Source organism: Helianthus annuus, chromosome 16 (genome assembly GCF_002127325.2).
Source record: "Helianthus annuus cultivar XRQ/B chromosome 16, HanXRQr2.0-SUNRISE, whole genome shotgun sequence".
Taxonomy (NCBI): domain Eukaryota; kingdom Viridiplantae; phylum Streptophyta; class Magnoliopsida; order Asterales; family Asteraceae; genus Helianthus; species Helianthus annuus.
The window spans coordinates 85,921,591-85,993,679 of record NC_035448.2 but is presented as its reverse complement, the minus strand read 5'-3'; the positions used below and the strand labels follow the sequence as shown (position 1 = coordinate 85,993,679).

Below are 72,089 nucleotides of genomic sequence, written 5' to 3'. Positions count from 1 at the left end.
TTCATCTGGGGATTGGCTCCTCAGATAATCAGTATGGTGACTTCTTCCAAACCCGCAACCATCACAGAAGCCATTGATCTGAGTGTGGCTTTAACTGAAGAAGCGATTCGGTTAAACAAGTTCGATGAGATTGAACCCAGGAAAAAGGAGACTCATGTGGAGTCCTCTGGTGGTAGCAAGCGGAAGTTTTCGAGTTTCAAGCAAAGCACCGGGACGGTGGTTAAGAAGGGAGAATCGAATGCACCAGCTCAAGATTCAGTTGGTGGTGGAAAGAAGAGCAGGGGATACATGGGTGCACAGCCCAAGTGCAACTCATGTCAAAAACATCACTCCGGTCGTTGTGGGTTGAAAGTTTGTGAAGCATGTGGAAAGGTTGGCCACCTGAAGGAGACTTGTTGGGCAAATGCTGGCCGGGGAGGTCAGGGAGGAAATGGGAATAGAAATACCCGTGGTGGTAATGGGAACCGCCCACAAGGAAATCAGGGAGGAAATGGGAACCGTGTTAACCAAGCAGGCACCGTGAACCGAAACCAGGGAAACCACCAAGCTGGGAACAATGGTGGAAACGGGCAGAGGCCCGGATGTTTTAATTGTGGAGATCAAGGGCACTTCAAGAGGAACTGCCCGGAATTAAACCAAGCTCGTGGAAGAGTTTTCAACATGGAGGCCAGGGAAGCGCGCCAGGATCCCAATGTTGTTACTGGTACGTTCCCTGTAAACCAACGCTATGCGTCTGTTTTGTTTGATACTGGTGCCGATTATAGCTTCGTATCGCTAGAATTTAAGAACATGCTTGGTTTAGCCGCTAGTAAGTTAGACATTCCTTATTCGATCGAGCTAGCAAATGGGAAGTTAGTAGAAGCCAATGAAGTGATTAGAGGTTGCGTAATCGAGTTAGGAGAGCGTGAGTTTGCTCTCGATCTACTACCAGTCCAGTTGGGAAGCTTCGACGTGGTAGTAGGGATGGATTGGTTAGCAAGTAACAAAGCAGAGATTGTTTGTCGCGAGAAGATTATCCGTATTCCGACCGACGATGGTGAGACCATTGTTGTTCATGGAGAGAAGCGTGAGACGCCGTTGCGGATTATTAGCTGTCTGAGAGCAAGGAAGTGTTTAAAGAAAGGGTGTGTTGCTTTTCTAGCGCACATTGTGGATAAAAAGGCTGCTGAGCCGAAGATCGAAGACATCCCTGTCGTAAGGGAGTATCCGGAAGTCTTTCCAGAAGACTTGCCTGGCTTGCCGCCTCAGAGGCAAGTGGAGTTCCGCATCGACTTAGTTCCAGGCGCCGCGCCTGTGGCTAAGGCACCTTATAGACTTGCCCCGTCGGAAATGCAAGAGCTATCAACGCAACTTCAAGAGTTGTTGGATAAGGGTTTTATTCGACCAAGCTTCTCGCCTTGGGGAGCTCCAGTTTTGTTTGTCAAGAAGAAGGATGGTAGTTTCCGTATGTGCATTGACTACAGAGAATTGAACAAGCTGACGATCAAGAATAGGTATCCTTTGCCAAGGATTGATGATCTGTTCGACCAACTTCAAGGTTCAAGTTTCTACTCCAAGATCGATCTTCGATCTGGATATCATCAGCTTCGGATACAGGAGGAAAGTATCCCGAAGACAGCCTTCAGAACTCGTTATGGGCACTACGAGTTCCTTGTCATGCCGTTTGGTTTAACAAACGCACCTGCAGTGTTCATGGATTTGATGAACCGAGTTTGTAAGCCGTACCTGGATAAGTTCGTGATTGTGTTCATCGACGACATCTTGATCTACTCAAGGTCGAAGGCAGAGCACGAGCAACACCTCAGAGCTATTTTAGAGCTACTGAAAAAGGAGCAGTTGTACGCCAAGTTCTCTAAGTGTGAGTTTTGGCTGAGAGACGTGCAATTCCTTGGGCACGTGGTAAATGAAAGTGGAATTCATGTGGATCCAACCAAGATCGAGGCGATCAAGAATTGGGAAGCGCCAAAGACGTCAACCGAGATCCGGCAATTCTTGGGTTTGGCTGGCTATTATCGAAGATTTATTGAGGATTTTTCAAAGATCGCTCAGCCATTGACGCTCCTCACGCAAAAGGATAAAAAGTTTGATTGGGGAATCAAACAGGATGAAGCATTTCAGATGTTGAAGGATAAGCTTTGCAACGCGCCAATCTTAGCTCTACCGGAAGGTACCGACGATTTTGTGGTATACTGCGACGCTTCGCGTCAAGGATTGGGTTGTGTGTTGATGCAACGTCAAAAGGTTATCGCCTACGCATCACGCCAACTGAAAGTGCACGAAAAGAACTATACCACGCATGATTTGGAGCTAGGCGCAGTGGTTTTTGCTTTGAAGATTTGGAGACACTACCTTTACGGGACAAAGTGTACGATCTTTACAGATCACAAAAGCCTCCAGCATATATTCAACCAGAAGGAGTTGAATATGAGGCAAAGGCGATGGGTTGAGCTGTTGAACGATTACGACTGCGAGATCAAGTATCATCCGGGGAAGGCGAATGTGGTCGCCGATGCCCTAAGTCGCAAGGAGAGAATCAAGCCCATAAGGGTTAGGGCTATGGAAATGATTATCCAAACCGATCTTTCCTCACGCATTCGAGCAGCGCAAAAAGAAGCTCTCAAGGAGGGAAACCTTGAGAAAGAATATCTCCGTGGGATGGAGAAGATATTGGTTCCAAACAAGGAAGGAACGTTATGTTTTGAGAAAAGGATTTGGGTTCCTTTGTTTGGTGATTTAAGAGAGGTTATTTTTGATGAAGCTCACAAGTCACGGTACTCTATCCACCCGGGAGCGGATAAGATGTACCAAGATCTTAAGGATTATTATTGGTGGCCTAGGATGAAAGGCGATGTTGCTATTTATGTGAGCCAATGTTTGACTTGCGCTAAGGTTAAGGCAGAATACCAGAAGCCTTCGGGACTTCTGCAGCAACCAAAAATTCCCCAATGGAAGTGGGAAGAAATATCCATGGATTTCATTACGAAGTTGCCAAGAACGCCTAAGGGCCATGACACTATCTGGGTGATAGTGGATCGCTTGACGAAGTCAGCACACTTCTTGCCTATCCGCGAAAAGGATCATACAAGCAAATTGGCGGAAATTTACATGAGAGAGATTGTCACTCGCCATGGAGTACCTCTCTCGATTATTTCTGATAGAGATGGAAGGTTCGTATCGAGGATATGGCAATCCTTCCAGGAAGCTTTTGGCTCAAAGCTGAATATGAGCACCGCGTTTCACCCGCAGACCGACGGCCAAAGTGAGCGGACGATTCAGACATTGGAAGACATGCTGAGAGCATGTGTGATGGATTTAGGCGGTAGCTGGGATAAGCATTTACCCCTGGTTGAGTTTTCATACAACAACAGCTACCACACCAGTATTGGTGCCGCGCCATTCGAAGCTTTATATGGGCGCAAGTGCAGGTCGCCGCTCTGTTGGTCTGACGCAGGTGATAGACAATTGGTAGGTCCCGATGTAGTTCAGGAAACTACAGATAAGATCGCGCAAATCCGAGATCGCATTAGCGCGGCTCGTGATCGCCAGAAGACCTATGCAGATCTGAAAAGGAAACCTCAAGAGTTTGAGGTTGGGGATATGGTTTTGTTAAAGGTATCACCCTGGAAGGGTGTAGCACGCTTTGGGAAGCGTGGGAAGTTGAATCCACGCTACATTGGTCCTTTCAAGGTTTTGGAAAGAATTGGAACAGTAGCATACAAGTTGGATCTACCTGCCGAGCTAAATAACGTTCACGATACATTTCATGTATCCAATCTAAAGAGGAGTCCAACTCAAGTTAACGTTGCCATTCCTACCGACGAGATTCATATTGATGACACGCTCCACTTCGTTGAAGAACCTGTTGAGGTCACAGATTGGAAAGTTAACAAGACCCGCCGGAGCAGTGTCAAGCTCGTCAAAGTTCGCTGGAATGCTAGACATGGTCCTGAATTCACCTGGGAGCGTGAAGACCGAATGAAAGAGAAATACCCCCACCTGTTTCCTAAGAACCCTGCTTCTTCAAGTAGAACCTAAATTTCGGGACGAAATTTATTTAACGGGGGGAGAATGTGACAACCCTCTCAAAACCAGGTATCCGTACGACTTAATTAATTATTAATTATTGCCTAATTACTGTGCTTTACTGAGTTTGCTGATAAACTGCTACTTGATTGTTGGTACTTGTACATATCTGCATCATACTTTGATATTCCTGTCACTACACTACTTATTTACTAAACCTTAGTGACAAACATGATGCACAAAAGCACAGTAGCACTAAACGGATACACAGTGAACATGCTGGTATAGCCAGCATCAGGCAAACACTGCCTCTAAAGGCCTGAATGAGCCAGAATTATTTTACTACACCCATAGTGTGTGTAGGGATACAAGGGTTGTATGATTACGTCTCTAGGAATAAGATATAGAGATTTGGATGTGCCTAAAACATACTTTAAGCACGGAACACAGCACTTTTATCAACACACTAGCTTCTAGCTAATTAATAAAGTGCCAAAATATGAGGAATTATTCCCGACACTTTGCAGAATAAATTGTGTCGCTAAAAAAAATATTATTTATGACGCTTAACGGATATCTTAAGCACTTTAACGGATTACTATCCGACCGAACAACCGGACAATACCCGGAACATACAAATATTGCCAAAATTAATATTAGTACTTTTCTGAGCCAGTTAGGGTCCCTGATTACCCTAACACCCGCTTTTAATGCACTAAAGCAACTAACGGGGTTAGACCTCGCACTTAACGCACTTAACCAAACTGAACCGTAACTGAACGTTTGGAAACGAACCGAGCACCATTACATCCCAATGGGATCGGCCAACTAGTGGGACCGGGAGAGTACGTCCTTTATTATTTTATATTAGATTACGCGAAGATCGAGACGACTTTTTCTATAAATAACCCTCACCTCTCACACCTAAACACACACACACCTCACCTTCACTCTCTCTCCCTCCCTTGCTCTCCCTCTCGGCCGAACACTAGCACCACCACCCATCCGTTTTTCGGTTCAAGTCTTGCAATTCCAAGTCCATACAAGTGTCGGTGGTTACGTACAACGGAGCTCGGAACAAACGGAACGCGAAGGACCTCTACAGTTTGCTATTATCCACGCAGTTTTCGACTAGTTTCTTCCCTAGCCCCGAGCTAGAGGTATAACGTTTAAAACTCATTTTTGGTCATGTCTAAAGTGGTTAAAAGGATATTTGTCGGTTGAATGTCGGTAACCCGCTTAATGAAACTTTAAAGTTTACTAAAACGTGAATATCGTTGGTTAAAAGCTCAAAACACGTGTAAATGTCGTAGTATTTGAACATGTTGATTAAAATGGCCCGATCTATGATGTGGTGGCTCTTATCATCGTTTAACCCGACTTTGTTAAAATCTCGAATTTTGGCATACACTAGATGCCAGCGGTTCAAGGGTTAAAAGGTGAAACTCCACCACACGAGAAACATGAACTTGTATAAAAGTGTTTTAACATGAAAAATAGTTTTTAAAACAAGCTGATCTACGTAGGTACAAGTGGTATATTCGTAGGACCGGGTGTCGAGAAAATCATGTTTTTATAAAAGTGGATAAAGTGTTAACAAATACGATTTCTATAAACTACAAGTGTAGAAACACTTGTAGAATAAAAGATCCGACAAAATAACAATGTTTACAAAAATTGTCGGGAAGTTGTAAGAAGTGATTTGTTCCAAAAACGAGGTTTTTGCAAGACTAAGTTATGTTATATATAGATCCACTAAATGTAACGAGATCTACACCGTAGTTTTTGTAAAAACTACAAGTTCATGAAAACGATGCAATTTTACTAACTAATCTTCTATTTGAAGTATTAAAGATTGAGTCGGTTGATTTGATAAATTGTTGAGATGATTTGTAAAAGAAAATGATACGCTTGAAAGCGTGGCCACCTCCAGTTACAGGGGAAACTCTGGCGAAATTTTCTAAAAATCTAACACTTAGAATTATTTACAAGTGTTAGACTACTTTGACATGTTTTCAAATATATTTCGCCACAACTTTATTTACAAATAATCGGAGGTGGGATTTTCACAAAAATAAACGAGATAAGTATATATTCGGTAAATATATTTTGCCACCTCACTGTTTATGATTATTTTGTGAAAATGTATAAATATTATTTTTTAGAGTAAAAATAATATTTACTAACCTTGTCAAGCCCGAAATAATACAAACGCTTATACGTCGAGAATATAAGTTACAACGGTAATTATCATTACCACTTAATCACCAAAACGTAACTTACGCTTTATTCAGAAGTATTCATAAGCGCGTATGTTGTCTATATATTATTTTGGGAAAATATTATGAGAAAAAGGAAATATATTATTTTTGAGAAAAATGAATATATTTTGAAATAAGAAATAAAATATATTAAGTGGGACTTAATAAAATAATATAAGTATACATGTATTTAATTCCCCCATCCTTGGGAAGGAGAATGCGTATCAAATATATATACGAAACGGTTGACTAACTGTTTCCCAAAAATGTAAACTATGAAGCTAAAGCACGGCCATCCGTCTAATAGAATTAGCACATGTAGGTCGTTGCACAGCACCTGGATATTGGATTGCTTGATTTTGTGACGCGTTCACTGTGAGTTCATGTCCCCCTTTTCTCTTAACTGTTTTCAGTTTTATAAACTGCGGGGGTGAAATACATGTTACAATGATTATGGATATGTTATACATGGTATGGTTAGCGTAAGGAGGGTTACTTAGATCATGTGAATGGGTAGGCGGAAACTTGAGGTCATTAATCCTCAGGGTAGGACCGAGGGGCAGGAGCGGTAGATCTATTTGGGTGTAGCGAGCCCAGTCCCAGGTCCAGCAGAACGGACCTTGGGATGACTTTGTTCCCGACGCATAAATTTGCTAGGTTTGAGCCTTCCTACTTGCATTTACACATATCAATGGCCTTGCAAACCATTGGTGATCTCTTTTTCCTTATTTGCTACATACCAGGATTTTTGATAAAGATAAAGGTTTATTTACTCATTTTCGCATGAACTCGCTCAACATTATTGTTGATTTTTCAACTTACATGTATTTCAGGGAATTAAGGATCTGGCACGGTTTAGCAGGATTTCCCGCTGCATTTAGACTCAGAGTCATCCGGGTTCAAGGCTTATGGCTCTTTCCTGGACAAGCCATAGCCCCTGAACCATGTTTATTTATGTTTGCTTTATGGTAGTGGTTGTACTGTTTAAGACAAGTAATGGTTGTTGGGTGTTTACCCATTTAGACAATGTTTGACAATTTTATTTTCAATGGACGACTTTGCATGATTTTAAATTCATATAGCTTGTTATGGTTAAGCTATGGTATTAAGAAGTCACACCAAATTAACCACGCTTCCGCAAAGCCAGGGTGTGACATGTAGGTCGTTAGATGTCTTGGATTGGAACTTGCTGTCTGTAGTAGCTGGAGTGGTCATGGGTCGACTGAAGGGATTCATGTGATTGAACTATTGATATCATACATTGGTTTTTAAAACAGTTTAACATTGGTTTACTATTTGCTTCCGCTGGACATGTTGGTTTTCATTTAAACTCGTTGATCGTATTTTACATTAATAGTTAAGGATTTTATTTTGAACTTGTACGCGTTCAATGTAATTAGTGTCTCGTGATTGGTACGTCACACGCCTAACAGGGACATTCCCTAGGTGGTATTTTTGGGGGTGTGACAAGAATGATGAAGAAAACATGAGTTTTAGCATGAGAAGTCTAGATTTGCCAAGATTCGCTGTAAAAGCACCCGAAATTCCTTAGATCTGAGCTAGATCTTGAACGGAATGACATCACTCGACAGTTTGTACAAACCGCCATGATGACGTCACCCTCAAGAGCTCAAATCTTAGAGATTTCACGGTGAAAAGTGTTGGTGCAGTCATCTGTCATCTTCGTCTTATGTCGAGTCTCGATCACGGTGCGGATCCGATCAAGCATGACATCACAAGTGACATCACCCTGGTGACATCACAAGTGATGTCATGATATTAGAAATTGAATATAAGCCGTCCATTTGAAGTAATGCCATTTAAAGGTCCAATGAGAACCATCCATATGATGGTCCAATGAGAAGAGTCCATTTGAAGGCCCAATAATGAGTAACCATTTGAAGAGATCCGTTTGAATAGTAGGCCGTTTGAAATCCCTGTTGTTTGAATATATGTAACCGTTTGAACATAATGGTCGTTTGAAACTAGGTGACCGTTTGAAGGATTTCAAACGGTAGGGACTGTTACTATAAATAGGTTGTCGTCAATGTCATTTGTAACGGTCTGGAATAGTGATACCGAGGTGCTGCCGGTATTTCCGCTTACTGTAAACTTTGTCAATTGAATATAAAAGAGGATTAAAGTGTATTTCAAGTTGTTTTCAAGTTCGTTTCTTAGTTTCCGCCTCTGAAACGGACTAGAGCTCTTCCGAACGACTCATTCAGGTCGAAACCGATCCTACAAGTGGTATCAGAGCTCAGGAAGAAGAGTTCTATACAATTCAGCTGCAACTTCTACTTCTACACCTTTCTTTTTCGAATTTTTCAAGTTTTCACGGTTGAAATTGGCTGAAACTCTCACAATGTGTGTGTAATGGTAGTTTAACAAAGCCTTGAGAATCTCAGCCTAAAAATCGAAGTAAAAGTGATGAAAATCGACTGAAAATAGGTATCTGTTTGAACGAAGCATAGCCATTCCGTTTGAACATCATCTTCATCGTTTGAAATAGCTTTCTGTCGTTTGAAAAGTGAATCTATCGTTTGAAGCATGTTCACCGTTTGAGTTGACCGTTTGAATGTGTCATCGTTTGAAACATCATTCAGTTTGAAAATAATGGGTAAACCGTTTGAAGTTGACATGACCGCTTGAAATTGTCTGAAAGTTTGAAACCGACACATCGTTTGAAATATGATCACCGTTTGAAAGGTTATCACATAAAAGTTGTTCACCGTTTGAAATATGTTGAACATTTGAAACAAGAATCAGATCACATGTTGGAATTAATGTTGTCGGCCATACTCATTTTGAAGGTTCAATAAGATTGGATCACTGGACTTGTAATTGATGTTTTATGTTGTCAACATGTGATGCATATTATCACCGACCCACTAAGGAATATAAGGTCCAATAAAAATAAAAAGGTGTTAATGTTGTCGGCCTCCTAAGGGCAGTTCATGTGTTTTAAAAAAAAGGGAAGGTGGAATTTTTATTTGTTGTTGTGGCAAGATCATTAATGAGTGCTAAGCCCAAGATGTTAGCGGCCTAATCAAAATCATTTGCTAAAAGGTGTTGTCGGTTGCATGCAATAAACAATTGAGGCCCAATCATATTCTTTAGATATTTGAGATTGTTGGACGTTATCTAAAAGGTTAAAACATTAAATCATTTACCGGCCCATGTTGTTTCATATTGTTTGCGGCCCAATGCATGTTTGATTATGTTGGTCCAATTAAATCAGTAGATATAAATTGTTGTTGTCGGATCTTGCAAAGGTGCTTCGATTTTCATGAGATTGTTTGAGTTAGTTTGAGTTCACAAGAATTGAATTTTCATTCAGGTTTGATAATTGATCAGTTCACACAAAGTGAATTTTGTTTCACATAGTTTGAATTTGATTCCAGTTCACAAGAGGTGGTTCAGTTTGTTTGAATTCGATTTCGTTCCAGGTTGTGTGGTTTTGCCAGGTCATTGAAAAGGTCGTCCGAATTTGATCCGGGTCAAAGCAGTCCGCACAGTGTGTCAATCTTCAGTCTGCACAGTGTGTTAATTTTCAGTCCGCACAGAAAATTCATCAGTTCGAGTACCAGTCTTATTTAGTTAATTGATAACCGTTTAAACTGATTGTGTTTTGTCTGTTTGTTATCAGGTATTATTGTACGAGGTAATTCAAGGTGATTTGTTTACCAGCTCATTTGAAAATTCAAAGTTTGTGATATTTCAAATACTGAAACATGGATAGTGATGATGATACTGAGTATTGGGCAAGAAAATTTAAAGCTGATATGAAGTTGCTTGCTGAAAGCGATAGTGAAGATGAAAAAGCCAAAAAGAAAAAGAAAAAGATCAAGACACCAGTGAGCAGTAATGATGAAGATGTTCCGGTGGTAAGAAGGCAAAAGGTGAAAGAAGTGCCTAAATTCAAGGTTGAAGAAGAAGTTGATGCGAAAAAGATTCCAGTGAAGTGTGAGAATTGTGAAATTGTGAAGAAGCAAAATAGCACGTTGATTTACAACTTGAACAGTCTGAAGGAGTCTTACGATGTGCTGAATAAAACAATGAATCAGTACAGTCAAACGAGTGAGGAACAAGCAATAGCCATGAAGACTCTTCAGGGAGCCTTCATGACAAAGCAGAAAGTTGTAAACAATTACATTAAGAAATGTGCTGCTTTGGAACAAAAGCTTGAGCTGCAAAGAATTGAAACAGAAAGAGTTAATCGTTTGTTAAAAAGTTACTCATGTACTTCCTATGTTATTGACAGGATTTATCCGACGGTTGAAAGTATGAAGGTATGGGAAGATGATGAGGTAACTGAAAAGAAAGAAGCTGGAAAAGGTGCTGATGAAAAGAATGCTGATAAGAAGACGAATGACAAGAAAAAAGACACTGAAAAGACGCCATCTGGTAAGAAGCAAGGTGTCAGTTATAACAAATATCCACCCCCACTGGAAAATGGATATTTGCCAAGATACCCAAACGATGAAAGTGTCAAAAAGGCAACAAGTTTACAGTGGGAGTCGGAGTCGTCTGTCAATCTTCCAGATAGTATTGACGTTGTGTCTACATCGTCTGACACTGATCAACAGTCTCAATTAATGAAGAAAGTCGTGGATCATGTGTTAGAAAACGATGAGATAGGAGTCAAAGTCGGAGTCCGCGTCAGAGTCAAAGTCTGAGTCAAGCACTCCGGGTCAAACAGAAAAACAGGGAAAATAGTCTATGACAAAGAATTCCTTTTATCAAAATCTAATTTGGATGATGGGTTGTTTAAAGTTGCCTACACTTTGAATGATTCTGACAAATTATATTCTGATGAGGAATTTCCAATAAGAGGTGTCAAAACTGAATTGATAAACAAGGTTTTCAAACTCACAGAAATTAATATTTCTGAAATAAAAGACTTATGTCTTAATGAAAAACCTAAAAAATACACCTCAAGAGTACAACAAAGATTAAACAAGAAAAAGAATTACAGTTCTGGTTCAGGTTTCCAAAAGAAATCAAACCATAACGGTAATTTCAAAAAGAAAGGTTTAGGCTTTATTCCTACAGAAAAACAGAAAAATGAAAAATATGTTCGTGATTTTAAATCCAAAATGTCATTTGTTTCAGGCACATCAACTGATGAAGAAGAAAAGACAAGTTTCTGGAGGGAATCAAATAGTGAGTTCCTTGCGAAGAAGCAAGACGAACAGAAGAGAGATACAAGAACCTGTTTTAGATGCAACACTATTGGACATATTGCAAAATATTGTTATAATGCAATACAATCAAAACAGGGAGTATTTCGTAAAGTCAAAGAGAAAGTGCTTGCGTTCGAATCACCAATTGATAGAACAAAATTGTTTCAAGATTCTATATTTGAAATTGGTGAGAGTTCAAACAAGTTTTACAAGAAGAGAGCCAAATCTGACAACCAGAAATGGGTTGTTAAGAAGGTTGGTGAAAGCTCTAGCGATGATTCTGATAGGTCGAAATCAGAGGAGCTATCTTCGGGCGATGAAACTGATTCCACAAAGTCAGTTGAGCCACAAGTTGTTTCAAAATGTGAAGCTGAAGTAAAAAATGAAAAATCAGTTCCGATTGTGAATGATGAGGAATTTCCATCACTCCGGGCTGAAAATTATAAAAAGAAAATTGGTAAAACTGAAATTTCTAATCAATTTTACAATGACAAGCAGGAATTTGATGCTGAGAAGGCCTTTAACCCCAAGGTAAAACATATCTTTGGCAAGATGATTGATCGAAAAGTCAAAGGGGTTAAAGAATTTTATGAGAAGAAAACAAAGAAAGAAAAGGTTGAACAATCCCTGGTTTGTGACTGGGATGGTACATATTATGAACAGTAAGTCTCAGGACTTGCCGGAGCTCCCAGGTTGGTAAGCGTGGAGCATGAATCGGCATCTTTCTCTTCGTTATATTCGGTAACGTCAATCATTCAAAACGGTAAAGAGGTTTGTTTATGTTTGTTGGTTATAATTACAAGTGGTTAGATGATTTGATTGCATATGGTAAATCAAGGACATTAATTTGTACTTGTATTTTCCTACATCTGGTTGGAAGACAAGATGATGAACCACATCCCCGAACATTTGTTTGATAAATCTACAAGTGGTAAAATCAATCAAACTTATTTTCCGGAAAAACCATTTTGATTAAAACAAACTTAAGTGTTTTGAAATCTAAATGGGAAAAGAGTTTGTTGATAGGGGGAGTTCTGATTGTTTATGCCAAGTGAATGGCGAATTGAGGTGATTCGATATCAGTTGTCATGTTCTGCATAGTTTGTTTTCAATTTTCATTAGATGTATTTGAATTTTAGGGGGAGTAAGAATTTTTAGAAAATCCAAAAACATCAGAAAATTTGAAAAAGACAAAAACATGATAAAAACCAAAAATGAGTTTGTTGTGAAAAAAGAGGAAATGATAGTACATCAGCGGACTATCACAACATGCTAAAGAATTGGAAAGTATAAATGTGATAAACAATCTTACTGTGGATGTGTCAGTAGATTTTTGCACATTTAGTAGATTGTGACGAGATATAAACCTAAATTTCAAACTTGCTTATTCTGTGGGTAACAACTTCTTGGATATATAGGTAACCCCTGAAATCTTGTTTGAAAGATCCCTTATTCTGAGATACTAGGTCTTTATGCTCAGTGATATCTGGGGTATTATCCCGGGACTTCTGCTGTATGGAAGTACTGACCTAGTCCCCGGATAATACTTTCTGCAAATGCTTGAAAAAACGCCGCCCTCAGCAAATCGATGAAACAATAAAATTGATAGTCATTGCTGTTGTAAAAAAGATCCTCTAAAGGGGACCCACCAAAAGTCGAGCCGTCATCTCTCTGCTGAACGGAAGTTCTGACCTGAGCTCTCACGGTTTCGCACCTAACCCTTTACAGATAACATCTGTAGTATATTCACCTGTAAGACTGAATATTGGGATCTGGATACGGGAGTATATTCAAGTAGTGGGACACACGGATAAGTTTTAGTTTCTAAGACATTAATATCGTATCTCGGATCAGTTGAACTTTGTGTGGAAATTTAAGTGGACCAGTATACTGACAATCTAGGTAAATTGTTTAGAACTTAAAATGAAAATCAAGCTTAACGGTGTTGGTGATTTGTCTCATAAGCTGATATGATCCTCTTACACAAACTCACAAAAATATTGTTTGTAAATATTTTGTTTTCTCTGCATTTCATTACATTAGAAATTCCAAAAAGATTTTTTAGTGTGTTTTAGCATAAATTTTTGAAAAATACAAAAAGATTTTCGACAACTAATGTTGAAGAGCTAATTTTCAAAATTCCGAGTGCTAAACATGATGAACAAAAGGTTTGGGAGAGTGTGATGTTTTGAAAAATCAAAATATATCTTCAAGTGGTTTATCAAAGATTAACATTATAAAATCATTCTTTGATTGTATTATTCCTGCAAGAGGTTCATTAGCTGGTGAGATTGTTTTTACAAGTTATCATCAAAAAATTTATTTTTGGGTAGAGAATGTGCAGGTTATCTGAAGATAGAGTGCCAGGTTCCGATACCTGAAGACTGTGTGATTTCAACAAGCCAGCCTGCGATCCCAGCATATCGAAAGGGGGAGTCTGAAGACATCCGAGTAGAGATTGTTCGTGAGGAGTCTGTTGATGATGATGAAAAGAAAAGAGAAAGAGTTGAGGATGCTTACACTGTGAGAAAGACTGAAGTCGTTGAAGACTCGACACTTAAGACTCGTCAACATCTGAGGGGGAGTCTGTTGGTGCAGTCATCTGTCATCTTCGTCTTATGTCGAGTCTCGATCACGGTGCGGATCCGATCAAGCATGACATCACAAGTGACATCACCCTGGTGACATCACAAGTGATGTCATGATATTAGAATTGAATATAAGCCGTCCATTTGAAGTAATGCCATTTAAAGGTCCAATGAGAACCATCCATATGATGGTCCAATGAGAAGAGTCCATTTGAAGGCCCAATAATGAGTAACCATTTGAAGAGATCCGTTTGAATAGTAGGCCGTTTGAAATCCCTGTCGTTTGAATATATGTAACCGTTTGAACATAATGGTCGTTTGAAACTAGGTGACCGTTTGAAGGATTTCAAACGGTAGGGACTGTTACTATAAATAGGTTGTCGTCAATGTCATTTGTAACGGTCTGGAATAGTGATACCGAGGTGCTGCCGGTATTTCCTCTTACTGTAAACTTTGTCAATTGAATATAAAAGAGGATTAAAGTGTATTTCAAGTTGTTTTCAAGTTCGTTTCTTAGTTTCCGCCTCTGAAACGGACTAGAGCTCTTCTGAACGACTCATTCAGGTCGAAAACGATCCTACAAAAAGTGAGATTTCAAAGGAGAATCTCGTAGAGAATAGTGTAGTGATCAAGAATGTACAAGAATCTAGCGTAAAACGTACCGAAATCGCCGAGAAATGGAAGAAAAGTGGGAGTGCGTGCGTCTTGGTCGAAGGAGGCTATCACATCAGTGAGAAATGATGTGACAGCTCCTATTTATAGTGCAAGGAGGAGATAAAGCGGTGTGTCGCATGGATCGGATGGCACTTCGATCGAATGGCCCTCCGATCGGATGGTCATCCGATCGGATTGCCATTCGGTCAATCCCATCCTTTCCGCGTTCCCGTCTTTGTTTTGTTTTGCGAGTTAGATTAAGCGTTGCGTCGCTTATTATTGGGTAATAGGATCACATAACTAGATTACATTATTAACACCCAAAGTTTCCAAGTTTCATAGTTTCCACCAGTGACAAGTCTCCAGTCTCTCGTTCAACCAAGTCTCAAGTTGCACGAGTCTCAAGAGTCAAGACCAAAGTATCAAGAATCATAGAATCAAGAATCTAGTTTCCAAGTATCAAGTATCAAGAATCAAGTCTCTAGAATCAAGCATCATAGTATTAAGAATCAAGAATCTAGATTTAAGCATCACAAGTATCAAAAGTTTCAAGTATCACATAGCTTAGGGACCTAAATTGACAATAGCTAAAAGTCTAGGGACGTAGGCGTTCCATTTCCGTTTAACAGTGCGTAAACCGAATGTGACATTTGCACTTTTTACACATTTTCAATCATTGTACAAATCCGATCAATTTCGTATTCAATAAAGTCTTGTATTTTATTTACGAAATACGTGATAGTATGTGTCACACCCCGACCGCGTTAAAACAACAAAAACACGGCGGAAACGTCGGGGAGTGTCGTAACAGAATCATTGTTTCACAACACATGGATTAAAGTTATGTTTTATTGAATTATTAAACGTTTAACATTGTCTTAAAGTAAAACAAACAAGTTCAAACATATTGTCTATCTTGTTTTGTAGTCACTAAGGCCTCGTCCATTCCTGCGTGAGCATGCATAATCATCATCAACATCATCAAACAACAGCACCTGAAACATATGTGAAAATAAAGTCAGCATAAAAATGCCGGTGAGCACATAGGTTTTGTGAGAGTGTCAGATTCATGGCTTGAATACATGTTGCAATACCTCGTACGACTACTAAAGTCGATAATTGAAAACCGTGTTTTGAAAGTGTTTTGTATTGCAATATGATTAACCAACTAAAACAAGTTGATTATAGTTTATAAAACCTTGTTGCCATGAATCTTGATCCAAAACATTTGCTTTTGTAAACCAAGTTGTAAATCGTTCTTGTAATGAAACTCGTATGGTGTATATCATTTTGTAAACATCGTTGCGTGTCATCGTTTGAAATCAATCGTTCAAATGAACTAGATAACGCCATGGAATGTAATATGATAAAAGCACTTATATATAAAAAGTACCAACGGCGTATCTACCATGCTTTTCTCACATTACACCCGTCCCGTTATCTATTCACATACCAAAAACCAATCGTTCAATTGTACTCATTCTCAATCGTTTGTGTTATCAAAACCAGTTGTTCACTTCGTTTAACTCGTTCAAATCGTTCATATCGTTTGTGTTTTAATTATGAAAACTAACTTTTGGTCGTCTCGTAGAACACATTCAAATCTGTGTGACTCGTCCATCGTTCAATCGTATTAACAAACCACCAAAGGGTTAGTTAACATTCATCAGGTTCTGTCGTTACCCACATTACCCCATAACCATGATAACGGGATTTTTCAGATCCTATGGTACCATAACATACTACCATTTTCTATGTCACTAATTGTTGTGTAGTACTTATTTTTTATGAATTTTGTTAAAATGAAATATTAAATGATAAATTATTGTATAAATGATTCCATGTATCTAATCTCATAAGTAATTAAATAATTTCTTTTTTAAAAATAAGTGTGTAAACATTAATAAAGATTTATATCATATCAAATTACCAAATTGAAAAAAATAAGTGTGGCAATTGCTTTTGTTTCACAGATGGCTAGAGTAAAGTACCTGCGTAGTCCTTGTGGTTCGACAAAATTTCACATTTAGTCCCTAACCTTTTGAAATTACACTCTTAGTCCCTATGGTTTGCTCGATTGTTACACGGATAGTCCCTTGACTGGATGGAGGTTAATTAGTCCATTTAAGTCCATGCAAAATGACAAAACTACCCTTATCATTATAGACTAAAATAACTAAACAGGTAAAATATATATATATATATATATATCTAATATTAATGAATTTTAATGGGGCCCATCAACCACCCCACCCACTTCATCTTCCCCACTCTCAATCACCTACCACCAGCTCCATCTTTCACCTCAACCAACATCCAGCAACCACCCTTATCCACGATAACATCACCACCATCTACCCAATTTCTTGATAAACCCTAGTAAACACCAAAAAAGACATTCAAATTCTTGCAAAACCCTTGTTCTCAAAAACCATTGGTGATGACTAACGTCAAGACGAAAACCATACGAGCTTTGTGTCGCAAGCTTCTGTTGATCTTAAAACCTGATTCAGGCATACAACGGTTAATCAATTCCCATTTTCTACCAACCTGCACCATCTTTACAACTTTCAGATGCATTCATACTCTAGCATCGATCCTCTTACACCTGATATCTTAAAACATAACACATATGTGTGTGGGGAACCATTGTTAAGAAGACTCTTCACCCTTCCCGAACATGGTAAACCCATCCAAATTCCTCTCAAAATTATTATTTTTTTTCTTCTGTTATAAGCTAAGTATTTCAGGGAAAACAGAGCAGGAATCAAGCTAAGTATTATGTTTTAGCTTTTACCTAATCTTTAACCAGAAATACCTATTCACCAACTATGATTTATGCCGGCTAGAATGATTTTGCTATGATATTGAAGTTGATAGAGACATTTTCTAGGGCTTATCTAAAATTTGAAGGTTTTTTTTTTTTTGTGTCTTCTAGGGTTATGTATTAAGAAATTAGGGTAGATATAGATGATGTTTTGGTGGGTGGATAAGGGTGGTTGGTGGTGGTGAAAGGTGGAGATGGTGGTGTGTTAAGAGTGGAGAAGATGAAGTGAGTAGGGTGGTTGGTGGGCCCCACTTAAATTCATTAATATTAATTATATTTATTTTATCAATTCAGTTATTTTATTTTTTTAATGATAAGGGTAGTTTTCTCATTTCACATGGACTTAACTGGACTAACACCCATCAAGTCAGGGGATTATCCGAGTAGCAAACGAGCAAAAAGTAATTTCAAAAAGTTAGGGACTAAAGGTAAAATTTTGTCAAACCACAGGGACTATCCGGGCATTTTACTCTTTTTTAGAACTAGAATTTTTTGTTGGTGTATATTTCGTATGTCCGCCACTGTGCGAATAGGCTAGATAGAGCCTGTGTTGAACATTATATAGTTGAAGACGGACAAGGTTTTGTATTGTAAATGTACATTCGTGTGGATGGAGTCAATCCGTACGAATGTACATCACAATAGTCCAACTCACATTCGCATGAATGAGTGCATTCGTACGAATGGACCAGATCTGTCCCTAACGGTGCATCCGTGATTAAGTCCATTCGCACATGTTGATCCTTGTGAATGGACTATGCCTATAAATAGGGATGAGGTCTCCTCATTTGGAAAAGCTTTGGTTCCCAGAGGGAGATGCTGTCCAATTGGTTTCGCGGATATGTAACTTCAGATCATTGAATAGAAACCAGTTTAAATTAACCTGTTCGGTGTCGATTCTACTTCTACTCCTTTCTTATCAATAATATTCTACCGAACCGGTTATCTTGGGGCCAAAACTCTGTTAAACCTGCCGGATCCTGGAATCTCAATTGGTATCAGAGCTATGGTACCGATTCAATCGATCTATCAGTTGATTGAATCACCCACGCTCATAAATTTTGGATTTTTTGGAGGTTTTGACGTTAAACAACAAATTGAAGGTCAATTCATGGGTGGAATTTGAAATTGAAGACATTATTAGATTCGTGATTGATTTTCGCACAATCTTGTGAAGTTTCATCCTGAAATTCGCAGAAATAAAGATTTTGGATCGAAAAATGTGATTGGAAATGTTCTTGAGATGATCAGACATTTTCGAGCGGGTGTGCAGGTTCGCAAGGATGTGGATATGTCAAATTTTACGAATGTGGATGTGTACATTTGCACGGATCGACCTCTAGATTCGCACGAATCGGACATTCGGGTTAAAATATCATTTGATTCAAAATCAGTTCATTCGCACAGATGGGCCTACTCCATTCGCACGAATGAGCAAATGCCTAAAAAGGCATTTTTTATCGCAATGACGAGATGACTCTCCAGAAAAAATTTGGTGATTGAAATTTTTTTCGAGTTTTTAATGACCAAGCTGAGTTGTTCGGGGACACCGTCTAACACTTCAGTGAACAAATATGATGATGCGATCACAGATTGTGGAAATTAGTGGGGTAGTCATAATACTGGTGCAGAATGTTTATCATCTGGGTTATCTGATTATTAATGGGCCAACGTAAAATCCGCAATGATGAAAAACTGACGTTTGGGGATCAAAATGTCATATTTTCGGCATAGTCAAGTTTTCAGAGAACAAAAAGAACTGGATTGCCTAATTTGAGGGGGAATTCAGTGATAAGACGTCAGAATTTGCAAAAATGAGGGGGAATAAAAATTTCATATTGAAATTCCCGCATTTTTGAAATTCGTGACGATGCAACAGTATTCAGGTGGTTCCGACTTCCGGATTGTCTGGAGATGCATAGGATCTGGATTTGTAAATTCGTGATCATAGGAAGTTCAGACTTTACAGATCAGGGTCAGATTGACGTCCGGGTCTTCGTCAAGCCGGTCAGCAGGTTTAGCATCAGGAGATGCATCTGTATTGTGGAAAGTTATAAGATGTCACAGACGTGTGATAGTCTAAAGTATCAGAATGGTTAATCTTCGAGCAGAGGAATTGTTTTTCGGACTAACCGTCGGGGAATGACGATGTTTGTTGATTAAGTTGCTGCCAGAACTAGCGAAGAAGACTATACATCTGTCTTCGTGACTGAAGAGAAAGAATGTGTATCTGATTGTGGATGAATGTTTCTGAGATCTGAATGTGTTACCAGATGATGTGTTATCCGATGAAGAATTGCTGATTGTGGAGAATACCGTTTATACGGATCTATCATTCAGGAAGGTGCTTAAAGGTGATCACGGAAAACGGGATTTCAGATTTTCGTGGGTATTCACAAACTTGAAGTTTATCGGTGTAGAGTTCGAAGTTTCTATCTATTGTTGGTTGGGTTTTTTAACATTAAAAGATCAAGCAGGCGGAATGTGCGATCGATGGGGCTGAAATGGTAAATCAAGAACCAAACGCGGATGTGGTTAAAGTCGAAACAGAGAAGCTGCATTGATTAGTTTCAAGTTGGTGATTATTCGTGAAGATTGCAGTTTAGCAAATCAGAGGAGGAGTCGTGAACTGTGCAAACAAAGACCCGAAGATTTATTTCAGGGGGAATTTGTGAATAATGAATATAATGCAAGCCTGGATCATCAATCAAGGGGGAATCAATCGAAGATTTCAAGATGCCTGATTGAAGTTGCAGAATATTCAAAACACAGCTCTAAATTTTCAAAAACAAGATTCGATAGTGATGGCCAAGGGGGAATTTGTTGATGCATATTTCGTATGTCCGCCACTGTGCGAATAGGCTAGATAGAGCATGTGTTGAATATTTTATAGATTAGTGTGAAAACGGACAAGATTTTGTATTGTAAATGTACATTCGTGCGGATGGAGTCAATCCGTATGAATGGACATCACAATAGTCCAAGTCACATTCGCACGAATGAGTGCATTCGTACAAATGAACCAGATCCGTCCCTAATGGTGCATCCGTGATTAAGTCCATTCACACATGTTTATCCTTGCGAATGGACTATGCCTATAAATAGGGATGATGTCTCCTCATTTGGACAAGCTTTGGTTCCCAGAGGAAGATGATGTCCAATTGGTTTCGTGGATATGTAACTTCAAATCATTGAATTGAAACCAGATTAAATTAACATGTTCGGTGTCGATTCTACTTCTACTCTTTCTTATCAATAATATTCTACCGAACCGGTTATCTCGGGGCCAAAACTCTGCCAAACCTGTCAGATCCTGGAATCTCATTTTTAATAAAGATGGTTATGAAATTTTATTGAAGAAATCAACCTCGGATGCCATCGATCTTAAAGATACCTATCACCCATACAACTTCATAGAGCTTCCTAATGATTCAAAGTATCATGTTTTTGAAAATTATATAGTCGATAACTTGATAAATGACTTTATTGCATTAATAGTTTTTGTATTGTTTTTATTAACTTTTTAACAATATACATTCTAATATTAAGAACAATTTGTTCTTATTTTGTAGTGGCTACCTGAACACATCAAAATTTTCGCTAGTTTACACAATAATACCAAAATAATTATAAAGATGATTGGTGGATCTGAATGGGAATTGAAAATACCTACAGAAAGACTTTTCGAAACTGCAAGGTTTATAATCTACTTATAACATACTACAGTTTGTAATCTATTTATAATATGCTAAATTTGTTTTTTTTTTCATATGTATATGTATTAATTGTTGTTTGTTACAGGTATAATGTTGTCGGTTGGAATAATTTGATAAAATCTAGGGGAGTTCCATGGGGGCAAGATGGGTATTTTCAAATGGTCAACGAGTCAAGGAAAGTTTTTGCTTACAATAGATCAAGACCTTTAATATTTCATAAAATCGTGTTTATCAAAATCATCTTCACATAACATTCCTTTTTTTATATTCAGTATTGTGTGCTTATTGTTTGTTAGTTGAAATATTTGAACATTATCATTTATCTCTTTTTTTTTTGTCATAAGTCATTAGTACAAATTTAACATTGTGCTACATGTTTAAAAACCCATGTTTAATTATACCAAAACTTAAAATTCGATTATAGATAACTGATTATTGTCTAACTAGATTATAACCCCGTGTATTACACGGGTTGAATAAATGAATTTTATATACCAAATAATAAAACATTATCTTTTTAAAAGCCTTCTTTATTGCACGGGTTGAATAAATTTAATTTTATATATTAAATAATAAAATAAGTTATATCTATAAGAACCATAAGTTATAACTATAAGAACCATTTGTATTAGATTAGATTTTAGAATTGATTAAATATTATTAATAATAAAAATTTGTATTAATTTAGATTAAATATTAATATTATTAGTATTATTAATAATTGAGTAAACTTCCGTTTTGCTCCCTGTGGTTTGGTCACTTTAACGGTTTTGCCCCAAACCTTTAAAAATAGCCATTTTACTCCCTGATGTTTTGGTTTTGTTGCCAGTTTACTCCCTGCGGGGAGCAAAATGGAAAAACAAACAATTTGGATGGAGTTAGAGGCGGGGAGCAAACTGGCAAAAAAATCGAAACATCAGGGAGTAAAATGGCTATTTTTAAAGGTTTGGAGCAAAACCGTTAAAGTGACCAAACCACAGGGAGCAAAACGGAAGTTTACTCTTAATAATTTTAATCAATTAAATGAGAGAATAACAAGTGTCCCAAAATAGGTTTCTTTTATTATATAGTACTAGCGGTAAGACCCGTGTGCAAACACGGGTCGTTTCATAGAAAACAATGCATAGCCCATATTAACAGAGAGTAAAAAAAATAATTAGTGCAGACTTATAAAATTGATATACACTAATGGTCAATAGGTTTATTCAATAGCAATTCCATTATGTTGATAGCAAACTACTGTTGTCTATCAACTGTTAAAAACCTCTGTTGCTTTCCAACAGACTTTCCTAAAAAATGTTATCCATTATCTCCAACAGAGCTTGCCAGATGGATAGATAGTAAACAGATATGCATGTTAGTCAACCTATGTTAAAAAGGTCACTCAACAGAAATTACAAAGGTTAGTAAACAGATGTTAAGAGAATAATGTTATTAACAAAGAATTTAGTACTCTCATTAAAAATGAGAGCTGCAAACACGAGTCGTTTCTTAGACAAGCATGCATAACACATATTAATAGAACATATAGATACGTGCATAGATATTGTACCAAAACGTGTTATCTATTATAGCTAAAAGACAACTATAAACATAGATTATCGGTTAATATATCAATTACATACAATTTAACTGTTTACCCAAAAAGACAATATAAACTGTTTATAGACATACGTACTTCATAGAATTTGAATACAACTTAAAGTTCAACAAACGTTAACTACAAAAACACAATCACCTGCCTCAACAACTTTCAGCAAAACTAAATCAAGGAATCAGCAGATTTTAGAAATCAGCAGATCTTTATTCTCTCATCAACATTTCCCGGATTTGCCCTTTGAATTGGAGCTCAAAATCCAAAGAATCGGTATCATCTTCATCCCTATCAAACTGAAGGTTAAAAAGATCTTGGAGGTCAACTGGATTCAGACCAAGTACATTCTCCCTTGATATCTTTTCAACACTACCATCAGACTTCATCAAAGTCAATTCATGGGTCTGTTTGTCAGACTTCCACTTTAGTATTTTTGGGTCTGATGGGTTTCTTGGGAGAAGTTTTATTTGAGAGGAGTTTGGCGATTGAGGCCTGCTTGCCAACTTCTGAAGTGTTTGAGCAACTTGAGCTTGTAATTTCAACGAAGCATCATCCAATCCATATCGTAACTGATTTCTGATAGACTCTTTTCTGTGCTCAGCATACCTATTTTCATCTTCCTCATCCATCAGTTGTTGTCTTTTTATTTGGTTCAAGGCAGCAATGGATACATCTGCTGATGAGAATAGCTTTTTAGATGTAACGGTCTGCCGACGTATAACAGTCGTTTCATCTTTGTATACTGGCTTTTTAGGAAGATTTGGATCTGTCTTTCTTCGCTCTTCTAACCTACTGTAAGCTAGATCAATAGATTGCTTAGTCCATTTTCCAATTTGTCTAGCAGTCCCAACCTTAGCTGCTACAAGTTCTGCCTTCATTCTCTTATACTTCAACACTTCATCCACTTCAACCTTTTTGTATTGTTTCCAGTTGGGAGCAGATTTTGGCATTTGAGGATCTTTATTCATCTTTTCAGTTCTATTAACTTCCTCATTAAGAGCCTCAAGGGGCCAGTCTTTGAAATCAGATCTGTAGGCTTCGTAGGGCTTGGTTTCCATGATAGTGTTCAAGAAATCATTTCTTAATGTCTTTTCTAGCTCATCATTTGGTGACAGATTTGACATATTCTTACTCAGGTCTCTAGCAAAATCTTCCAACTTCTTGACTTCACCAAGCCAATGTTACATGCGAGCTGATAAATTAATATCTCCTAGCCCTTTACACTCTTCATTTGCCTTATCTTCTACTTGCTTGCCCTTTAGCTTCAGATATTCATAAATATTCTTTGGAGTTTCAAATCCCTGAAGAGATAGGAAGGTTCTTTTCGATGGATCATCCTCTGTGTAAAATTGAGTCATTTCATCTTGAACTGTAAGCAGTTCCAGAGGGAAAGTTACTGCTAATGGGTTGATCTTTGTTGATGGAGGTGGGACGAATGGTTTAGGTGAAGTTTGAATGAACGGAGTAGCTGATAACGGAATTGGTGCAGGTATATCTTTTTCTTCCTTCTCTTCTTCATGCATCATGAATTTTCTCTTTCTTGTGTAAACAGATTTTGGAGAAGGAGGAATTAGAAAAGAAAAAGGTGCCATGACTGTAAGGGTTGATTGTGATGGAAATTGAAATTGGGTAGAATCAGTGGATTGACTAACAACTGTTGAAACAACTGGTGTCTCAACCGCTGTTGTCTTAACATATGCTGAAACATTTGTTGCATCAACAATTGTTTCAGTCGAGGTTGGCAGTGGTGATGAGGATTTTGTATTATGCTTTTTGACAAGTGGTTTTTCTGGTGAGAGTTTTGTTTTAGGTAGATCAGAATCTGACTTCTTAGGTTCAGCAGTGGTTTTGAGTTTCGCAGCAGTGGTTGGTTTTTCTGGTAGTGATTCGTTATCTTTCTGTGATTTTCTACTATTTGAAGTTCCAATGTTGACGGAATCATCTTTTGTATGCTTCCTCTTCTGTTTTCGTTCAATCTCCTTATTTGTCTGTTTGTTAACGGAATCATCAATTCCCTTTTTCTTACCAGTATCAGATTTTCCAGGAGATTTTGCAGAAGTTTACTTGGCAGGCTTTGGATTTTGTTTTGGCTGATTCCTTGGTGTTGGTTCACCAAAGTTTTTCATGGAATCCTTTTCCCTCTTTTCAGCATCATCTTCATCGTCTTTTTTCAAACACAGGTGTTAACGGAATCATCAATTCCCTTTTTCTTACCAGTATCAGATTTTCCAGGAGATTTTGCAGAAGTTTACTTGGCAGGCTTTGGATTTTGTTTTGGCTGATTCCTTGGTGTTGGTTCACCAAAGTTTTTCATGGAATCCTTTTCCCTCTTTTCAGCATCATCTTCATCGTCTTTTTTCAAACACAGGTGTAGGGATAGTACCAGTTAACTTTGCAATGCATTCTTTTATGCCCTTGATGTCAGCCTGTGTGTCTTTGTATCTTGCTTCAACCATAACTCTAATTAGCTTCATGTGGGAATTAAGTTGAATCTCAGCCAGTTCCCTTTGAGCTGCAAGAATAGGTTGTACCGAATTCCAAAGCTTTGGGCATAACTGTGATGAGAAGGTCGACTTTTGAAAGCATCCACCAACTGCTTCAATTGATCTTTCATATCAGCAATAGTTGTTTCCAAGTTAGATATCCTGTCCGTCAAATCCTGGTATTTTAATCCATCACCTAACTTAATAGGATCATCGGAATTCCCACCAGAGGTGGTTGTATCTGCTTTTGAAAGAGGAGGTATCTCCAAATGCCCCTTGTTCTTGGTTCTGGGGACTTCCCTCTGCATCAGTGGTTACCTTAGTGATCTCACCCGTGGTTAACTTGAACTCACCAGTGGATACCTTGATAGACACAGCAGTGGTTGCCTTCAAGGGAGTCTGACTGATGAAACTACTGTCCAAACGTAAATCAGTGGATTTGACATTTGTAGTAGCTGCTCCACTTGAAATACCATCAAGAATTTGCTGAAATTCAAGAGGTGTAGCCTCCTCAACTATTTCCGGGTTAGGTAATTGAAAAGGTTTAGACATAGCTATTGTTGAAGTTAAACTCTCAGTAAAGTGTTCGTGAGAGGGAATGTTATCACTCTGAATGTCAATAGCTTGAAGCAGTGTTACAAACTTTGGTGGAATGGAAGATAAAGGGATTGTTGTTGAAAGAGACATTGCCGTGGGAGAAGGGCTTTTAAGTATACTCTCATAAGAGGGTATGACATCATATTGTGGTTACCCTATGAATACAACATGTTCCTTTTGTGAGGAATCATGAGGAGTTTGGTTTATGGGTTGAGATCTTTCCACATGTTGTGAGGAAGTAGCAACAGTGGTTTGTAGTGACATCTGTGTTGTTATGGGGTTAACCTCTGGGATCTCATCTTCCAGAGGACCCATTTTGCTGGTTTCGATGGGCTTTTTGGATTTTGTTTTGTTCTTTTTGAGTTTTGTTGGTGGGGGTTTCACAGCAGTGGTTGTAGTGCTGTGATCACCAAGAGCAGTGGGCTCAGCAATAGACGTTTGAGGAGCAGTTGTAGACTCATCTAAAATTTCCTCATTCCCATTTGCTTTAGTTTTGAAAACATCTGACTCTTTAGCCATAAGGCGAGTAAAAGTTAGACTATTCATTTTAATAGCTTCACCTTTTTTCAAAAGCTTTTTGAGACACGTGTTTTTGCAGGTAGTAGCTTAATAGTCTAGGAAACATAAGAAAACCAGCAGTTTTCCCCTTTTCAATAGCAGCAGCTTTCCCCTTTTTAATAATAGCAGTTTTGCCCTTTTTAATAGCAGTAATTTTGCCCTTTTTAATGTTATTTAAATTTGCAACCAAATCAGCAAACAATGCTTGGGAGTAGTTAAAATCAGTATTTGTCAAAATTGCATACCCCAATGACTGAATTTTCAAAGGTATTTCATTAAAAGAAGTAGTTTTATTTGAGAGACAGATTAAGAGAGTATGGAACAGGAATTTCATTGGCGGTGGAAAATTACCTTTAAACATAGTTGCCTGATTCAACACTCCATCATATCCCCTCCCCATTAAGTATGTTTGAATCTCATTTTTTTGGCAAAGAGGTCTTACCTGCCAAGTCGTATACCTCAAATGTTGTTGATATGGTACTGGGGGTAATAGCAACCGATTCACCTCCGACTTTTGAAGTTATACTTACGGCCACATTGTTTTGTTCTTCAATATTCGCATTAGCCCAAAAATCACGAAGCGTCTCTTGGAAAATGGGTGCGTCGGCGGTAAGAATGACTTTGTATTTTGATGATGTAAGAATATCAATCATCGAATGATGGAGAGTATTGTTCTCGGTTTTCTCAAAAATAGCAACGTAGTTATGCGATTTTTTCATCACCAAAGTCATGATCGGAATTGAAAGTTGCGAGAGGTTGACGAAGAAGTGTTGAAGAAGAAGGTGGAAACCTTACTGCTGAATTTTAAACTCCAGACGAAAGTAAAACCTTTGTTTAGGCATGAAACATCGGTTTATAAAGTGAAAAGGTGAATGCTGACGTGTCAGAAGTTGGAAAGATCTGATAGCTAACACTGTTGGCCAACAACAGATGTTAGGCAACATTAGTAACTCAACAGTCCTCAGATTAAACAGAACCTATGAGAACAGACAATACCCTTCAGCAATATTTGGAAACCACTGTTGGGCAACAACAGATCTTATACAACACTAGTAACTTAGCAGTCCTTTCAACAGACTTTTAAGATAAACAAATAAATTGATATTAAATATTAGCAGCCATTTAATGCAAAACATTTTAAAAATAAATTTTCATGGGAAAACTATAAAATTAAATATCAAGAAACTGAAAGGACAAATTTTAAACCTCTGCCATAAAAAAATATAAAAAAAATCTCTTCATTTAAAGACCAACAATAATCTACATGGCAAACAAAGGCTACTACCACTTCATCGGACACAAATGTTGTAAACAGTGGTAAATCAACAGTTGAGCAATAACAGATGTTCAGAACTGTTGAGTAGTGGTAAATCAACAGCAGTAAAAAACCTCGTCATTTAAAGACATTGAGCAATAACAGATGTTCAGAATTCTATTGCGTTAATCATTGACAATTCTTTGGAAACTGCCGTTGGGAATAACAGATGTTCGCACCAGTAGCAACTTGAGCAATAACAGTTGACCATTAACAGATGTTCAGCACTATTGAGCAGTGGTAAATCAACAGCAGTAAAAAAACGTCTTCATTTAAAGACGTTGAGCAATAACAGATGTTCAGAACTTCTATAAAGTTAATCATTGACAATTCTTTGGAAACTGATTTTGGGAATAACAGATGTTCGCACCAGTAGCAACTCAACAGTCGTTACAAAAAACAGGAATTATGAGAAGAGACAATACCTTTAAACAGTGAATGAATCTTTTGCCAAACAGATGTTTTAAAAACAGTTGTTTTCAACAGACTTTTAAAGATTTTTTGTCAAATTGTTTCAAAATACCTATTTTTTAAGAATGTTCAGAACTTCTATTGGGTTGATGGTTGACAATCCTTTAGAAACCGCTGATGGGAATAACAAATGTTGGCAACAGTAGCAACTCAATAGTCGTTACAAAAAACAGGAATTATGAGAAGAGACAATACCTTTAAACAGTGGATGAATCTTTTGCCAAACAGATGTTTTAAAAATAGCTGTTTTCAACAGACTTTTAAAGATTTTTTGTAAATTATTTTCAAAATACCTATTTTTTAAGAATGTTCAGAACTTCTATTGGGTTGATGGTTGACAATCCTTTAGAAACCGCTGATGGGAATAACAGATGTTGGCAACAGTAGCAACTCAACAGTCGTTACAAAAAACAGGAATTATGAGAAGAGACAATACCTTTAAACAGTGGATGAATCTTTTGCCAAACAGATGTTTTAAAAACAGTTGTTTTCAACAGACTTTTAAAGATTTTTTGTAAATTTTTTTCAAAATACCTATTTTTTAAGAATGTTCAGAACTTCTATTGGGTTGATGGTTGACAATCCTTTAGAAACCGCTGATGGGAATAACAGATGTTGGCACCAGTAGCAACTCAACAGTCGTTACAAAAAACAGGAATTATGAGAAGAGACAATACCTTTAAACAGTGAATGAATCTTTTGCCAAACAGATGTTTTAAAAACAGCTGTTTTCAACAGACTTTTAAAGATTTTTTGTCAAATTTTGTCAAAATACCTATTTTTTAAGAATGTTCAGAACTTCTATTGGGTTGATGGTTGACAATCCTTTAGAAACCGCTGATGGGAATAACAGATGTTGGCAACAGTAGCAACTCAACAGTCGTTACAAAAAAAAGGAATTATGAGAACAGACAATACCTTTAAACAGTGGATAAATCTTTTGCTAAACAGATGCTGGCAACAATAGAAACTCAACATTTACAATAGCAGGTATCAACACTAACAACTGTTGATACTCAAATCAGTAAAAATAGCTCTACAAAGATTAATAGAATTAAAATTTACATATCACATATGACGATAGATCAACAATTACATTAAGAACTGAAAAACAAAATTTAATAATCTTCAGCTCTTGAACAGTAGTCCTATCCTCATATACTTGATCCTCAACTTCCTTGATAAAGCAATACTTTAAATCATAAGAACCTACAGAAGGATATGATGACATTTTTAACTTGTATATTTCTTCAACTCCGATGTAAAAGAAGGATATAATGGTAGTAAAACGTGATGAAAAGCTTTTGCACTGTTTTTGAATTCCGAAGTGCAGAAAGACATCACCAAAACACCTCTTCAGTTCTTCAGCTCTTGAACAGTAGCCCTATCATCTTATACTTGATCCTCAACTTGCTTGATAAACCGATACTTTAAATCATAAGAACCTACAGAAGGGTATGATGTCATTTTTAACTCTTGAATGTGGAGCGAAATTCATATATGTTATTTAGCTTGTATATTTCTTCAAGTCTCATGTAAAAGAAGGATATAATAATCGTAGTAAAAAGTTAAATATCAATAAACCGAAAGAACAAAAATAAAATTAGAAAAAAAACAGATTCTCATAATTACCATTAAGTTCTTCATTTATCATAAAGAAGTACTCTACTTTCTGCACTTCAGACTTCAAAAACAGTGCAGAAGAACTCCCCACTGCTCGCTCGGAAAAAAAAGCTGAAATATATCAACACCTTAAAATAAATATTATCAACATAATCAACAGTTTAAAAGAATCCACAAACCTAAAATAACCCGCAAAGCCAAGGTCAAAGGCGAATGTGTGAAACAGAGCTTCCATGAAACAACGATGTTGGAACAATGATACTGGAACAAAGAACTGTATATGAAGATTAACCGGCTCAATCATGAGAGCTATGCATTTGAGTAAGAAAGATATGATCGCAAATATAAAGTAGAGAGATAAATTGAAATTTGAATGTGGAGCCAAATTCATATGTAGATATGAGCGAGAGAGATTTGAATGTGGAGCCAGATAATTATATCTTATTTATAGGATTAGAATTAGAATATATATGGTTTGAATTTTGAATGTGGAGCCAGAATTTTGAATTTTGAACGTGAGAAGAGGTTTTTTGAATTTTCAATTAACATCAGTACTTTAATAATATAAGCAATGAGGGTAGACCTTTGAGTATAAGGCATTATACAAATGGGCAAACCTTTGAAAATGTGGATGTGGGCCAACTTTCAATTTTAAACTCTTTTAATATTAGGATTTATGATGTAATAATGAGATAAAAAAAAGCCTTGTTGGACACTCTCTCCTGCTAACATATCAGTTTTTCTTATGTCACTTGGATTTCTCCTTTTATAGAAAGTATAGATAGATAGATGATTTAAAAAATGAAAAGAAATTTCAAACTATTATTATATATATACAATTGAGGTATGTTCTTAGGAACAGTACCTCTTTTGTTTTTTTTTTGTTTTTTTTTTCTTTTGTTTTGTAGCAAAGGCCTTTTTGTGTTTTATTTTTTGAAGTTAAGATGGTTAACATTTTAAGTCCCTTAAGTTTGTATGTTTTATTTTCAGGTGTTAAGTTTTGTCTTTTTTTTGTGTTTATGTTAAAGATTCATTGGTATAAATTTGAGTTTGTCTTCGTTTTGTGCCACCTCATGTTATAAGTTTGTCTTTATCTTTGCCTACGTTCTACACCATGTGACGACATAAATTCATATTTTTGTTTTACTATTTCTACCCTACATTTTATGTCACACGGCGGTATAGATTCACGTTTTTTACGAGTTTTCCTAGGTTTGGCGGTCGTTTGCTTACTATTTAGCATGGTTTTACTACGTACTCGCCCGCAACGCGGGGCTTGAAAACTAGTTAAAAACAAACTATTTTCACCAATCCGGCTGACCCAACCAGCCGTCTGTTCAGATTTGTTTCTCAAAACAGTAGTTTAGCGATTCAGCCAAAAATTTTCATGCCAAACTATGTGAAAACTCTTAATTTATATGTATTAAAGAAATTACAAACTGATAATAAATGATTTAGACTGAAGAAATGGTGATGATTAATATCTAGACATCCATCCATATACAAAGCCTAACAAACAAATTCCAGAAAGCCTTCTTCATAAGACACCAGAAAGGTTGAGACTAGCCTTTCTTAGATTCATTAATGAGACTAGCCTTTCTTAGATTCATTAATCTTCTTAGTTACAAAGTTATGTCATACAATACACACATAATTAACTATTCTCCTTCCTTTTTGCCAGTGTTCCTGTTTCCTGTTAAGAAAACAAATCCACATGAAATTGCTTATTTTATTCTAACATTTGAATAAAAGATTTTTGTGTGTTATTTATATTTACCTTTTGGATTGGAGTAACCTTTCTTTGAGTTGAATGTGAAACAGCAGGTATCTTTGAGATGCTCATTGAACTTTGCAACCCTTCTAACAGCTGTAATACATAACACATTCAGAGCTGCCAGCTTTTTTACCCATTTGGGATAGAATAATAAGCAACATAAAACTGTAGTTAACTTATTAATAGTTTTCATGTTGGCGGGTCAATATATCCAACCTAATGTAATCTTAACTACAACATTACAATTACTGACTCACCCTTGATGTCGGCTGAATTTTACGATTTGATCTACGCGGCTCAGCAACTTCTGGATGTGATTTTTCGACTTTAGCTGCCTTTGTAGGTGCGAATTTCCGTTTGTTCAAACGCTCAGATTTATCTTCAATACTGGAAGAAGACCCGTGCTCCAGTTGGTTTTCACTATCACTAACAGAATCCAGGCTGCTATTGTTTGCTGTGGATTTAGTAGATAACGTTCTGAAAGAGGGGATTGGCGGTTTTCGAGATTTGAGCATTTGTGGTTTGGCTTCGGCAACTTGTTTCTCTTTCGGGTCACTTCTAGAACTGTTTTTCCATCCACGGGATCCTGGTGGATGAGGAATTAAATATTTAGTAAACTTAATGGAATCATGTGTTACATTGGATCCATCAGCAACATAGTGTTTGCTAACATCCATAAATTTCTGATTTTTTCCAGGTTTTGGTACGCCAAAGGTTACTCCCGGGCCTTCTTTCTGCAAGCCCCGCGTCATTGTTCTAGAAGTGTTGATCTTCTTATTCTCTCTAGTGCTACCGACATTAAATACTTTCTCATGGGTTGACAAGGATAGTGATTCTTCTTGTTTTCTCGGCTCTGATGACCCGGCTTTCCTTTTATCCTCCACAGCAGGACTTGCCAGTTTTAACCGCTTTTCCTGTGGCATATTGCCCTGTAAACATATAGCTTTAGACATCACCACATGAAACAATCCCAAATTGAGGCATTCATAATTGTAAAACAGACCGGGGAAGAAACACGCTTCTCAGATGTATGAGACATAATCCACTTGCCATCCTTCCAGATGAGAGGTGGTCGGACAAACCATGATCTAACAACTGATGTCTCTCCTTGAGCTGCAGACGAGGAAATAAATCATCACCCAATTCTATAATCAGAAATGTAAGAACCAAATCCAAATAATATACCTGGAAATTGAACAGTTAGAGAAGTAACATCAATTGTGTTGGTCTCCATCACAACTCCCTCGCGCCAGCTGCAGAAAAGCACTAAAGTATATAAAAGAAATTCTATGTTCGAAAAAGGTATGTTCTTTTTCCTTACTGGTTTTGAATCCACACATCAACCCTATCTCCACTAGACCACATAAAATCTGTTGCAGCCGTCCTACGTCTCTTTCTAGTCCCTTGCATGCTAGTCACAGGATGGGCTAAACGTATCTTGGGTACCTCACTTCCCTCAACTTCAAGTGCCAACCATTCTTTTAATTTCCCTGAACCTGCTTTGTAATCACAATAATAAGTATTTATAAGCCCAAAACTTCAATCACCAACATCACGTATTACCTTCATCTGATTGGATTTCTGTATAAGAAACAAGGGCTTTTCCGTCTTTCAAACTCAACACATTAGCTCCAAACCAGCCACAATTAAGTTTATCATCATCCTTGTACACCTAAACATAATTAAGTTGATATTAAGATAATGCATGAAAGAAGTGGTGGCAAATTTATCCATTCGCATAATAACAGGTTGCTTCAGTTAAAGGTTTATGTCTGACGTGTTAAAAGTTGCCCAAAGTGTAATTGTAATGCAGAAAACCTTAAATAAATCATTCCAGTCAACGAATTAGATAATTACTGAAATAGTATAAATTTTGTTATCACGTTTTACACGTTAAATGTATAAATTTTTGACAGTTTTGGACAAGAAAGTGTTTCAGGTCAACGGTGTCTATCCTTACAAAAAGATTTGACCCATACCAAAAGTTATCCAACTGCCAGATCTAGTATAGTAGAAAGGCACAATAAGTTGAAAATCAAGTGTTGAAATTTACAAACTTTCCATTGCTCCAACACTCTTACCTCAACAAGACAACCTTCTTTGATATCACACTCTATCAAATTCGCTGAAGAAATTTTAGGCTCGGATTGACCAACCATAGACTTAATCTCTGATTCAGGTACAGCCCCAATAGTTTTGAAAACCCCCGGACTCGGTGGCTTTCTCTTATCCTTTCCATGGCTTGTAAATGGAACAGAGGTACCATCAACCTCCATTGTCTGATTCTCTGTCAAATTCCCACCAGTACCTTTTTCGGCATTCCTTTTCTCACTAACATTCAAATTTTGTGCAATTAAAGCTTGCTGCTGCTTGGATGCTAATCGGGGAGTCTTCCAGTAACCCTCAGGACCAGCTTCAACCAAATCCCTCAAGGTAAATGGTTCGCTCATTGCGACAATTTTTCCTGCTTGAGATACTGCTTCAGCCGCCAGCTCAGCAGCTTTTACAATGGCATCAAGGTTTTCAGCATGTTTCGAGGAAGCTTTGCTTTGAACAAGATTTTGATTTTTATTTAAACTGTTGGCCATCGATCTTGCTTGTTCGGATGCAATTTTAGCAGCAGCTGCTGCCACCTTAGCAACAGAAGCAGCAGCTGCTACTGAAACAGCTGCAGATACTAACTTGGCTTCATCATTGGAATTCAAATTATGATTATATCGTCCTTCCATCTGACTCCATACACCATTGCAATGAAGCATTGCCTTATCAGCATGCTCAGTAGCTTCCTTTGCTTGTAGCTTTGACTCCTCAACTTTCTCCGCATTTTGATCAGTATGATGAGTAGGCGAAAGAATCGTAGCAGGACTACTTTTAGATGTCACGAAAGTAGGTATTGAAACCGCAACTGATGTAGAACAAGGATTACTAACAACTGGAATACCCTTTTTCCTTTTTCTGCTCTTTGAATCACAAGGTTGGTCAGACGATACGGTTGACCTTTTCATGTCTGGAAAAATGATAGGAGCAGAATTCAGAATCGGTGGATTAGATGTATGTTGAACTACCGAACCGCCTGATTCTTTGACCGGGGTTAATTTCAGTGACTCGGTTGTAGGTAATGACGGAAAACGAGGGGCAGGGTTAAAAGAGGGAATTGGGGAAGCAGCTAACCATTGACCAGAGAATGGACCCTGAGACAACCAAGATGAGTTATAATTCTGAACAGGTGGAGTTTGATAAGTAGGAGGACGTAGAGGAGAGAGTGTTTGGTGATAATCAAAACGAGCAGCTTTTGGCATGCCAGTAGACTGTAAATTATCAGAAGGGGTAGTGGTATTCCACAGAGGCGATGAAAAGGGAATCATGGGGCTAACAATTGGTGGGGTACCCTTGCTGTTTGGTCCTCCAATAGGTGAAGAGGGAATTTTATTTTGGACAGAAGCCTGTTTAATTACTTGATCAGATCTGCTACCTGCATCTCTCATTTCTGAAAATGGAGTTAGTACACTAAAAGATCATCTTTGAGATTTGTCAAACGGTAAAAATAAGTAGCTAATGGGTGAAGCAGTCACACAAAGTGTATTTTTAATGCATACACTAACTATATAATTTTTGTACCCACTAATATATCTCAAAACTTTGGATTCAAAGTTTAACGGGTCAACGCAACCTGACATGTTTACTTATTTATGGGTGAATCCGGGTTACATTAAGTTTTTAACAGGTCAAAAGTCACCCAAAGTGTAATCTTATACCCAAAACCTCTTGCAAAAATCTATTCAATATATATTAAACTATTACTAAAATAGGGTAAGGTTATGCTACAAAAGGCAATCTTTCCTAAGAAGTGTGAGAAGGATTTTAGGCATAGTGTTTAAAATTACTTAGGCATTGTGTTTTAAGTTTCTTGGTGTTTAAAACACAATGCCTAACTTCTTAGGAAAAATTGTCTTTGTAGCCAAATCCTACTACTAACTACAAAAATAAAGGTTAAGTTATTACACAAAGACTCCTATTTGTAAGAAGTGTAAGAAGGATTTATAGAGTGACAAGTGTCCAATAACCTAAAACCTAAACTCACTACACCACCACCCAAAACCTAAACACCAACCCCCACCGCACCCAAAAACCTAAACCCCCCAACCAAAAACCTAACCCTCACCCCACCCCCCGCAAAAAAAAAAAAAAAAAAAAAAAAAAAACCTATACCTCACCAAAAAACCCCCGAAAAACCTAACCCCCCCCCCACCCCACACACACACCTCCTCTCAACCAAATATATATACATACATATATATTAGCCTTTTTTTTTTTTGGGGGGGGGGGTTAGGTTTTTGGGTGGTGGTGAGTGTTTAGGTTTTTTTTTTTTTTGTGTAGTGGGTTTTTTTTAGAAGCCTTTGTACCCTTCTTACAATAAGGAGCCTTTGTATTTGATCCTAATCCCTAAAATAATATACATATTTATAATGACAATTTCCCAAAAAATATTTTAGCCTTTTTAGGTCAACAAACCGGACCCACTTTGACATGTACAAAAACTACCCGTTTAGGTCAACGGTCAACCAACCTGCCCACCCATTTTGCCAACATCTAACTAAAAGAGAACAAGGCAAGAACTTAAGAAGCTAAGTATCATGAGGTACCTAATCGTGATTGAATAGGGGTACTAGATTTGGGCTGAGATTTCTGGATATGAAGCCTTTCTACACAAGCACGCCAAACACCCTCCCAAGTTCTTCCACCATCTGTATATAAAAAACACATGAACTAAATTGAGATTTCTGATTCAATACGTAACAAGACTAATATGTTACTGAACAGACCAGGCTGCCCAAATGCAGCAATCATGTAAGTTTCTTCAGGTGGCGATCCAGATCTGAAACCAAAAACATAACCAATGTTTCATGAGTTCACATTAAAAATTTAAAATTAAGAGATTAGTTAGCACGTGGAAACTATATCTCAAATATAGTGCCCCTCTTTTCTTGAAAAAGCATGATCAGAATTCCATTTTTTGTATAATAAAGCATCCTTTTAATTTTGGTTCAGTTTTAGTTTACAGAAACAAAATTGGGATAAAAGAATAGTTTTTTCAATTTTGTGCTATTCCCTATTACTGTCTACAACGTTATCCTTGAAAAATGTAACAACAGTCTAAAATTTATACCATGAATTAGTTTTTTTTTGACATCGTAGGTGTGTTTGTGTTGCAAATTAACCACCAAAAGGCAAAAAGAATATATAAGTAAATAACAACTAAATTATGCCTACAGCCAACTAAATCCAAGAAACTTTTAACTGTACTTGAAAATAGCATAGCATGCACACAAAGAGTACTTACATCAATGATCCATAAACTAATATTTGTGCACGTAACTGCACTTGTTGATTATCAGTAAACGGCTGCTGTAATATAGAAGTTGAATTATTCAAATCTGGAATCTTTGGCGATGGAAGAACCCCTGGTTTTGTAGCATTCTCACGGGACTTAACCCCTTCAAAACGAGTAACTTGACTCGTTGCAGGGGAAGTTAGCAACACAGGTGATACTTCTCCTCTTGCAGGAACTGTTCCTTTCCTGGCATTTTCCTTACCAACAGATTTTCGTCTAGGTTTACGCTCGGATTTCCCTTTGATTCCTATTTGAGAGGTCAAGCCACTAGGATTCTGAGGACTAACAGAAACTTCATGAAACTTCTTAGGATCCCTTTGGTTGCTGCTAGAATCTTTTGAAGGTCCCTCTGTAATCTACACAAGTTCACGATAAATACATGTTTAAAATTGTGAAGGAAATACCTAGAGGTGGCAACAGGTCATATTTTAGTATGGGTCGAAACAAGGGGTCATACTGGGTTGACCCATCACCCGTAAATACTTTTGTCTTTTTATTAATACAAAATTATATGTATTTAATTTGTGAGCGATGATTTAAACAATAATATTATCACAATAACAGTCTAAATATTTATATAAAATGACTTCGGAGGTTGCATACATAACAAAAAGACTTTTGATGACATCCAAGTTCCAACCCGCTGGATGCATTTGGGATATTTCTCCATTTAACTAAAACTTAATTTGAGCCGTTAGTTAAAACGCATACTGACCCATTCATATGAAAATGGTTGAAATTGCCAACTCCAGATGTGATAAATGTCAGATCTGATGAACTAAGGAAGTACAACAATAGAACTATAGAAGCATATATGTGAAGGTACCTTTGGCAAATTAGAAACTTGAAATGCAGGATATGATAGGGAACCCTTGCCATCTTGTCCAAGATCAGACCTTTTATTGACCTCAAAAGTTAAGTCTTTTTCTTCTGGTGTCGCATTATCTACAGAAACAGACAGCGCTTTATTTTGCACATCATCTGCGGTCTTACAAGACAGCGAACTACCATCTGCCACATCATCAGATGGACGAGAACCATCCACAAATGTTTGATGCTCATTTGACTTGTTGACTGTAAAATCCAAAACAGAGGCAGATATAGTGTTTAGATCATGAATTTTTCATCATTCTTTTTCAGTTCTTTGACATAACAGTATAGCCTTATAAGCGTCCATGTATCTCTCTGTTGGATAAGTATTTGATTATAAGTATTAGACTAAATGATATTTAGTGATTATATAGGGTTGGTTATGTAACATTGTGCTCTATATAAGCACACATCTAATGTAACCCTAATGACAATTCTAATACAATACAATTTTCTGATTTAACTATTAAGTTACCAAAAATATCATTACAAACCCTTCTAGCATGGACCTTCCATATTTTCATACAAATAACATATGCACCCTGAAATAAATTATAATACTGGTAGCAACGGTTCTGGTTTGGGACTACAGTAACAGGTCAACTGGATCAGGTGGGGTCAACGCAAACTACTTTTTGTCCAATTTTTTTTTTTTTCACTTTTTTTTCAAATTAATAGAAGTCAAATATGATATATAGATATTGATTCAACAATACTTTTAACTTACTGAATAAAATGATTAAAAGGTTTTATGCATTCAAACTACACTTAGGGTGACTTTCAACCCATTTGACTTGTTTCCTTTCAAGCAAATTTTATGCTACCCGTTAAAGATAAAAACATTACGCCCCGCTTGCGGTATGCGCATATAATGTATATATGTATGGGCGCTTGGAGGGCAAAAGCGAAAGTGCACTAATTTTAACGTTATTTTACTAATTTCGTGAAAATAACGTTAAAAGAGGGGGATGGTTAATCATGCATCATGTGGTGGCGTTGATAGCCGAAAGACAAGGGAGTACATGCAGTAATCAGCCTTTGTCTTAATTGCTGAGTGTTATGTGCCTTATGTCCAAAGCTTGATGGAAAACTACTATCGAGCCGAGGGTCTCAGTGGAAGCAGCCTCTCTATTCCTACGGGATAGAGGTAAGGCTGTCTGTCTACATCTTACCCTCCTCAGACCCTACCTTAGCTTTGCTATTGGTGGGATTTACTAAGTATGATGAAGATGATGATGTTAAAGATAAAAACATAATGCCATAAATGGGTTGAAAGTGCCACCTATAATTATAGCAATTGCTAGAATTTTCTAACAGGGACCACTAGTGCCATAAATGGGTCGCTCTGCTCCTCTATAATACAATCATGTGAAGCAGCATACATTTTTGCTTACAACATGATCCTAACATGTCCACACACAGGTGCATAAACATAATGTGTAAGACAAACAACAATAGAACTTTAAATCTCATATAATCAACCACCAAACATACTAGTTGTAAAAGTACAACCAGGCCACACTTTATGCTTACCTTCTATCACTGTTTCCTTCGGGTCCTGTAGACATCCTGTCTGAGAATTATTGACTGTTTTTTCTAACAAATCAGAAGGATTTGTTTCCAGCTTCTCGGAACAATCTTGACTGTCATTTTTAGTACCAGGTTCTCGTTCAACCTGGCTTGCATTGCAGCTTTCAACCGGTGTCACACAATGAGCATCAATCTCATGTATAGCTTTTTCAGCAAGATCAGGAGATGCTTCTTTTTCAACTAAAGCTGATGGATTCTTTGAATCAGAAGCGACCACGCATTCAACTTGGGAAATCTCATTTTGGGAATTTCCTTCAGAAGGACCTCCGACTTGTATATTTTCCTTGCTACCCTGGTGCACTAAACTCACCCCAAAAATAGGTGATTTTGGTTGCTCTTCGTTTTCTGCTGTAGCTGTGTCAGGAGATGACCTTTGATCAGATACTGCAACTGATATCACAAAGCAAGACAGAAACAAGGTGAAAAGATTTAACTACAATATAACAATGCAACCTAGATAGTAGAGGTGGAAAGTTGGGGATGTGTGTGGGTGTGTGTGAGAGAGCTCAAAATGAGTTCGGTCAAAAACATTGTAATATTTTGGTACAAATAGGGCCCAAAACATTTTTTTCACTAATAATCTTATGAATAAATTGGTTTGGTATATTTTATGCATTAAACATACACTTTAAGAGACTTTCGACCCATTTCACTCTATCCTTTTTAGCTAAATTTGTATTTGACCCAATAAAGATTAAAACATTACCCATATCGTCCACCTTTAATCATAATTCTAATATACCGCATTCAGCTTAAACAGACACATCAGATTCATAATTATGATCATAATTCTAGCTCCCACATTCTTTTGATTACCATGAGCTTGAACAGCTTCAGCGTCCATATCCTTACTTTCCGGGGGCAAGCTTGCATCCTCTTTTTCATTAAAAGAATCATCTTGACCCAAATGTATGACACCCGGTTCACATGAGGTAGCTTTGCAGTCCACCTGCATTAAACCAGAACTCTCACAGACTGTTTCAGGTAAGTTGCCTGCAGACAGCATAGATGTGTCAGAATGGATCTGTTGTGCATCCTTTTCTATGATGGTTTCGTTTTCTTCAACAGAAGAAACTGTTATGGGAGACATCTTAGACAACGATCCTGCATTTGACTTTGGAGAATCAGGATCCTTTAACTTCAACAATTGGGAAGTGCTTTCACTGAATGGGATGTTACTTTCAGCTGGTGGTTTTTCACTAAATGGGATGCTAGTTTCAGTTGACGGGATCAGGATGCTAGTTTCAGCTGGGGGGTTATCATTGAACGGGATCCTAGTTCCAGTTGGGGGGTTTTCACTTAACGTGATGCTGGTTTTAGCTGATTGGTTCTCAATGAATGAGATGCTAGTTTCAGCTGGCGGGTTCTCCCTGATTGGGGTGCTATTTTCAGCTGACCGGCTCTCCCTGAATGGAGCACTATTTTCAGTTGGCAGGTTCTCACTGAACGGTATGCTATTTTCAGCAGTTGGGTTCTCACTGATGGTGTTGCTAGTTTCAGCTGACGAGTTCTTACTGAATGGATCACTAATTTCATCTGACAGGTTCTCATTGGACGGGATACTAGTTTCAGCTGGCAGGTTCTCACTAGACGGGTTATCCACATATTCAGCAATCATGGTGTCACCATCCGCTGGAACCTCAGTGCTATTTTCTTTAATTTGAACACTTAGACCAACATTCTCCGAGGAGCCCGGATGATCCGTTGGAACTACATCATCGAATGTGTTATCCACTTTTTCCTTCAAAACAAATAAATTTTGCTTCTCATTTATAGATACTGAATCCAACTCTCCACCAGATAATTGAGATTCTTGATTCAAATTAGGATCCATAGCTTCAGTTAAGCTCACAGTCTCATCACATATATTAGAATCTAATTGTTCGATTACTACTTTACCCACGACTTTCTCTTCTTGTCCAACTGATTTTAGAAGCATTTCAACAGATTCTGAAGATGTTGCTTCAGACCATACATTGTTACGCCTTGATTCCACACCACTTGACTTAAACTCCTCGATCCACTGGTTGTCTTCTTGACCAAGAAAAACCTCGTTAAAACTCAGGTGCTCGTGAAGAGTATCATCAAAGTCAAATTTGGGAAGAGCATATGGATGCAAAACAGGAGAAACTTTGGAAGACCCTTCCCCGGCTAATTGACGATTTTGTCCTTGAAATTCATCGTCATCATAGTCCATTGGTGTATCCCTATAGTTGAAACAAAAGTGAATTATGTACGTAAATTAAATTAAATGGGGAAATTACAATTCATACAATTATTTTACGCCTTTGACTTCATTCTACATAGTTCTCTAAACTAATAACTATTGAAGGATATTTTGTACATTTAACTAATAGCAGAAACTTCCAAACTAAAAAGCTTTTCAATTACCATTTATCATGTAGCTTACTAGTTTAGTACAAGAGAATAATCAAAGTAGGGGGGTTATTATATTTTTTCACTTGTCGGTACCATCATATCAAGCATTTTCCATTCCCACCGAAGTCAATACATACTTCATCATCACCATCATCATGATCATCAACATCATTACCACATTCACCATAATCAGTATTCAAAATCTTTATCATCATTTGGGCCACATACTTCTTTGTCACGAAATTAGTCCTCCTTTGCAAGAATTTTGTTTTCTGTTTTCTCATCTTTAATTCTACACTAGTGTAATCTTGACCAAAATAAATAAAGTGTTTACCAAAAATCAAAATTTAAATATAATGATTCTACGGAATTTGAGGTTTCTAACCTAACAAAATACAAATTCTATTTTAACCTCTGAATTTTCATCTTGATGTTTTGAAATATAAGTCTTGACAAATGCCTCAAAAACTTGAAAACGAACTTCATAATGACGACATAAAATTTACTTTTAACTAAGTTGTAATAAGCAAGGATAAGCCAATAACATATTGTTATCTCAATGACTTTTACCTAAACAATTAGAAGTAAATGGAGTAAGAACTAAGAAGAAAGAGAAGAACCCGAATTTCAAACTTACAAGAATTACAAGTCTCACAATTAACTCATGAACATTGAAAGTCTCACACGAATAGCTCCTAGTAGCTTCAAGCATATCTAAAATATTTCTTCTTGACCATATTAAAATTTCAAAACAACAAACACCAAATCGATCACGTTGAATTCAACTATAGCCATATTATCCTTAATCTACAGAATATATATGGTAGTAACATGATAAAGTTATGAATGAACAACCAAATTACCATAAACAACAGCATAACAAAACCTAAAACAAATCAAAACATGCAAAATGTCCATAACCACAACCTTAATTCTAGCAATCTTCCCTTACGTGTCACTACATCACCAATTCAAACAAAGCAGCTAATTACACTAAACTGCTACAAAAAAAACACCAAATCACAGCTAAATGATAAAGGAATCAAACAAATATTACCAGAAAAGAGTTAAAACAGAAGCTACCTCCCTCCATTCGGATCAAATGAGCCCTAATCTCCGTTGCACCGTCTCCTTCATAACAAAATCAACAAAAACTCTTGAAATTTGAGAAAAACAAGCCCTAATTCTTGCACTCAACAACTTGTTCTAACAGCTTTGTAACAAATTGAAACTGATTATGCGAATTTCTCCGTGAGTTGAAGAAGATAAGTAGACGGCGACTTGAAGGTGAAAATGACCGTTTTAGAGAGAGAAAGTGAGATGTCACTCAAAACTCAAATGAAATTCGAAAGGAAATGGAGGGTGAAAAGGTAATTTACGTGTTAGGCGACTGACACGTGGTGTCACGTGAATGGGATAGCATAAAGGTAGACTTTTAAATAAAGGGAAAAGAATAAATACGTGTGCACTGTGCACAAAATGATGCAAGGAAAATGTGAAATCAATTTATAAGTTGACGAATTATGCCTCCTAGGTTTTTTTTTCTTTTCTTTGGGGTACAACTTGGCAAAATGAATAAATTATATAAAACTGAAGACTTGGCAGAAGACCACCCGTAGTGGTAAACAAGAATAATGCCTCCAACATGGGGCATTATACGACACGTGGCATTCTAGTCACACATGGGGTATTATAGCAAAAGAGGCGTAGTTGAGCATTATTCTAATAACGCTCATTCAATCATTTGACAATTATTTTTTTTTTAATTTAAAACATAAAGTCTTCATTAATTTAAAATAAAAATTACAATACTTGAAAAAAAAATACCAAAAAAAACAGAAAATTAAAAAACGGAGTGGCACCAGTCAAGTAAGTCGCGTATGGTAAAAAGCTTGGGTCCATGTCTTGAAGGTTATACGGGTTTTGCGGTTGCGTTGTGTTCGGGTTCGTGGGTCTTGCGGGGCCACCAAAAGAGGGTCGGTATGGATGCATGCTTGTAAAAAAAATAGAAGAAAGTGGATGTTTTTTATAAAGTAATAGAAGAAAGTGGGAGAGAAAGTAGGGGGATTTTTATAAAAAAAAATGGAGAAAAAGGGTTGATATATATATAGTGGGTAAAATTTTGAATTAAAAAAAAAAAAAAAACTTTTGACCGTTTGGCAACGGTCGAATCTCGCAACCCAACAACATTTCAGCGTTTTAATAAACACGCTGGAGCCATTTTTTTTCAAAAAAACGCCCGGTAACGCCGCATGTAATGGAGGTGCGGGCGTTTTCCGGCGTTTTTTTTTTGAATTTTTTTAAAAAAAAACGCCCCATTACGGGGGGACTAACCCGACTCATAATTTAAGGATAAACTAAGACTGTGTTGTGAGGGAGGACGTGGGTGCAAGGGAGATCATGTCCGCTTGAGGATCACGACACGCCGCCAAAGGCGTGGAGTTGTTGGTAGGCGAAGGGGCGGGGTGAGTTGTAAGTGGTGAGGAGGAAGCGATGGATTAGAATTACATTTTTTTAAATATTAAATAACATATAATCTAATCATATAAATAAAGTCACATCAACCTACACATCATTTCACATTTTACTGCTTCACAACACAAGCTTCTTAGTGTGAAATATGAAACCCTCCATCGGCTCCGTGACGATTTTTTGTCACATTTTACTTCTCCACAACCCGTGTTTTTTAGTGTGAAATGTGAAACACACCACTGGCTACGTGGCGATTTTTTTTTCACTTTTCCACAAACATATGTTCTTTAGTGTGAAATGTGAAACTCTCCAACTTCTACATAACCGTTTTTTTTTTCACATTCACATTCCACAACAGATAGGCTAACTTCTAAGGCTATAGGGTGTGGGGATCATGATTGGGACATGATTTGCCACATAGGAACATGAATGGAAGGCTACACCACCCCCTTGATTGATCCATCATGGTTTGCATGGATTAAACCATGGCAACCATGGTCCTCCTTTCCATTTTTCAACAAATCATTTCCTTTTTCTTTAGACAAAGATAATAAATAAGGGGCTAGTGGTTTGGGTAATGATCACACCCTTAGGGTAGTGGTTTTGAATGGTGGATTAGAGATAAGTTACATGGCACTAACATGGAGGGTCATGGTGATCATGAGGGTTACCAAAAACCTAGCCTAAAGAATCGTAGTTGTGATAATGTAAAATAAGAAATGTTATTCTAGTTGTTTTTCTTACAATTGATAAAGTTTATTATCTTGTTTTGTTTTGAACGACCCTTTCTCCTCTTAGGTCCTATATTTCTTATGTTATAATCAAATTGTTTGAAAATTTTCATAACCAAATAAACAAGAGGATATTATTTTTTAAGGGACGGATTATAAAAAAACTCATTTAAATGAGAAAACTAAAAAACTTCTAAAAAAAAAGCTTAAAAAATTACACCAATTTTTTTAACATTTTTTGCATGTAAATCTACATATTTGAAATATAAAAATAAGTTAAAAAAGTTAGTATTGCACATGTGTAACCCCCCACACCCCACCCCCAAAAAACCTAAACCCTCCACTACCACCTCCCAAAAACCTAAATCCCCTGCCTTAACATTTAAGTAGTTTTTTGGATTGGGTAGGCAGGCTAACGAGGTGTTGAAAGGTACTATTGCGGTCGGGTGTTGGTGTCTTTGGAAAGCAAGAAATGAAAAAAGGTTCTCCGATAAAAATGCGGCTTTCGATAATATCATCCAATAAAACTATGGCTTTCGATAATATCATCCAAGATGTGAAGACACTTGGGTTCATGTGGTATAGAAGTAGGTCGAAAAATAGATCTATTTCATGGGATAAGTGGTGTCAATTTGATGTTATGAAAGATGTTTCTTTAGTTTGTAGTCATGTGGTTGCCCCTGGTTTAGGGGTGGTGTTGTGAATAAATCTAACATTTCTACAAAAACTTGACATATGTCAATTGCTAAGTCGAATCCTTTCATTGTTACAAACGGTAAGAATCTTGAGTTAATAGGAAGATAAGTTATATTATTCATTTTTAATGAAGATCAAAATTTTCTTCAAAAAAGAATTACAAGAACACAACTAAATTAAAAAAGACATGCTTTGTTTAAAGATATCACCAAACGAGTGCAACTATGTATAATGGTTCCGATAAAAGTTAGTAGCTTCAAAATATGCCCACTCCTTGATACTCGATCATAAGTGTTATGAGTATTCTTCACTATAAATGTCTCCCTAAATGTGGCAGGGATCACGCTTACAATGCCTTACTAGAATTGTCGTGTTTACCAAAACTTCTCTCTATACATGTAGAGATGCCATACACTTCTCCCTATATGTAATACTTGGAAAGGGTTGCCAATACATATAAACCACAAAGTGATAAAATGCTATAGTTTGCTTGAAGGCTTTTTGTGAAGGCTTTTTGTCTTCTCTTATTTGATCATAAGTTTGGATGAATGGATACTACTACTCAAGAGTATAAGAGTACCATTTGTTTTTAGCCATCGCCACCACCACCACCTAACTCCGACTACCACCACCACCTAACTACCATCACCACCATCACCATTCACCACCTTCTACCACCGTCGCCATCCTTATCCTTAGCCACCATCGCCATCACCACTATTGTGACAACCCGCAACTTCAGGCTACTATTTTAACCTAACCACGGTTAAGTACATCATACATTCATAGCACTGCATTTAACTAGGGTTAGTTAAATGAGTCTACGTTGGTAATTCGGGGAATTACCGGAACACATATGAAGGGGTATGGTCCCAAAACGACCATTACCCGCATCAAACAAACCCCTACCAGTAAGCAAACCGCACCCATGCGGTCACATCCTTCGAACCCATTCGGTTCGAAGATGAATAGCTTGACCCAAGTACGAAAGAAGATGAACATATCGATGCGGCTGGCACCGCATCATATGGCCATTTTCGTCACGACAAGGGAAGCGAGCAAATAGTCTCCACATACGATGATGCGGCCAACACCGCATCTCGCGTATTTCTTGATCACAAGTAGGAGACGCGGTAACTTCAGACGTTACCGCGTGCAGCGATACGGCTCGCACCGCATCCTGCATATCCAACAAGTGGACTGACACACCACGAGGCAAGTGGCGCCGGCGACAGTCCCCTGTCAGAGCTATTAAAAGCAATGGGCTGACGTGGCGTAACCCCCACGGCCGGCGAGACTGACACACCTGCAAGTGCAGCTCGTCGTCAGCCCATCCGTCAATCTCCTCCTTCACTCCTCGGCTATAAATACCGACCCCAAACCAGGTTTGAGGTATCTCTTCACAACTCTCTCACTACTACTACTATCTTGCTTTGCTTCCCAAGCAAACTACTGATTCTCACGCCGGAGAGTGGTAACAAGGAGCACCCCCCACCCCATCCTCCTTGTTACGAGTCACGGCTTGTTTCCTTGTGCAGGAGATCATCCACCGGTGACCCAGCCAGCGATCTCCGAGAGGAAGGGATTAACCCTTCTTGACGAGACCAGTGTGTTAACCCTGCCCGGTTAACCATTGTTTCATCATTGGCGCCCACCGCTACTCTTAGCACTTTTTAATCCATCCCTCTCCCTCTCAAGATCATGACTGATAACCAGAACACCAATGCGGATAATCCAAATCCCCCGGTCCCAACAGGGGTCCACCCTTCGACCCCCCAACCCGGACACATTGGCACGTCCACCCAAAGGATCCCATCCTTTGCGTTCGGACACGACTTATCACAGGCCCCACCTGTGCTCCCACCAGGCGTGGACTTACACTCCTGGTACCAACAGCAGACTGACCTGCTGATAGCGGCTTACAACCGCGCTTGTACGGAAGCAAACGTACAAGCTGGGCCTACTCCAATACAACACACACCTGCCAACCGTATACTCCAATACGATGGCAGGTTACACTCACGTCCGGCTTCCAGAAGCCGACATGACGACCGTGGATCATCTTACTGTTCGGTCAATACACTCAACGAGGATACTTCCTCATATGAGTCCCGCTCCAGAGGGCCAGTGCATACCCGCCTGGGCCCCTATGGCGAAGATAGGAGGCGGTCAGCCTCCAGGCGCGGCCCAGGCATCCAGAGCCGACTGGGCCCGCAACCTTACACGGAAGGGTACGGCCATACCGACCCTGACGATCAAACCTACCGCGGGGAGTCTCACGACACCAACAGCAGACCGGGGGGACGCAACTATGTTCCTCCCAGTCACCCCCGCACTACATACCTCAGGGCGGCAAAGCGCCCTGTGCACGAACCATACAGGCCAAGGGCCGCGGCCGAAAATTCAAAATTCGTCCCGCACATCGCCAACGCCGATATCACAACGACAAAATTCCCAGTCAACATTGGGAAATACAGTGGCTCGACCGACCCGGACGACCACATGAACATCTTCACTGGCGCAGGCGTCAATGGCAGGTGGGACGAACCCACCTGGTGCAATTTTTTCCCCCAGACCCTTATCGGTCTGGCCAGGGCATGGTTTGATTCTTTGCCAGTGGGATCACTGGATTCTTTCGAGGACTTGCGCGCCAAGTTCCTCGCCCATTTCAGCCAGCAGCGACGCCACGAACGCGATTCGTTGGACGTCATGAACATCTGGCGAAGGGATGACGAATCGCTCGAGGCATTCGTCATCCGTTACAATAAAGAATGCCTAGAGATAGGCGACGTGGCGGACCAAATGGCGCGAAACCATTTTATTCGAGCCGTCAAAGACAGAGAGATGATCATGACCATCTCTGGCAAGGAGGGTTTGCCTAAAAAATGGGAGGATGTCATGACCGCAGTCAAGACATATGCCCAGACACAGCGGTCGCTCGAACCGCACGTCAAAAAGGCAAAACCCCAAGCCGAAACATCCCACCAAGGGTCCAAACGTAACAACAAACGAAACCGGGATGCAGGCAATCGGGATATTACTAAACCGTATTTCCCGCAACCCAACATGTTTGACCCACAATGCTACAACCCTGCCCGAGACACTCGGGCACCAAGAAAAGAATCTCGGGACCGCAAATGGACCGAGATCAACCAGTCGCCAAGAGAGGTCCTCCTCGCAGACCCACAATTCTTGCGACCGGCCCAACCAATGAAGTCCAAGAAAAGTCAGGACCTCACACTATACTGTGAGTACCACAAGGACTCGGGCCACACCACCAACAACTGCATCAGTCTCCGGCTGGAGATTGAGCGGGCGTTGAAAGAGGGGAAACTGCAACACCTTTTGCCAGGTGGACAAAAGCCCACCAAGCATATCACCCCTCACAACGAAGGTACCTCCTCCGGAAAGAAAGCCATGTACGTGGCTTCCACCCACATGATTTACGGAGGCAAGGGTAGGCCGCGCAAAGCGGCACGAAGACCGGACAATGATTGGAAAGACGAGCAAGTCGTCTTCCCAAAAGTCCGAGGCGGACCGCGTGATAGACGCGCCGTCGTCATTTCGGGCCAGCTGGCCCATTACTGCACCGAGCGTCTGTTCATTGACCCGGGCAGTACATCCGATATAATCTACGAGCAATGCTTCAATCAATTTGACCAAGAGGACAAAGATCGGTTGCAAGCCGTAGATTACCCGCTGGCCGGATTCGCAGGGGAAACAGTCTTTCCCCTAGGTCAAATTACATTTCCCGTGCGTCTTACCAATGGTAAACACACGCGGACGGAGGAGGTAAACTTCATGGTTTTACCCCACACCTCCAATTATGACGTCCTCCTTGGGAGAGAATCCCAAGGAGATTTCAATATGATCACATCCGTCCCCCACTCCGCGGTTGGTTTCCCAACCGCATCGGGGGTTGCGATCATCTACGCCCGCAAGGACGTCATGATGACGGACGAAGCACGTCCGACAAAGGTCGCAAGGCCCACCCCCGTCGGCCAACCGGAAAAATGGGTTCTCAACCCAAAGCATCCGGAACAGAAGGTCACATTGGGTCACGCCTTATCCTCGACCACCAGAGCGCACCTGAAGGAGCTCCTCTTCAGGAACCAAGACATCTTCGCGTGGACTCCCGCAGACATGACAGGGGTCCCACGCGAAATAGCGCAGCACTATTTGAATACCAAACCAGGTATCAAGCCAGTGATCCAAGGCCAACGCCACCTTGGGTCAGCTAAAAATCAGGCGATGCAAGAGCAGATCGAAGAACTGCTCTCCGCAGGTATACTGCGGGAAGTCAAGTACCAGACTTGGTTATCCAACCCTGTCATGGTAGAAAAACCATCCGGGGGCTGGCGCATGTGCGTCGATTACAAGGACCTTAACAAGGCCTGCCCCAAGGATTGTTACGCGCTTCCAGAAATCGACGAAAAGGTCGATAACCTCGCGCCATTTCGGTGGAAGTGTTTCCTCGATTGCTACAAAGGGTACCACCAGGTACAAATGGCACTTGAGGATGAAGACAAAACGGCATTCCGGACCCCAACCGGAAATTACTGCTATACAAAAATGCCGTTTGGGTTGCGCAACGCGGGCTCAACCTACCAAAAACTGATGAACGACACTTTCCGCGGTCAAATAAGCAAAAGTGTCGAAATCTATATGGACGACCTGGTCGTCATGAGCATGGAGGAAGATACCATGCTCACCGATATAGAAAGAACATTCCAAACTCTGCGAAGCGTCAACATGAAGCTCAATCCAGGGAAATGCTCGTTTGGAATGGAAGAAGGCAAATTCCTTGGGTTCATCGTCACCAAAGATGGATTCAAGGTAAACCCGGAAAAAGTGCAGGCGATCGAGCGCATGCCATCGCCTGCATCGATGAAAGATATGCAACGCCTGGCCGGAAGGCTGGCGGCACTCAACAGGTTTTTGGCTAACCACGCAGCCAAGTCATACCCTTTCATCAAGACCCTGCGAAGCTGTTCAAAGAAAGAACAATTCCAGTGGACCACAGAGGCTGAAAAGGCCTTCCGGGAAATGAAGGAGTGTTTGATACAACTCCCAACACTAACCGCACCATGCAAAGATGAGCCACTCATCTTATACCTATCCGCTGCAGACAACGCAGTGGGCGCGGTATTAATAGTGGAACGAGCGGGGGTTCAAACACCCATCTATTATATCAGCAAAATGCTCAACGACCCGGAGACGAGATACTCAATAATGGAAAAATTGGTACTAGCACTGGTACATGCTTCAAGACGGTTACGACGTTACTTCGTAAACCACATCATCACAGTGCTAACCAATTACAGGATCGGCCCGATCCTGTCCAAACCCGACATCTCTGGGAGATTAGCAAAATGGGCAATTGAACTGGGTGCACATACGATACATTACAAACCGCGCCCTGCCATCAAAGGCCAAATCTTAGCTGATTTCGCCGCTGAAGTACCAGCGGATCGCATCCAAGAATGCGAAGAATCCCAAAATCATGCGCCCCCACCACCCTCCTCAGAAGTATGGGCACTATTTACCGATGGTACATCCAACGAGGAAGGCGCGGGCGCAGGTCTGCGACTCGTCAGCCCTGACGGCCAAGAGCTTACATATGCCATCCGCCTCGATTTTAAAAGCACGAATAACGAGGCAGAATATGAAGCACTATTAGCCGGGCTACGTTTAGCAGTCAAAATCGGCGTGCAACATCTGGAAGCGCACGTCGATTCTTTGTTAGTTGCGGGCCAGGTACGCGGCGACTATGCCGCCAAAGGGGATATCATGATCCTCTACCTCGAGCAAGCCCTGCAGCTAAAATCCAAATTCGCTTCATTCAATATTCGACACATTAATCGAAGCGAAAACAAATCCGCGGATGCACTATCAAAGCTTGCATCCACCAGCTTCCAGCACCTGGCAAAGGAGGTACGTATCGAGATTTTGCAAAATCCTTCGGTTCCTCTTCGCCAGGTCAGCGTCATCCAATACGGAACAACGTCATGGATGACACCAATTATCGCATACCTTCAGTCAGGTGTGACTCCCGAGAGCAAAACAGAGGCACGTAAGTTGCAATACAAAGCGTGCCACTATCAAATGGGAGACGGTATCTTATACCGAAAGTCATACCTCGGACCGCTCCTCCGATGCGTTAATCCACAAGATGCCACATACCTCATCCGAGAGATACATGAGGGTATATGTGGCATACACGCTGGACCACGCACGGTCGTGGCAAAAATCATGAATGCCGGGTATTACTGGCCCGGCATGCACCTGGACGCCGTCAAAGAATTACGCAAATGCATGGACTGCCAGCGCCATGCTCCAAAAACTTTGCGACCAAAGAACAATCTGATCCCCGTCACTACTGCATGGCCTTTTCAAAAATGGGCAATCGACGTAGTGGGACCATTCCCGGACGCACCAGGTGCAGTTAAATTTATCATAGTGGCGGTTGATTACTTCACAAAATGGGTAGAGGCGAAACCACTCGCTTCCACCACTGCTATGATAACAAGAAAGTTCATTTGGGAGCACATCATCTGCCGTTTCGGTTTACCAATGTACATTGTTACCGACAACGGCACCAACTTCGCTGCCGACGAATTCCAACAATGGCTAGAAGAGCTGAACATCAAACACATATTCTCGTCAGTCGCACACCCACAAGGGAACGGCCAAGTCGAGAGTATAAATAAAGGCCTAGTCGAAGGAATCAAAGCACGATTGGGAACAGCCAGGCGTGGCTGGGTCGATGAACTCCCAAGCATCTTATGGGCTCACCGCACTAGCCCAAAAACAAGCAATGGGGAAACACCTTTCAGCCTCGTCTACGGGTCTGAAGCGGTGATACCCGCGGAAATGGGCCTCCCATCTCCTAGAATGTTGGCTATCGAAAAGCTAGACAACAACAGGGAACGTAGGATCGATTTGGACCTCCTAGAAGAAAGGCGCGAGAACGCCGCCATCAACGAGGCCAAATACAAATCCAAACTGGAAAAGTATTACAACGCGCGAGTCCGCGTTTGTACTTTCAATCCAGGGGACTACGTCCTACGTGACAACGAGGCATCTAACGCCGAGCGCCCAGGAAAACTTGCCCCCAAGTGGGAAGGACCCTACCTCATCAGCGAGGTCTTAGGGAAGGGCGCATACAGGTTACAAACACTAGAGGGCGAACCTATCGCCAGAACATGGAACGCACAACAGCTTAGACGCTGCTATATGTAAGCTATGTTCTTACACTCTCTATGTAACCTATTGGGCCGCAGGCCATTTGCAAATAAATAAATAAGCAATTTTCTACATTATTGTTTGTTATTACTATTACAAATGCGTGTTCCACTTTGCGGTATCCCAAAAACAGATTGGCAAAATCTTCATTCGTGATACCCATACAAAGTGGTAACCATACACAAATATTGTAATAGGCCAGCAAAAGGCAAACAGACTTGCATGTTTTATCCGGCCGGATACACAAGTTTTTGTTAAACACTTAAAACACAATTCCTGAGCCCAAAAAGGCAAACAATGGAATTGACGCGGACTCATACGACAAAGGTATGGAGTACACTCGACCCCATTCACAAATGGGTAGAGTTCCGGTAATATAAGCTTTTACAAAGTTTACGCAATTCTAAAAACCCTCACACGGTAAATAACAGAATTGATGCATACCCATACAACAAAAGTATGGAGTATACTTGACCCCGTTCATAAATGGGTAAAGATTACGCATACACACGTTCAGACATGCAAGAATTAAAAACACTTGTACAAACTGAACAAAGAAACTTTATATTCACAAAATTCAAGTATCCACATGATGCTTACGGAATTTACATAAAGTTCCTATTCTATACAAGAGGAATACAAAAAAGGAGGCACACTAGCCAACCTAAACCCTATTTTGTACCGCTGGTCCCCGCGTCTCCTCCGACACCACCAGCGGGTTCTTCCTCTTCCACATCCGGATAAAGCATCCGCAAGCGGTCGACATAGTCCGCAACCTCCAAACACTCGTCCAGCTCCCCTACACAGGCAAGGGGCGTATCATAAAAGGAGGCTACGGCCGCTTTCAGACGACCCTCGGTATCCACGTCACGGAACCCGGATGCCTGATCGGTATAACCGCCTGCGGATAGTACATTGATGTGCCCAATGCAGCGGTTGAAACCAGCCTTGAAGCCAGCCTCGCGCGCACGTTCCTTGACCAGGTCCAATCCAGATGAGGTCTCAGGGGCATTCATTATAGCCTCGACAATCTGCAGTAAAAAGATCATAAGTCTTGAGTACTAATCCAAGCAACTGTAAAGGCAAAGGATACTTACACGCGCGATGCCGTGAGTCCGCAACCACTCACGGTCAGCTTCCAGTTGGTTAAAAGAGGACACCAAGGCATCCTTGGCCTCAGCAGCAGCGTCAGCCCGCTCCTCCGCAGCAGACACGCGGGCAGTAAGATCTGTAACCGCGACCTCCCGGGCTTGAACCTCAGCCTGTTACAAGAACAGCAAACAGTTCACTCGGTGAATATTTTGAAAACAATAAAGACGAAAGCAACAACGTTAAAGAAACATACCTGCAGGCTTTCAACAACTTTGCCTAAACGAATGCGCTCCGCATTCGCCTCTTCAAGAGCCTTGGAAGCACGGCTCTCCTTCTCTGCGGCCTCTTCATGAGCCTTTGAGGCACGAGCCCCGGCTTCTTTGGCCTCTTCAAGCGCCTTCAGGGCCTCGTCCTTCGCCTGCAGCGCTTTAGCCGATGCGGCCTCAGCCGCAGCTTTTTCATTGCCCAAGGCAACATTTGCTGCCTTGGCGTTTGCTAGCTCCTGCCGAGTATGAAACAGAAGATTGTTCTGCTTAGCCCAAGATTCGTTCCACTTCTTGCGCTCGTTGGACGAAATTTCCTCCCAACGCTTACGCTCATCAGCAAGGAGTTTAGCAAGGGTACGCACCTGTTTCAGTTGGGCAGTGGCAGCCCACTCAGCGGTCTGTTTCTGCTTCTCAAAAGCAGCTTTATCTTTTTCCAGCTGCTCTGCACCCGCACGAGCAGCTTGGACCAGCTTTTCCGCCTCCGCCCGCAGGCGGACAGCCTCTTCTTCACGGCGGCTCAGCACTTTATAGTCTTCCAACATGGCATTCGCCACAATGGAAGTCCCTACCAACATGGTCGAGAGCTGGTTTATACGCAGCTCCCGCGGTGCGGCACGAGCCCGCTCAACTTCAAAGGGGGTCCCCAGACCGCCCAAGATCTCCCTGCAGGCCGCAGGGTCGTTAGCAATATCGTCCCCCTGCAATACAGTCCAGGGGGGTCGATGGTACACCATACTGCGATCCCGGGAGTAGGTGCGGTAGTAATACTCCAACTCAGACTCCCCAGGCTGAATTGGAGGCCCGTCATACCCCGCACCACCGGCAGACGAGCTGGTACCCTTATCAACCGCAGACTTCTGCGGCCCAGCATCATGCTGCCGCACTTCAGCGCCAGTTTTTTCCGGTTCAGCATCAGAATGTTGCTTCCCAGTAGCAGTGAACCGCAAACTCAAATCGTCTCCCTCATTGGGAGAGATCAGGTTGTTGGACGAGTCGACAGTATCAAATATCTGGGCCGCAGCATTCTCTGCGGTACCCTCCTTCTGCACGGTTGACTCAGGTACCACCTTGACGGGAGGTGTCGACGGCACCTCCGTTCCACCCGCACCCATGGCACGCGGAGGGGACTCCGGAGCATCGAAGATAGAAAAATCTTCATCTTGACGCTCTGCAAAAAAGTCAAATAGCTATCAGAACTAGTTACACAACAGTTAAGACTAGATAGCCTACACTTACCAACGATAACCGCAGGTTTTTTCTGCGCCGGAGCAGACCTTTTGGTTACTAGTCTCCGACGTTTGGTTTCAACACCACCAGCAGCTTTCTGCTCTGGCCTCCTCTTCTCACCAATCACAGGGGGACCCGCAGCTGTCCCTCCCGCAGCCGCCTCTTCTGCCTGCTTCTTGGCAGCACCAGAACGTGACTCCGCGGCTGCACTCAAACCCTCAAGGGTATCAGATACTATCACATAATCCTTGTGTCGACGAAAAGAGGAATGAGAGATACCTGCTGCCTGCGGCACCAGATGAGGCACAGTAGTGACCTCCTTTATCTTCTTTTGGCGAAAGCGCACGCCCTTAACAGTTTGCCTCTTTGGCACACCTTTCGCTTCAGGGTCCCCCAGGGCCCCAAGATCACCTGCATGGAATCAATACGTCAATAACACAACATGATCAACACAAGTAGCAAAGCTTCGATGGTATACCTTTGCCTACTGGCAACTCAACTGCCAGTGCAGCCGCAGTAGGCACCCGGAAGTTACTACGGATGATAGTGTTGTGATCCTGTTCACCATCCGCGCAAACTACGGTCTCCACCGTACCCTCGAAATCCGGAGCAAACATCCTCCATGCGGGAGCATCTTCTGATAGTAGACACAAAAGTCAGTAACGCACGTAAGGATAAACAACGTAAACAAACAAAAAGTACGTACCACCGCTCTTTTCTCGGACCACGGGTTTCGAGTTCTTGCCCCTCCTCAACATCATACGCAACAGCCATAGTTGCGTATTGGTCAACTTCACAGACTCAATAGTCTGCAGCTGCGGGAACCATTGCACTGATTTCAAACTGGGCATCGCAATGGTCTCTCCTATGATCGTCTCGGTCACATTCCGAAACGTCATATCCACAGCAAGGGCAGCAGACTTGATATAGAAGAACTTCTTCTTCCACATCGTCATCCCCTTAGGGGAGTCATCAGCTTTGGGCTACCATCTCGTTGACGAAACGAAAAGAAACCCATGGACACTGTCATCTGATAAAACCGTCGGAAATCTCCGACGGTAGGCTCTATGCCAAGAGCACGGAAGGTAAACTCAAAATTACGAATCCGAATCATCCCCAACGGACTCACTTGAGAAATGTGGACCTTGTACCACTCCAAGATATCCACAACAAACACCGTCAACGGTAATCGGAGGTTACAATCTCCGAAGAAATCAGACCACATGGTCACATAACCGGCCGGAGCGTCGGCACCAGTATCACCCTCTGATGGGTACCGAGCCCCATACTCAGAGGGCATTTGGACCTCAAGCATAAGGCGATCAAAGCTTTTCCTGGTCCACTTCAGCGCCGGTAATCCACTACCGGCAGTCCCATCTTCTTCTTCTTCGGCCACTAAAGGCCGTTCAGGGTTTTCACCCTCCACATTGTGTGGACTAGATGGTTCAGCCATCAAAAATATCAAAGAAACAGAAGATGGTAAACAGAAACACTAGAAACCTCACCGGAATTTCAGAAAGAATCGTCGGAGAAGACAGATGACAACTTTCTCTCAAACGGCAAATTTTTTGAATTTTCGACCAAGTGAGAGGAAACCACGAACGGTTTTCCCCTTACATACCCATCGCAATTAATGCGGGGGGAGAAAGCAAATCATCACGTTCAAAAAGAGCGTATCTTGCAACAACACGTGTCGAGTGCCGTTTTAGCTGACGGTTATCACGCGCGCGTGGCCGCCCACGCGCCTGACAAAGAAGACGTTTACACTCCCTGCTACAGTGCATTTAATGCCTCGGGCAGTGCAGATGTCCTTTCATTTCAGCACATGCAGAAACGTCTCACCAACTTCTACCAACTCACACGTGCGATCAAGCCACGTAGGCAAGAAAAAGCGACAACATTATCCAAAAAACCTAAGCGGCATGCGGTTATTCTGGTTTACCGCACCATAACCCATACCGCATGTCGTTTTTTTATATACCCTAAAAAATAGGTAGAAATATATCTATCTATACTATAAAGGGATATATTACCTTTTCCGCATCACTCACGAGCACACGTGAAATATGCGGAAGTGACACACATGAACCCATTCAGATGTGTCAGATGCTCAGAACCAGTGTTGTTCTTTGGACTGAACCGCATTTCAGGAACAGGCAAAGCGCATTGCCTTCATTTTCTTCAAGCTTCAAATCCCTCCTGTCCGGTTCACAACCACAGAGGGTGCATGAACAACTTCTTCAGAAAAAAGAAGGAACGGCATCTACGCGCCCGCACATCAGCAGCCCTGACTCCTGAACCTTCAAGAGTTACATCCGTGCAACAAGCACACTTTGAGCGAATATGGGACTGCAACATCGCAGACACCCATGAAGAGCTACAGACATAACCATAGCTTCCGCAGAGTGGTTGCTACGGAAGAGCAAAGCTCACTCCACATCACCGAACGAGGCTACCTCGTTATAAACTCGGTATTGGAGCGTGAAGGAAAATGGCTCCAGAAAGAACGCAGATACGTGCTCTAAACAAGCACTTATCAAGCAGCAAGTGTCCGAACAGCGGTAACAAGTCTGCCTATGACTTTGTTTACCTGCCAACGGACCGCGGTAACAAGTCTGCTTAGGACTTTGTTTACCTACCAATGGATCGCATGGAATAAACAACGATGGGCATCCCTTTGCCTATGACCATGTTTATTTACCCATAGTTTAGATCCACATTGTTCGACCAAACAGGGCCAACAATGACGCAACGAAGTAACCGCAAAGAACGTACGGTTACTTGAGAGCTATCAAGATGAACACGAACACCCCACAAAAAAGGGATGGTCATCTCGTCATAGGATGCTGAACATAGAACTTGAACAAAGTTCTAACACAACATCCAAAACCTTCAAACCCGACCGCAAAGGTTGGTTTAAAAGCTTTTCTTTTCTTCTTCGTGCACCATTCTGGCAAATGGTTCGAAGAAGAAACCACCTCCAAGAGGTTCGAAACATGTGCAAACCTTCGAACCACCATCCCAGAGGTTGGTTCGAAGTTTGTGCAGCATTACTATGAAGGTCCCTAACAGGCCTTCAACACAACAACAGGTGGCAACCCACCTGATGACATGCAACGGCTGAGAATTTCGCATCAAGCGAAACCCCTTCACCGGTACGGAAGAGGCATAGCCGGATTTTTGACCAGATCACCAGTTTGAACTGGCCTAGAATTTTCTGCAGACTGCCACACCACCTTCCTACACCATAAGTCCAGTACTCCTCCCACGTGCAACTTGCACAAGGTAGCAACACTAGACTGGGGGGACTTGAAGGGGTATGGTCCCAAAACGACCATTACCCGCATCAAACAAACCCCTACCAGTAAGCAAACCGCACCCATGCGGTCACATCCTTCGAACCCATTCGGTTCGAAGATGAATAGCTTGACCCAAGTACGAAAGAAGATGAACATATCGATGCGGCTGGCACCGCATCATATGGCCATTTTCGTCACGACAAGGGAAGCGAGCAAATAGTCTCCACATACGATGATGCGGCCAACACCGCATCTCGCGTATTTCTTGATCACAAGTAGGAGACGCGGTAACTTCAGACGTTACCGCGTGCAGCGATACGGCTCGCACCGCATCCTGCATATCCAACAAGTGGACTGACACACCACGAGGCAAGTGGCGCCGGCGACAGTCCCCTGTCAGAGCTATTAAAAGCAATGGGCTGACGTGGCGTAACCCCCACGGCCGGCGAGACTGACACACCTGCAAGTGCAGCTCGTCGTCAGCCCATCCGTCAATCTCCTCCTTCACTCCTCGGCTATAAATACCGACCCCAAACCAGGTTTGAGGTATCTCTTCACAACTCTCTCACTACTACTACTATCTTGCTTTGCTTCCCAAGCAAACTACTGATTCTCACGCCGGAGAGTGGTAACAAGGAGCACCCCCCACCCCATCCTCCTTGTTACGAGTCACGGCTTGTTTCCTTGTGCAGGAGATCATCCACCGGTGACCCAGCCAGCGATCTCCGAGAGGAAGGGATTAACCCTTCTTGACGAGACCAGTGTGTTAACCCTGCCCGGTTAACCATTGTTTCATCAACATACATGATAACTCTCAAACATTGGCAACTGACGCGAACAATAATTATAAACGGATGGTTTATATGAAACTTATGTGCTGCATGACAAATACGTGAACTGTATACTTTAATTGTAAATTACATGGTGTTATGTGGTTTTTGTATAAAAGTTATATTATCAGGGTGTGTTTAGAATAATTGTAAAACTCTTTTAACTACTCAAAGCCCTAAATTCCTCATAACTTCTGTGTACGGCATTTTCATCACTGTCTAACCATCTCCAAACCTTCTTCAATCATTTAGCTTCACAAGTCCACACATATCAATTCTTGATCTCCAATCCATCTAGATTTAATCAGAGGTAAATGTTTATGATTTCATGATATGATGTTATTGATCTTGTTCTTTTGATTTATGTGAAACCCTAGATGATCCAAACAATTGATTGTGTGTGATTGATTATGCAAATGAATACGTGATAAATTAGACAAATGATTGTGCAATGATTGTTTGATGTTTGTGGTATGATAACACTGCTAGATTGATTGATTTGATGCTTGATAATTATTGATTTCTATGCATTTGGGGTTTTTGTTCGTGAAAACGTTGAAGAATGAGAATGTTGATTGTTGTCAGACTTGTGAAGTCACAAAGTTGTGTTGTCTGCATTTGTTATATATATTGAGTCCGCACTTAATCAATTTAAGAGTGTCCGAACTTGTGATATATCAAAAGGGTCCGCATTTGTTTCACTATATATGTCCGCATATGTAAACAAGTTTAAAGGTCCGTACTTGTTGTTCCACCTAAGGTCCGCATTTGTGAAGTATTATCTCATGTCCACACTTAAAAGGTTTTTCAAATATCCGTATTTGTTAACCCACTTGATGTCCACACTTATATAAACGTCAATGGTCCGAACTTAACATGTTCTCCATGAGTCCGAACTTGTTAAGTTATTAAAAGGATCCGAACATATTCAGAATATTATGTCCGCACTTAGTCAAAGTAAAACAGTCCGCACCTACTTTACAATATATAGTCCGCACATAGTGTTTTGTTAGAGGGGTCCGAACCTGAGTGTTTGTAAACTATCCGAACTTAGTTTAATACATCCGAACTTATGTATGTTCACTAAGGGTTCGAACTTGTGAGATATAAGGAAATCCGAACATATAATGAAGTAACAAGTGTCCGAATTTAGTTGAACAAAGTGTTAGGACTTATTACTTTGCATCTATGGTTCGAATATAAAAACATAAAGGGTCCGAATATGTGTAAATTAAAGGTCTGGACTTATTTTGAGTATAAGGGTATCAGCACATGTGTTCCTTTTTAATTATTTTTAAATCCCCACCTATTTCGAAACAAACTTGAATCTTATTCTCATTTCTTTTAATATTCCAAAACAATTCACTCTATTTCAAAAAGAAAAACAATTACCTTGATCTTATTTACCTCTGTTTCGATGATTACCTTATGTCTTTGATAAATTCCTTTTTTCCAAATTCTAGATACACATCACCATTTTCTTTTGTTTAAAACAAAGGTATTTCGGACTTCTGTGATTCAAAAGTGTGACAACTGGCACGAAACCGGTAATTTTCATACTATTTTAATAATTATTTATTATCTGCATTTCTATGTTTAAATGTCAACATTATATGCTTGCATGTTACACGTTTGAAATCATGCATGTTACATACTTCATTTATCGCATTGTGAAATAACTTAAGCGTTGCGTCAAAACAATTAGTAAACTCACTGGTTAGGCAAGCTGTGTCAGCGGGTTAAACGATAGATTTAGTACTTAGATGTAGGTCTAATATCACAAATACATTAAAACCCAAGTGGGTAAACAAGGGTTTATATTAACATTTTCCGGAAGCTAAAATAAGCACTAAAAACTATCCGAAACACACTTTAAACACATCATTCTGCATTTTCAGCAAAATTCAGCACTTAAACACTAAAATAACATGCAGAAATAATGATTAAGCATCCAGAATAACTTGTAAAGTGTCGCGAATAAAAACATATCACAAAAGGTACTTCATACCTTGTAAATTTCACAATTTAACACTTTAACAAACCGACAACCGAACAATTAACTAGACACTACCCAAAACACCAAAAATAAACTAGAAGCATAGTTTTAGTGTTTTAAAGCTAGTTATGATCAAAGAACACATTAAAAACCATAAAAACACTTAAACACACTTAACTTTACATTAAACCTTCTAGTTTACCTCTTTAACCCCTCACCTTCCAAAACTTACCATTTACCCCCCCTGGTTTAGGCCAGCCTCAAAGAGGCCCCACATCACCACCCTTTGACCAACCTCTTGTTTAGTCAAAGATGCCAAACATAATGATCTATGGTTAACAGCATGTTGGAGAGTTATAAGTAGTGACCATTAGAAGAAGATCCTTATCATTTTCACCAAACATTCAAACTCATTCTCTTCTTCCTCCCTCCCTTTGCTCTCGGCCATAACCCCACCCACATACACCACCATATTCCTTTCATATTCAAGCAAATCCAAGGGTATCCAAAGGTGCTAGAAGATGATCTAAGAAGGTGTTAAGCATTAGAAGTTGAAGGACCACCATTTGGAGCTTTTAACCATCACTTCTTCATCAATCTTCTTCTTCTTCTTGTTCTTGCCACATCCTTAGCCACAAGAGCTAGTGGTAAACATCATAAACTCATTTTTACTTCATGTTAGTGATATGTACAAGTTACACCATCTAAGAATCTAAACTTTAAAAGATGAAGACATGAAGATCTAACATAATCTAAAGAAAAACAAGTGATTTTAGTGGTGTTTGATGTATGATATGAAGTTGTTGTTGTTGATCTTATGTTTTTAGTTAGATCCATCATGTGTAAGCTTGTTAGAAGCTTAGATCTAACAAGTTTAAGCATGGATCTTGAAAGATCCATGAAGAAACTTGATGATGAACTTGAAGATCTTCAAAGTAAGCTTGAAAATGGTTTTAAAATAGATTTTTCATGATCTTGAAACCACTAAACATATGGATGATTAATTTTGTGAAATAAAGTTTTATTAAAGTTTATAAAAGTTTACCAAGAAGCTTGAGTTTAAGAAGATCTAAGTGTTTAATGCATGGATTTAAAAGACTACACATTTTTATGAATATTCAAGTTCATCACATGAAAAGTATGATGGTTTTAGTGATTCTTACTTGTTAAATTTGTTGAATCTTGAATCTTGGTGATTTGAAGAAAATAAACACGTGTTTTAAAACATGGGAAACTTCCATTTTTAGGGGAAACTATGTCAAAATTTTTATAAAACTTTGACACATAAAAAAATATAAGATTTGGTGAAACTTTTTCTACAAAAATTGTTCAAAAAGATTTAACAAGGGTTTCCCTAGTTTTTATACCAAATTACAAGTTAAGAAAATAAAGTTTTCTTCAAGAATAAAAACAATTATAAATATGTATATTTTTAGGAAAATATATATATTTAGTGGTCACAAAAAAATGATGTGCTCTGCGTATATTATGTGTAATATATATATTAGTGTATAGTTAGGAACTTGAAAATACAATAAATACTCCAAAGGAGTATGACTACCAAAATACACATAAAAATACACAAGAAAATATTTAAGAATATATATACAAAAATTACCCATAAATGGGTATATGGACAAATACTAAAATATATATTAATATAAATATATTACTTACAAATTCATGGACTTAGACAACATTGGACGATTATATATTTATGGACAAGTATATATAATTACTACAAATAATAAAAATTAAACAAATCGGACAAGTTGACAAAAATAAATATATATATTTAACAAGTATGACAATATATATATATATATATATATATATATATTACAAACAAACCTTAAAAATATATTATTTTTAAGAAATATAATTCCGGAAAGTATTAAAAATCAAAAGAATTGATTTTTGGCAATTAACGTAAAAATACACAAGTATTTACACTTAAATAAAAGTATACTTTCCTAAGTATACTTATACTAAAATAATATTGGAAATTTTATTTAACAAATTACTTATATCTATTTTGAAGAATAATATAGTATTCCATAGTTGGATAAGTTAAAAGTATATTATTTTTAACATATACCATTTTCAAACTCTACATGCAAATATATATATTTTTGGGAATAAAAATATATAATTACAAATAACGAACACAAAACTATATATATATAGAGAGAGAGAGAGAGAGTAGGAGTTCTGCGGAAAGTGTGTTTTTCCTAGAAAGTCTAGGAAGCGATCTAGGCCCTCCGATTGGTGTTTTTAATGGCTTAGATCAAAAGGATGGCATTTTCGTAATATCTGAGTTATATAATTAGAGACTTTTAATATAGTGAGGGTATTTTGGTAATTGGAAGTTTTTTAAATCAGTCAAGAAACTGCCATATCAATAACGAATCCCTAAAATCATGGGATTTCCCCTCTTTCTCTCTCTCCCTAACCGCAACCAAAGAAGAACCAGCCATATTTCCTGCAAATATTCTTCTCCGATTGGTCATATATCGGTTCCTTCGAGGTATAAGCCGATCATGACGTCATCAGTCACGCCTTCTGTTTGACAGTTGATCAGTGTTGTTGATGTTGCTGACGGTTGTCGTTCAAACAGTAGTCGGAATCGTTGGTCGGCCGGTGATGTTTCCCTATCGGTTGTTGTTTTTCATACTTGTTTCAATTTTTTTATCTATCATTGAATCGGGTTCTTATTTTTAGTCAATGGACCTCAATGCTTGACATCTTAGAGTGGGCTCTAGATGTAATTGGGGTTACCTACAGACGTCTTGTTGGCAGTACCTACAGATGTAATTGTGTTTTAAAATGACATCTGAATATGTTGATGATGGCAGTGTGTTTTAAGGTTTATGTGTTTTACCATTTTAATGTTGATGATGACAGTGTGTTGAAGACGAAGACACTGGGTTGTGTTGAAGACGAAGACACTGACAGTGTGTCCAGCAATCTGCTTGCTGTTAAAACACAATGTCAAGAAATATGCTTGCTGTTAAAACACCGTGTCAAGAATCCTCCAGCAATCTGCTTGCTGATAAAACACGGTGTCAAGAATCCTCCAGCAATTTGCTTGCTGTTAAAACACAGCGTCAAGAAATCTGCTTGCTGTTAAAACACAGTGTCAAGGAAATCTGCTTGCTGTTAAAACATAATGTCAAGAAATTTGCTTGTTGTTAAAACACAGTGTCAAGAATCCTCCAGCAATCTGCTTGCTGTTAAAACACAGTGTCAAGAATCCTCCAGCAATTTGCTTGCTGTTAAAACACAGCGTCAAGAAATCTGCTTGTTGTTAAAACACATTGTCAAGAAACACAGCGTCTTGTATGATTTAAATTGAAACTGTCAATTTGATTTAAATGGAATATTTAGTTTCCATAATTTTCTGGTTAGTTAGTTATCCTAATAAAATAATCCATAATTAAAATAATATTCAAATTACACAATTGCCCTTTTAGTTAAAATCCTTCAATGTCACATGTCGCGTTCTTATTGCTTCCTAGACTTTCTAGGAAAAACACACTTTCCGCAGGAACCCTACTATATATATATATATATATATATATAAACGAATCAAAAACATATGCATATAAAACACAACATATACATAAGACAAGATGGTAACTTGTACTTAGAGAATTACAAGTTTAGGTGATTAACATACGTAGAACGTTTATAGGTTACGCCATCTACGAAGCGGACACTGGTGAAGTTAGACGCAAACCAGTGAGTTCATGTCCCCGCTTTTAAACATTTTTCTTGTTTTCTAAACTTTGGGGAAAATACATGTACAATGGTATGTTAAAAACAAAGGATGATACATAGATCATGTCACGAATAGGGTATACGTAAGCATCATTTATTTAAGTTAGACCAAAGAGCAAAGGTTAGATCTAGCAGGTACGGGCAGCCTCAATCTCGTGGCCCACACATTTGCCATAGAGTGCTTTTGGGTCACAGTCGTGAATCGATGGATGAAAAGTCGCCTAGGATTGGAAGCTTCCTATGTCGTCACACATGTTAATGTCCTCGCGAAACATTAGCGATCTCGATTTTCTTACATTTACAGAATACATTTTAAAATTTACATACCATGTTTTATATTATTACAACTCATACGTTTTATACAAACTGCATGAATTCACACCAACTTTTGTTGACGATTTTAAACTTACATGTATTTCAGGAAATTAGTGGATGCTCGCGGCCTTTTGTTCAAGAAGTAGTTTTATTTTTAAGATGTTATGTGTCTATGTTCCATTGCCACCTTTTGATGGATTTGTTGTTATATCCCGCCTCCTTGCGGTGATATAGGAAACAAAACCTTGATCTTTAATTTGAAATGATGTTGTAAACTATTTTTGAACAATTGTTTTTTGTTGAGATGTAAACTCTAAACTTAACTTCTATTTTGGATGTTGAAACATTGAATGGCAAATTTGGAGTTTGTTTTATATCATGTAGCATGGTTACTTATCGTATGCAATGAGAATCAATCACGATCACACCTCGCGCTTCCGCCTCTGAAAGGGGTGTGACAAAAAGGGATTGTAAGGCAGTACAGTATCCTAAGAACACCAAAACAAAATGCGGTGGTTGAAAGAAAAAATAGGATCTTAACTGAGGCTGGCAGAACAATGCTTGCAGATTAAGGTTTACCATTGTCTTTTTGGGCAGAGGCTATAAACATTGCTTGTTATATGCAAAACATAGTTTTAATCAACCCCATACATCAAAAGACTGCTTATGAAACTCTGTTCAAAATCAAACCACTGATCTCTTATTTCAAAATCCCATGTTTCATTTTAGACTTAAAAGATTCAATTTCAAAATCTGCAGCCAAAGTGGATTGTGGTTATTTTTTGGGATACTCAACTACTGCCAAAACCTACAAAGTGTTTAACACAAGGACAAGGCGTGTAAGCGTTGCGTTGATAACCACATAACATTTAAACAAATAATCACACAAATAACACACATAACATAAGTAAATCCGCGTTTCGAGTTTGCGTTGAGTTTGCGTTGCGATAGCGTTTAGTCTAAATAAGCGATGTGATATGCGATAAATGCATATAAGTAGTAAGCGTTAAATGCGATAACTGCGTTTTGAATTAGCGTTTTAATAAGCGTTTAAAATGAGTTTGAAAATACACGTTGAAAATAGTTTTACCCGTAGCGTTAATCGAAATCTCGGGAGTACAAGTGATTACGAGAGAATAGACAACAATAAGTAACGATCCGAAAAGTCGGGTTGTTACATGGTTTTATATCACTCACACGACCTGTCAAGTACCAAGAGGCACCGAAAGACAATAGTTGGGTAGAGGCCATGTAAGAAGAGCTCCAACAGTTCAAGAGACAACAAGTATGGGAACTTGTACCATTGCCTAAGGATGTATGTCCAATTGGCACAAAATGGGTCTTCAAGAACAAATAGATGAAAGCGGCATTGTTGTCAAGAACAAAGCTAGGTTTGTGGTTCAAGGCTCTAGACAAGAAGAAGGCATTGATTATGATGAAACATTTGCTCCTGTAGCAAGATTGGAAGCTTTTAGATTGTTCTTAGTCTTTGCTGTCAACCATAACATCAAGGTGTATCAGATGGATATCAAATGTGCATTCCTTTATGGTAAGATACAGGAAGAGGTATATGTATGCCAATATCCTGGTTTTGAAGATGCCTTTTATCCAAATCATGTCTACAAGCACCAAGGGCCTGGTATGAAACTCTATCCACCTTTCTCTTATCCATAGGCTTCACAAGATGTAAAATTGATAAAACATTGTTTTTAAAATGGAAAGGAAAGGATTTGATGATTGTCCAAATTTATGTGGATGACATTATTTTTTTGATCCACATGCAATTCCACGTGTGAAGAGTTTAGGGAACTCATGACAACAAGTTTGAGATGAGTGCCGTGGGTGAACTTCAATGCTTTCTTGGTCTCCAAGTTAAGAAATTGCAAAATGGTACATTCATTCATCAAAGTAAATATGTCAAAGAAGTGTTAACAAAATTTGATAGGAATGATTGTAAATCATGTAGTACACCCATGACAACCACAAAACTAGTCACTTTTGATGATAAAGATGACTTGGTTGATCAAACACTTTACAGAAGCATGATTGGGTCTTTATTGTACCTAACTACATCAAGGTCAGAAATAGTGATGGGAGAGTGTTACAGGCCAAGTGTTCGAAGATCGTTATACTATGGTTGTACTTGAACGCTTAGGTTACTGGCTAGTTCAGGACTTTATCAAGGACGACTTTAGCGGATTAAGGTGTACATGCCGAATGACGTCTATGCGACGAACCCTCCATTGGTTGAGAGTTGTTGCCCCTCTCCTGATGAGTCCAAGACAGGACGAAACCAATGACCAATCCAAAGAGCGGGATGGATTGGCTTATTCCAACACAGGCATCGAAAGATAACCACATGACCAAAGAAACTTAATTGCTAACAAATGAGTATAAAACACAACCAAAACACGTATTGTGACATCGGGCGGACTGGCGCAACAAATCAAAATTACAAGAGAACAGCGTTAGCAGTTGTACGTAGTGATTATTAGATGTAGTGAGAGATAACAGAGACAATTATACGGTTCTGTAACATTTATTACCGTTACAACAACAAATACCACTTTTTAACCACTTGTTCTTGGAGTTCTCTAACTAAAACAAATTCTCTATTGAACGACCCTCCTTTTATTAGTCGGTCTACTATAAATAACAAACACCTTCAAAAATTTGGTGGGTTCAACCGCACGGGTCTGGTCTAACTGTTATGATGATAGTCTGCCCATTAGAATGCCACCAAACACGAGGGCTCCAAACCACTTGTTTGACACAAATCTACAACAAAACATAAAAGAAACAAGGGGAAACCATATTAGGGGGAATATGAACTCAAATCATATCATTATGTACGAATGTTTCATAAACACCAATACATGTTGCTTTGAGTGTGATATATGAGGCAGCTCTTTATCTCTTCCACCATATCTGGTCAGCACTATGTAAAAGTGTTTATGCGTTCTGTACTATTTCACTTACTTTCTACTGCAATCAGGTGCAGAGGATATGTCTACTGTCCAAATTTGCCATGCTAGTTGACCAGATGCTGCTGCCAAAAACACATAATATGGCAATCCTGCTTGATTGAAAGCAAGGCCGTGCTTGTATAAGTACATTATTATACAGTATTCCTACACTTTCATATACCATTAAAAAAGCAACATTTCCAGTTTTAGAGATGTATCAGGTGTAAATAGCCTATTTGCTTATTACTACATAACTGATTACTGATACTGAAAAAAAAAATTACTTAAATTATGTGTTAAGTCAAACTTTGTCACTTGATGGACAGAAAAAGAGTTGGTAACGGATCTTGTACGGGTCTGGTCTGTTTGGTTGAGACCTTTTGTCCAGATAATTTAAACGGGGAGTAAAGTAATACCAAGATTTGCATTGAAGCCACTGAGTGCAAGGCTACTAATGCAAGCGATTCCAAATCCGCTGACCCACAACTTTGTGGAATCCCCAAATCTTAAGGCTGTAGACTTCACTCCAACTATCTTATCTTCTTCTTTATCCTGGATGCATGTAATCGGCACACGTAAAGATCAATTGGCTAATAAATGGCACATGTACTAAAACTCAAATCTCCGATACTCGACACAACAAAACTTGATAATATCCAAAGGGTTTATTCAGTAAGTTTTCCCTATTCTCCTTTATGTTCTTTGAGAACTTAAGTTTTGAATATTATACCTTTTGTCATTATAATATTACTCACGCCGTCCCAATCTTGTTGTCCACAAGAAATATCAAAGAAACAAAGTATTAGGAACGTGAAACTGATGCAGTTTTTAGTTATTAGCTGAATACCAGTTTTTAGGAACTTATAACTAAGGGTGATGAGTGTAATTGTGGTAGAGTGAAAAGCTTGGTAATTTTGTGGGTGTTGCTGATATGTTGGAGGTATGTGGGTTTTATCACGAAAATGCTCTAAGTTATACAATTATATTTAGACAAACTAACAATAAAAAGTCTTGGCAGAAGCGTGGTAATGTAAGTAGTAATAAGAGTCGAAAGATCAAACAAGTAGGAAGTCCTGTTTGATCAGAATCAAGATAGAATTTGCAGAGACTAATTCAAATAGGATATGGAACAGTTGTTCTTGGTGCCAACAACTGTCAAATGACAGTTCAGGTTGTTTTAGTAACTAACCATCCCTGTCCACTTAATCCTACTCTAATATGTTCGGCTATAGTAATATAACTACCTAAGTTACAAATATAAATAAATTGTCTTATAGAATTCTAGATTATTATGTTAATAAAAAGTTGGACAATAACTTTGGGAGAAGGAAATTGTATGGGCGCCATGATAAACGCTAGAGGTGGCAAGACGAGCAGGTTTAAGTTGACCACAATCACTAGATGGCCCCTCTATAAACTTTTAATAAAGAATCAGCGTGTTAACTATATTTACAGAAGAAATCAAAATCAAAATTCTTGAATAAAACGAATTAGGATCTTGTATGCGTTAAGAACAGACCTTTGTGATTTTCACCCCACCTTGACCGGTTTGCCTTTTAGCTACTTATTATTATTTGATTCATTTGAGATATAAATAAACATCGCAAATTGACCAACTCATAGGTAAATGGGCCCACCTCAAGGTTAACCATATAAACTTCCAATTTCTACTTTTTGAATATTTACTGATATTGTGCACAAAAGTAGATGTTTTTACCTGATGGGCATATATAGTATCATAGACGAGTGTCCAAAATACTCCAGAAAGATAAAGCGGCAACACGATAGCAGGATCAAGGCTTCCCCTAATGGCAGACCATCCCAATAATGCTCCCCAATTAAAAGTTAAGCCAAGAAAAGCTTGAGGCTGAACAAGTTCCAAAGAATTAAAAAAAAAAAAAAGCAGAACCAAAAAGAAATAAGACACACTATGAAACAAAAATAGATATTTTACCCAAAATGTAATCCTTTTCATAAGGGGATATGAAAAGACAAGTAACAAAGATGAAGCCCCCAATATGATGCTGTAAAAAAAATCACATATAAACAACATAAGAAAGGAATATCATTCATTATAGTAGAAAAATGTTATGCTATAGGTTGCAGGTGCACCCTCGAATGCACAATATAAAGGTTTTGTTATAGAGGAACGAAACATCCCGTTAAGAAAATTAATATTTAAGATTAATATGCAGATAGAAACATTAGAACTATAGTGAAGTCAATTTTAGCCAAACAAACCTATAGTTGTTTAGCTGGAGAAGAATACCAAGACCCAAAAGCAATTGTAAACCAAGAAAAGAAACCCCCTGAGATGGTGTCAAGGCACCGCTTGCAATTGGTCTTGACTTTGTTCGTTCCACCTGAGTCACAAAGAAGCCGATAATTATTTCGTAGAATATGAAAAGGACAAACAAATAATCCTATAGAACCAAAATGCCATGTCCACCAAGAAAACATGGATGTTATACAGCTTGCAGCACATGAACGCCCTTAATTCTACTCAGGTACACATGTGTAGATAAAGATTCTGATTCTTGATACAAGTGGTGACAAAAATCTTATTGATTAAGATTCAAAGTACCCAAACAACCACCATCGACTCCGTGTAGTAATTATAATTATAATGAGTAAAACAAGTCAAACCAGTTGAATTCGTCTAGAGTCTACTTTTAATGCATACTTTGAAGTATTAATGTAGCAATACTGTATTTGTAATAATAATTAACAAATGCACTATTTATAAACCATTTACGGGTCAACCAGCCCGATCTTGCCCATTTCAAAACATACTCAAAATTGGTCTGTTTCTACGCGTTATCCAACCTGCCACTTTGTATTCAGCATATACATATACCACAACCAAAAAGTAGAAAATCTTCAAACCTTTGTATCAATATCGCGGTCAAGCAAATCATTGATAGTACATCCGGCACCCCGTAACAGAAAGGCTCCACAGCCAAACAGTGCCATCATCTTAAAATCAGGAAGGTGTCCAGGGGATGCTGCTAATGTGATCGACCTAGATTAATTAGGAAAAGATGTTCATTCGCAACCAAATCAATCTAAAAACACAAAGGCAAACTGGATTTTAACAATCCAAAGCGGATAATAATAATAATAATAATGTGACCAATCACATTCCTAACTTTATCTTTCGTTGCCAAGGCCAATCCCACGCCAACGGAAAAGTAGAATTGACGAATTTTATCTCAATAGGAATGTTTGAAACAAGATGAATGAAAAGAGTTACTTTGGATTATTAAAATCCAATTT

At 39.2% G+C, this 72,089-nt stretch overlaps 2 protein-coding genes across 8 annotated transcripts in view; both read right to left on the bottom strand.

The window, feature by feature from the left end:
* Positions 1–31,333: 31,333 nt before the first annotated feature.
* Positions 31,334–43,240, bottom strand: LOC110917784. 6 transcript variants are annotated; one of them, XM_035985797.1, is made up of 16 exons: positions 42,956–43,228; positions 40,336–41,726; positions 39,463–39,909; positions 37,886–38,133; positions 37,009–37,415; positions 36,491–36,543; positions 36,311–36,412; positions 34,342–35,154; positions 33,749–34,290; positions 33,231–33,339; positions 32,989–33,163; positions 32,853–32,920; positions 32,671–32,780; positions 31,925–32,596; positions 31,671–31,760; positions 31,334–31,586 (listed from the first exon to the last, which is right to left on the bottom strand). In XM_035985797.1, the coding sequence occupies exons 2-16, from the start codon at positions 41,714–41,716 to the stop codon at positions 31,548–31,550; spliced, it is 5,256 nt and encodes a 1,751-aa protein (XP_035841690.1). In that variant the 5' UTR covers positions 41,717–41,726; positions 42,956–43,228; the 3' UTR covers positions 31,334–31,547. The 6 variants fall into 6 exon arrangements, with proteins under 6 accessions (XP_035841690.1, XP_035841689.1, XP_022017920.1 ...); XM_035985796.1 differs by having other exon boundaries at positions 33,749–35,154; positions 39,463–39,873; positions 42,982–43,240; XM_022162228.2 differs by having other exon boundaries at positions 33,749–35,154.
* Positions 43,241–68,299: 25,059 nt separating this feature from the next.
* LOC110889957 (4-hydroxybenzoate geranyltransferase 2) overlaps positions 68,300–72,089 on the bottom strand; it is a 4,418-nt gene continuing 628 nt past the window's right edge. The window contains exons 2-8 of one of the 2 annotated variants that reach the window (XM_022137526.2): positions 71,700–71,835; positions 71,055–71,176; positions 70,768–70,837; positions 70,531–70,680; positions 69,230–69,365; positions 68,827–68,923; positions 68,300–68,625 (exon numbers count right to left, since the gene is read on the bottom strand). In XM_022137526.2, coding sequence (XP_021993218.1) covers positions 68,556–68,625; positions 68,827–68,923; positions 69,230–69,365; positions 70,531–70,680; positions 70,768–70,837; positions 71,055–71,176; positions 71,700–71,835 — 781 coding nt within the window. In that variant the 3' untranslated portion in view covers positions 68,300–68,555. Of the gene's footprint in view, positions 68,626–68,826; positions 68,927–69,229; positions 69,366–70,530; positions 70,681–70,767; positions 70,838–71,054; positions 71,177–71,699; positions 71,836–72,089 lie in introns of both variants that reach the window. The other variant, XM_022137525.2, reaches the window with a different exon arrangement.

Excerpts from the sequence above, each read along its gene's own strand:
- LOC110917784 (XM_022162228.2), bottom strand. The coding sequence starts at position 41,716 with ATGGACTATGATGACGATGAATTTCAAGGACAAAATCGTCAATTAGCC. Across the intron at positions 32,597-32,670 it reads AGAAGCGTGTTTCTTCCCCG|GGCAATATGCCACAGGAAAA; the intron begins GTCTGTTTTACA and ends ATATGTTTACAG. Across the intron at positions 31,587-31,670 it reads AGGTTACTCCAATCCAAAAG|GAAACAGGAACACTGGCAAA; the intron begins GTAAATATAAAT and ends TTTTCTTAACAG.